General features: G+C 42.8%; 1 pseudogene; it reads right to left on the reverse strand.

Annotated features, from left to right (window-relative positions):
* Positions 1 to 4345: 4345 nt before the first annotated feature.
* LOC145799363 (phospholipase A1-IIgamma pseudogene) lies at positions 4346 to 39237 on the reverse strand (annotated as a pseudogene).
* Between the last annotated feature and the right edge of the window lie 32852 nt (positions 39238 to 72089).

Here is a 72089-nt window from a genome sequence, read left to right on the forward strand (position 1 = left end):
TTATACAAGTCTAAAAATTAAACACACTTCTCAAGCCCAATAATGTGGCTTTAGATATCTAAGACATCACTCTCTCTCATATCTTCTCTAATTATCAACTAATCATATCACTTACATATCATTAGGTCTAGAAACATTATAAAAAAAAAAGGTCTAAAAAAGGAATTTGTATATCATTTTTCACAAAAAAAAAAAAAATAATAATTATTATATGAAATTTGGGTTTGTATCAAAAATATGAATTATATAGTGAAATATTTTTATATCACGCGGCTATTAATGTGTTGTTTTCTATCTAATTTTATGTGTAAGTTAGTTTTTCAAATAAATTGAAAAAATTAAACATGAAAGGTAAGATGAGAAAAAAAAAAATTTAAAATAAGAAAATAACCAAATATAAAGGGTAACGTGTAACTTCCGATGAACTCATTTCGTACTATGTATTCATTTCGTACTAGAAAGGTCCACGAAATGGATTCCGGATCCTAGGCCGCCCTTCTCGGCGGCCGTTCCCAGCAGCCCCCCAAAACGACGTCGTTTTGGGGGTTTTCTGATTTTTTTTTTTCCTTTCTTCTTCCTTCTTCGCAGAACCAGAGCAGAGGGGAGGGGAGGGGAGGGGAGGGGAGCAGAGGGGAAGAAGAGAGAGAGGAAGGGGAGGGGAGGGGAGGGGGTCCGGATTCGCCGAAGACTCGGCGTCGCAGGTCGTCCGATCGTCGCCTCGCCTCGCCTCCGCTTCGCCTCCGCCGTCGCAGGTCGTCCAGCCGTCCGATCGTCGCCTCGCCTCCGCCTCCGGCCCGCCTCTGCCTCCTCCTCCTCCTCCCCCGGTGATTATGGCCCCCTCCAGTCCGGCCCACCGGCGGCTCCCCTCCCCTCCCCCTCTCTCTCTTCTTCCCCTCCCCTCCCCTCTGGTTCGTTCGAACGAGGAAGAAGAAAGAAAAAAAAAATCAAAAAAACCGCCAAAACGACGTCGTTTTGGGGGTTGCTGGGACGGCCGCTGAGAAGGGCGGCCGAGAATCCGGACTCCACAAAATGTATTAATTTCGTACTATGTTTTTTTTTTTTTTTTTTTTTTTTGGGTGAGTCCAAAAGACTTTTGAACTTGCAAGGCATGCCTTCGTACTTTCCATCCCGTTTGGTGTAACTGTTAAAATAGTTTATACATTATAATTTAACAGATTATAGATTATGACTTTAATCAGAAGTTGTTAATTTGTTTGGTGTAACTGTTAGATTATAGATTTAAGTTGCTGAGTAGTGTTTGTTATATAAGCTGTGAAATAGTTTTTTCAATTAATTTTTATTTTTTGTTTGTCTACATTTCTCATAAAAAATAATAATAATAATCTATAGTCCATTTGAGTCTTTTTCTATTCTTAAAAAAATAAAAAATAAAAAAATTTAAGTGTGTAACCATAAATTAACATGTCTACAGCAGAAGCTGATAATCAGAAGCAAGGGGTGAGCAGTTTCTCATAATCAGCTTTTTTGAGTTAAAATAAACTGTTAGAATCAGAAGCTGTTTGAAATAAGTTTAACCAAACAGTCCAAAATAACTTTTTCAAAGCTAAAAGCCATAAGTTGACTCTGAAAAGCTGAAACAAACACCTCCATATGTTGGATTTTTTCTTCTTTGTGAAAAGTTCAACGCTTAGACTTTTCTGTTCGGTGAGAAAAATTTTGAAAAAATACTATTCACGGATGGTTTCACAATAAATTAAATTGGGAAAATTATGTTTTGTATTTTAATTTTTGTGTTATTTTAGTGCTTGTAATTTTAATTAGTTTAATTTTAAGGTTAAAATTATAGTTTTATCTTAATTTAATCTAATTAATTATTACTGTTAGAGTTTTTTTTTTTTTTTGTATGAAAAATACGGACATAAGGGATATCTATCATATTTTTGAAGGCAAAATAATAAACTTATTCAACTTAGTGAGTTAATCACAATTAACTCAGAGATAATTCTTCATCGAAAACACTTACGATATTATATTATTAATTGAATCAAATTAATATAAAATCAAAAATCACGGATCAAATTTGAATAAATTAAAAGTGTAAAAATCAAATGATATAATAGGCAAAAATATAAAGACTATTGATATAATTTACCCAATTAAATTAGTTATAAAAGTTATTAGAAAAACTAGAAGGTAAAAAGTCAAATGAAAGGTCCAAAAAAGAAATGTATTCACTTTCCTTTTTACACATTTTTCGAAATTATTTCTCAACACATCAGTTTTAGCGTACTTATATTTTAATTAAAATGTCAAAAGTTTCTTAAAAATGTCATTTTTCGAAAGAAACCCTCTGTAGTACTTTCATAAAGTAATTATAAATATATTTAAAAAAAATTATAATTATAATTATTAATTTTTATAAAATTTATCATTTATAAATATTTTTTAATTGAGTCCAGAAAAGAAATTCTTTAGGTACTGTTTGTCTAAAGGTGGAGAAAAGATATTTCTCTCAAAAGTAATTTTTTTTTTCCTTTATAAATTTAAGCACGTTTTGGCAACACGTTAAAATACCTAAAAAGTTTTAAAAAAAAATTTACTATGAAAAAGTCAATTATTTATTTTATTTTTTTACACATCTTTTTATAAAAAAAAAAACTCAAATAATCAATTCCCAAAACAACGCTTAGTTAGGTGGCGAGATATTTTTTCCCCTCGCCTATTTCGTTTAAATTATTTTTAAATAAAGAATTAATCACAAACATTCACGTAATTGAGTCATGCTATCACTACGCCAAAACAGGGCATTAACGGCGGTATCGAAAACCGTCGTTAAAGGTATCATTAACGGCGATTTTGTTACCGCCGTTAAAAAAATCGCCGTTAATGTCCACTTTTAACGGCGGTAACAAAACCGCCGCTAATGCCCAATCATTACCGCCGTTAATGACGACGGTCTTTGCCGGCGAAACTCCGACGTGCTCCAGCGAAACTCCGGCGAGCTCCGGCGAAACCATCTACAATAAAGTAAAATTAATGTTTAAATATTTATTTAGGGAACATACTTCATGAAGAGTGGCTATGGTAGAGTGGTTAGTGTGGGTGGATGAGAGGTTGAGGGTTCAAGACTTGGGGTGTGCAAGAAAAAAGAATTATTTTTTGAAAAATTTGAACCTATTTACGGCGGTAAAAAACCGTCGTTTTTGGTCCTATGTTACCGCCGTTTTTGGTCGACTTTTAACGACGGTAATTTACCTTTTTACGACGGTTGTACTTTTTCCGACACGCGCATAAACGGCGGTAACAAAACCGCCGTTAATACCGCCGTTAAAGGCTTTAACCGCGGTTTTACAGCCTTTAACGGTGGTAAAAAACCGCCGCTAAAGCCCAATTTTGACGTAGTTATGCTTAAATCTCTACAGAACGAACAAACCTTTCGAAATAAGATTTATGCCCTCCAATCCGTAACCCTAATAATTTTTAGTGATGAGAGTAATCAAACTTAAAGACTTTAGAGACAACAAACCTCCAAATCCTAAATCTTATCCACGAAGCCAAACCCTTTAAGTTAACATTCACATAAATAGTTGGAAATTGAATACAAAAATGCATAAAAAAACGTGCTCACTAATAATAATTTTAGAGTATGGGCAATGCTAATTATACATAATTTGTATATATAAATAAAAAAATACCAAAATATTTAATGCATCGTCAAAATTCATTTAAAACATAACATTGAATCTCAACAACAAATTATATTTCTAAGCATATTAAGCATACATCTTTAAAGTAATTATATATATAAATAGATCTTGATCAGATTTTCTAATCATTAAACATAAGGTAGTGATTTCAATATTAATATACGGGTGAACTATGCCTCTATTTCTAGTGATAAAAAAAATATAAAATATTTCTATATGTATAACATTTTCATATTATTATGTCAAGAGATAGAATGAATATGCATACATCAAATGTGGGTTGGTTCCACAAAAATTTCAACAAGCAAATTCACGCGTGTAATTCAGAGACATCAAAAAACTCATTTTGAATCAGCCAAACAAGTTATTTTCTCATTTTTGACCAAAATTTTCAAGTCCTATTTTTGCATGGGTGAATTATACAAGCAGCCTTATTGGATACTAAAAGATGGTCATTTTGACGAGAATATTTACCAAACAGTCATGCATTAAGATTAGACTTACCAAACAGTCAATGCAATCAAACACAGCATAGCATGGTCTCTCTCAAGCTCACTATATAAAACACGCAGCACAAGCTCATTCAGTATAACTGTCATACAAACAAACTGACATACATATTGTTTAGAGAGAAAAAAAAAAAAAAAAAAACAATATGGACACCAATAGCAACATTGCTAAAGGATGGAGTTCGCAGTCTCAAGTGCTAATTTTTCACCCACGTTTTTGTAGCCTATGAATGGAACCTTTGGAACAATATCTAGGGCATTACGAACATGTAGAACACGGAGATTTTTCAGCCCAGACAAGACTTTTTTGAAGCCTGAATCACCAACTCTTGGGCTAGCAAACACAAAGGCAGTCACAGGACACGCCTTGTCTGGTTGGTTTCTAGGAATGTTCAATCCATTGGAAGCTATGTCAAATGCATTTAAGGTAGCAATTGCTGCACCCAAACTGTGACCAACTACAGTTATGCTGATTTCTTCATTTTGGTATTCTTCAACAAGCCTTCTGACCTCTTCAAGAACCTAAAATATATTATAAATGATAAAACAACAATATTTGTTTTGGCATTGTTCTGCAAATTAAGAAATTATTATGTACACTACAAGAAAAAGCACATTTGGCGACTAAATTTTTAGTCGCCAAAAGTCTGTTTTTAGTCTCCGAAAGTCGAGTTTTTAATTTCAGCGACTAATTTTTTTAGTCGCCTGTTTTATCGTGTATATATGGTCGCCGGAGGTATTGGCGACTAAAATTTTTTTAGTCGGCAAAAAATAGCTCTTTAGCGACCAACGATTTAGTCGCCAATAGTGATTTACACTTTTTAAAATCACACATTTAGCGACTAATCTTTTAGTCACCAATAGTCCATGAATCGCCGACTAAACTGTTTAGTCGCCCAAAATAAACACTTTTTGCGACTAAAATTTTAGTCGCCAAAGGTGCTTCCGTGAAGAAAAAAAAAAACCAACTTTTTTGCTTTTTCTGAGATTCAAACCACCAACCTCTCCCACATTCTAAACCTTTAGCAACACACTCTCTCCACTATGCCACTACAACACCGCATGAATATATATGCAACATATATTATTTATATACTATATTGACCCGTATTAATATCTAGCTATATATATAAAAATAACTATTTTTATTCAATATAATTTATCTAAAAAAAAAAATTAGATCACTTTTGGCGACTAAATCTATTTTTTAGTCGCCAACCTCTACTTCGGGCAACTAAACTGCATTTTAGTTGGCAATTCTTCACTTTTAGCTACTAAATTTTTTTTAGTAGCCAAAAAGCTTCACTTTTGGCTATGAAATTGATTTTTGTCGGTAAAACACGTATAATCCGCGACGAAACTATTTTTTAGTCGCCAAAACCTATACTTTTGGCTACTAAATGTTTTTAGTCACCAAAAACCTTCTCTTTTGGCTACTAAAATTTTTTTAGTCGCTAAAACCCCTATATTCAGTGACTAAACTGAGTTTTAGTCGCTAAAACCCCTACATTTGGCTACTAAAGTATTTTAGTCACCAAAAGTGTTCACTTTTGACGACTAATTCCATTTTAGTCGCCAATTTTGCTACTTTTAGCGACGAAAAATCCATTTTTAGTCGTGAAATCTACTTTTTCTTATAATGGTACCATCTTTTCTTAAACTACAATGTTAGGAAGCCCAAAAAAGTTATCTGAAAAAATGAAGCTCCGTGCACTTGATGTCTTCTCAGTGTGCTCACATCACACAAAGTTTGAATCTATATATGGTACATTTTTTGATCAGCTCTTTTAGGTTGTGTGCGTACCGGATTCCGCACTAGATGAAAGTGGATTGGGGCTCCGCAGTCGGTTGGACTATCCAAGGATTGAGGTTCCTGCCACAAGAAGCACCGTAAGAGCTGCCCGGCCGGGGTTGGCTGGATGACCCCTCCGGTGTGGGAATTAGTGATCGGAGAAGAAGTGTAGTGAGTTGAGTTTGTAAGTAAATGGGGTTCAGCTTGGAACAGTTGAGTTACCTTCAATGTGAAGTTCATGTAGTATATATAGGGTTCCTTGCTTGCTTCTCAAGATGGTTTCATGGGGTTTTGGTGCTGCCAAGTTTCCTTTTAGCCTTGCCCAAGATGGGGGACCACCTGGTAGTTGTCATAGAATGCATATACTCATTGTAGTCATGCTGATAACAAACCACATTCCTTTGGTTTAATGCTTCCGTGATTCTAGGTGTTGGGGACCAGCTAAGGTGGCAACTTGCACATGCATATCCTCATGGCTTCCACGTTTCTCTGTGAGGTTCCCCCAGCCCGGTACCGTTGTGCCTCGGCTCTGCCCACTTTAGTTCGGCCTATTGATTAGGTCTTGCAGCTTGGCCCAGCCCAGCATCGCGGCTGGACTAGCCTTTCTACTACGGGTTGGACCTAAGTGCTTGAGGACTTGGGTAGACTGTTGATCATGGAGTTGGGCTCAATTGGCTTGCCCATAAATTAATCTGATCCACTTGGATTTGGGCTTTAGTGGATTGGGCCTGCCCAAGGCTTGGATCCGACCCATTTCATATTCAGCCCCTTCATTTGCCCCCTAGCTCGTGCTAAGGTTCCCCTTGGGGGGAGCTATTGTTCTGCTCTCCAAGCGTCACGTCGCTTCGGTTATGTTTCAGTTCAGCCTTGGTGACGGTTCAATCCTGACACACAACCTCTACATGTGTCCTTTCGTTGTGACACGTGGTGACGTGGGATAGGCGTGCATAGATAGTGCGTCGATTCCATACCAAAGGTCCTGCTTCGTGTACCTTCACGCTGGCTGGTGCAATAAATGCTCTGGGCTATCAATCCAAATCCCTTTATGTGCTTTTTCGTTCTTTTAGAGAGTTTCAAAGAAAAAGAAGAACCCTTCCCGTTCCTCGGAACCAGTCTCGTTGGTGCTTGTAGACGCGCCCGCGGAGGGGGCCCTCGCTACAGTTCGGACTCGATTTTTTGTTACGGTTCTTAATCTTGAACCAAAGAGTCCAAATCCGGCAAATCGTTTTGAGAAACAGATTTTTTTGAAAAGAAGTGCCAAACATGGACTCCTTTGCCAGATACAGAGTCGCCACCTAAATATTTTTTTTTGGAGAAATTTAGGAAACCCTGACTCGGTGCCGAAGGCCACATGTCCGTCATCACCGGAGTTGTCTCGGCTCGGGAGCTAGGGTACGATTAGGGAAGGTCAGCTATGAGCACCCCCTCTCGCCCGGTCCGAAGACCGGCCTCTACTAACCATGATATCCGATTTTGAAGACGTTATGCGTTCATATTCCATTTGTTAGCCTAGAATTACTACGTTATGCGCGCAACAAACAAGTGTAGACTAGATTGCCTAGTTTGGAAATAACCATTGCATATCCGTTTGTTTTGAAAAGCGCTTTGGAATTTGCTACTCGCAAGTAGGCTGAAATACGGATTTCAACGAGTTTTTCCAACTCAAACAATCCAACCTCCACCCACAGGCATTAAAACAGTTTAACACATAAGCACTTAGCCGCATGGCAGGCATACTGTCATGGCAACACTCACATGCATGCGGGATGCTAAAGCATAAATACTTACATCGTACTCCATGCTAAAACAATAAACTAGTTAGCAAACATGCATGTCCTAGTTCATGTTAAAAATGGCTAATGCATCACATGCAAAAATGCAATCTAGAAAGGCTCGGCTAACCCTAAACATGGCATGTGAAATACGATTAATCGATGCACGTATTCAAATTGGATTTGAAGTACAAATGCAGTTAGCATGATGTACCGAGCCTAATGTATGCAATACAAATGCATGAATGCACGCATGCATAGCATAAGGTATGCTAATTTTAAAGATGCCCTAATCTACCATCATAAGCAGGTAAATAAAAGGAAAGAAAGAAGTGGGGATTGGAAGACATACACACACTCACCCACACTTATTACAAATTTGCCCTCACTCAGAGGGACCGAATAAATATTACAAATTAATTAACTACGCAAGCTAATTAAATATTACAAATTGCCTAATCAACTAAGCAAATTAATTAATCTAGGAAAGGCAGTAAACCACCTCGGAGGGAGGGCCAAATGCAGCGCATGTCCGGATCTTGCTCGGAAATGCACCGCCATGCATAGGCTGCCTCTGTTTTCCTTCTTTCACTCCTCTGGAGGTTGTCAAAACCTCAGGACTGCTTCCTTGGACATTGAGGAGTGCCACCGGCTGAATGGAACTGTCACCGGCAGTGTGTTATGTCCATCGGCACAAAATGAAGCTGTCGGCGGAGAAGGGATTGCCAGTCGGCACTTAACACTGCCGGTCGGCAAAGTGTTCCTGCAGAATCTGCAATTGACAGCAACAAAGGCCAAGGCAAAGCATGACAGCACAATTCAAGGCATATATGCACCATTCATGTCCCTTATCATGTTTGTGACTCAAAGGGGCATGTGTCTCGATTCTCGGACCACCAATCACGCATTTCCATGCATGATGGCCCAAAGAGTCAAGTATACAACTTTCATGTCAAATGAAATGGAAACCAAACACACAAATCAAGGCCCAATTCCTATCATCAAGTCAAGGAACAAGGCATGCATGCAAGATGCAATGCAACCTAGGCATGCAAGCTAAGGATTCAACATGGCATGGCAAGGCACTTATGCAAGCATACAAGCAAACATGAGGCAATGCAAATGGATGAAAAGATGGACTTAAACATGATTTGGGCAGCTCTAAATAGGCCCAAAACAGTGGCCAAAGTGCTATAAAATGAGGGCTAAATGGCATGCAAACATGCATGCACACAAGGACCGACACTTAAGCATAAAAAGGCGACTCTCAAGCACACTTGGGAGAGGCATAATGTGGGCTAATGGCATGCAAAGTAAACAATGAATATGCATGAATTAGAGGCTCCAAACCTACCAATTAACACAAGCAATGCATGCTAGCATGATCAAAGCTCAAAGCAAGCTAAAGGGAGTATTGAACTACTCTTAGCAAGACCAAACATGGCATGAAAGGAAGGACCAAAATCAGAGGTTTAGCATGTTAAAACAAAGCTAAGAACACAATGACATGACAACCTAGGGGCCTAAACATGGTGGCATGCATGAAGGCACGAACATGGAGCATGAGATGACAACCTTACAAGGCATTAAAGGGACATCAAATGCAAGCTTACAAGCATACTATAAGGTCTGAAATGACATGGTGGATGGTCCCAAATCACCAAATCAATGCAAAAATGGCATGCTACACACTCACATACTTAAGGCCAACAAGCCAAAATGCAAAGAGGCTATATGATGCATGCCAAATCCGACCCATACAACCTAGGACAGACCTAGAACATGGCAAAATATGCACATAATCTTCACAAGACTAAGCCTAAAACATGCTCTAACAAGGGCTAACAACCTAAGGCACATTGAGGCAATAACATGGCATTACATGGTAGGTATGCTAAGCATGCATGGTGTACCAAAACCAACAAAAATCAGAGGCATAATATGACATATTAGGCACAAAAAACAGCCAAGGTAAGATCAACACACACTCTAGCATGGTGCTCCCTCAAGAGGCCAAAAATGGTCCATTTTAAGGACAACAAGGAGAGGGGGTGGCCCTCTCATTTTGGAGACTTCAAGGCACCATCTCCACCACTGAAATCCCTCAAGATTTCAGTGGTGAAGAGGCCCAAACACCAAAGTCCCGAATCTAGCACAAAATAGCACAAAATGAGGCCTTTCAAGGCCTAAGAGGGGTCAAACACCCTCAAACCACAAAACACTCTTAATAAACAATCAAGAGGGCTAAAAAACAGAATTTTTTTGTATTATACACTAAGCACAAAAACAGTTCTATGATAGGTAGAAATAAGGTGTAAAAATGGGGAATAAAGGGGTGAGATTCTTACCCTTGAAGACCTCTTCAACAATGATGCTCCAATGGCCTTCCTTGGCTTGAATCCAACACCAAGACACTAAAATCAGTCCCTTAGAACCTCAGTAGCTAGAGGAAGGTGAAACACTAGGTGTTTGTGTGCAATAGTAAGACACAAAACACCTAGAGCACAAAGAGAGAAAAAGAGAGATAGGATATGTATGGATCCTAACCCTAAAAACCAGAGCTTCTCTCTGTGTTTTTTGTCTCTAAAATGTCTAAAAGTCTCCAACCCAAAGGCCAAGAGACAAGCCTTCTCTTTATAGAAGCTTATTGTCTTGTAAAGCTTACAAGACAAGCTTCCAAGAGAGAGATCCCTCCATACACGTGTATGGAGGGGAGCCAAAAGCAAGATAGCTGTCTTAAAATATCTGCAAAAAACAGATGCACAGTAGTCGGCCGGCCAAAAAGGCCATCTTGGCAAAAAAGAGTGCCGATCGGCACTAAATAGTGCTGACCGGCAACAAATAGTGCCAGCCGGCAATATACATTGCCGGTGGCAGCAAAAACCAGTCGGTGGCCTCTAGCCACTGCCGGTGGTGTGTGGGGATGCCTTACAAGGCATTCCCTGCCCCTCCAAGGCAAAACACAAGTGTTTGGTGTAAAACCACACTAAACAGTCAAGTTCGGAGATCCTGAGGCAAGGCGCGCGAGCTGAGACCTCCGGGAACTCCAAACGAACACAAACATGGATAATCACCGAGTGTTCAAATGGTGACGTCCAAGTCTTGAGGACGGTCAAAAATGGGGTGTCTACAGTTGCCCCTCTTTGACAGAACTCGAAAGTCATAACAATGACGGGAGTGAATGTCAAAGCCCAGAGACGACCCATTTTTGACAAGGCCGAAGACTTAGACAAACATGCAAGACAAACAAGATATGCGCCCGAAGGCGGGGGCAAAATGCAAGACAATGCACGAAGCCGAGCATAACTTATGATCATGCAAAGAAAGCTGTAATGAAGCACACATGCGACAACTTTAAGCTAGCATACACCGAACTACACTATAATGCAGAAAGGATGTAAGAGAATTATGCAATTCTCAATACGTCTCACTCGGAGGATACAATACCTGTGCGGCTCGTCTGGTTGCACCAGCCTCAAATGAACCGTACATACAATATGGTGGCTGAAAAGAAAACAAACTTAACAGGTACAATATCATTAGCAACATGCATGACAATGCAAGAATGGATGCAAAATGATATGCAATATATACAAAACAATGTATAAACAATGCAAATGAAGATGCAATGTAATTGAAACAATGCAAACTATATGAAAAGCAATTAAATCACGATCCAATCACGAGTGGTTCGAAACCACACCTATGTCAAATAGATTGATGGAGGTAACAAGTTTGTCTACCATAGAACGGTCAACTGAACTATGAGCATTGTAGACAGACACAACAACGAGTATTGGGGGGGGGGGAATGACATAAGTGGGGAAACAACCCGCTGGAGAAAGGACAATGATCCTAATGCCGGATGCAAAAATTATACTACAATGTAATATATGGATATGGCACGCGGGCCAAACCAAATCTTGCCTAGGCAGGGCATGTACGCATACAAGCCACGTCTAACATAGAACGGTCTACTGAACTATGCTTCGACACGAGAAGTATGGGCACATACCAGACCAAGCTCAACATGGAAAGGCGCAAGCCATAGATGGAAGATGATGCAATGAATGCACGCGATCTACGATGCAATGGATGTAATGGATATGGCACGCGGGCCAAACCAAATCTTGCCTAGGAAAGGCATGTACGCATACGAGCCATGTCTAACACAGAAAAGGTGCCGCAACCCTCAAACCAACATACTAGCGTGGAATAGGCGCGTACACATGCAGAACTGTGCTTTAACGTGAAAAGTAAGGGTACATACCAGACCAAGCTCAACCTGGAAAGGCGCAAGCCATAGGTGGAGGAGGTGATGCAGTGAATGCATCCAATCTACAATGCAATATTTACAAATATGCAATGGAATGGATATTTACAAAAATGCATGACAATGCAGTATGATGCGATCTACTGGGGAAAATGCAATGGATGCATGACAGCTACAATGAAAATGCATGACAATGCATGTGTTTTTTTTGTTTTTGTTATGCAAATGATGTATAAAATGCATGTTGCATGGAATGCGCGACAACACGTTGCTTTTAAGATGCACGACAATGCAAACTAACTGTGCATATCAATGCGCCAAAGGTCTTGCACCTTCCAAGGATTTAAGGTCTCCTAGACCGTCAGAATACCTGTGCGGTTCGTCTGGTCGCTCCAGCCTCAAATGAACCGTACATACAATATCGTGCCTGCAGAGAAAACAAACTTAACAGGTACAATATTGTTAACAACATGCATAGTAGTGTACTCGAAATGCATGACAGCGTAAAGCAAGTGGGGAGCATGACGATGCTGTGAAAATACAGACATGTAAGTGGAGCATGCGGTCTACGCAGGCAACGAAATTGATCATAAGCATGCGGTCTACGCAAGCGATGAAGTTGGACAATCATGCTGTCTACGCAAGTAATGAATTTAATAATCATGCGGCCTACGCGAGCAAAACATGCGGTCTACGCAAGTAATGAATTTGAACAATTATGCGGTCTACGCAATCAAAACATGCGGTCTACGCAGGTAATGTAATTGAACAATAATGCGGTCTACACAAGTAATGTAATTAATATGCGGTCTACGCCAGCAAAACATGCAGTCTACGCAAGTAATGTAATTAATATGCGGTCTACGCAAGCAAAACATGCGGTCTACGCAAGTAATGTAATTAATATGCGGTCTACGTAGTCAAAACATGCGGTCTACGCAAGTAATGATATTGAACAATTATGCGGTCTACGCAAGCAAAACATGCGGTCTATGCAAGTAATGAAATTGAACAATTATGCGGTCTATACAATCAAAACATGCGGTCTACGTAGGTAATAAAATTAATAAGTATGCGGTCTACGCAATCAAAACATGCGGTCTACGCAGGTAATGAAATTAATAAATATGCGGTCTACGCAATCAAAACATGCGGTCTACGCAAGTAATGAAATTAATATGCGGTCTACGCAATTAATGAAATTGAACAATTATGCGGTCTACGCAAGCAAAACATGCGGTCTACGCAAGTAATGAAATTGAACATGCGGTCTACGCAAGCAATGGAATGATGACAAACATGCGGTCTACGCAGGTAATGTAATTAACATGCGGTCTACGCAAGTAATGAAATGTGAGACAATGCAAATGAGGCACGCATGCCGATGAAAGTGGGGCACGCATGCCGATGCGACTGAGGCAAATGATACAAATGAAACAAATGAGACACGCGTGCCTCATAAGATGCAAAGTGAGACAAATGAGACACGCGTGCCTCATAAGATGCAAAATGAAACCCAGTGTGACACGTAAGCCACACGGAATGTGAAATGATGCGAAGTGTGACATGTATGCCACACGGGATATGAAATGATGCTAACGGACTTAAATGCGTAACAACGCACGTGTTTCGAAATGCATGACAATGCACGGTAAGGGAGTGCACGACAACGCGAACGATGCGCGAGACGACGTGTGCATTGAAATGCATGACAATGCTAGTAATGAAAATGCAATAACAATGCATGAGAGATGTGCATGACAATGCAAGGGGTGCGTGTTACGACGCATGTAGTATGTGCATAACAATGCAACTGTGAGGCGCGTAACAGCGCGATGTAATGCACCGAAATAGTGCGATGAACGCGTGCAACGCACATGGGGCAACTTTTGAATTTAAAAGGATACAAAAAGGATACACCTTGCACGAATTCGAGTGCCGCGCGCAGAAGACACGACCCGGGGTCACAACGGAGGCCGGTTGAGCGTCGGAGATGCACTTTCTTGCACTTTCTTTAGCTATGAAGACCAGAAACTTGTCATATGGCCTAAACAAGGCTGTGGGAACACCACCGGCTGGGAGGGGAGGCCACCGGCTGTCCACCGGCTGTAAAATAACTTCATCGGCACAAAATAATGCCGGCCAGCACAAAATATTGCCGACCGGCAGAAAGTTGCTGAGTCGGGGCAGATTCGACTTTTCCCCCGGGTGTTTTAAAATAGGGTTTCAAACCCTAATTTCTCACTTCCCCTCCACCGAAATCCCACACTCTCTCTCTCTAGAGCGTTTTCCTCTCCCCGTTTCTCCGTTTCTTCGCGTTCTACGCCCGTTTCGTCGTTGGATTCGCGATTTCCTTCACGTTTCGGACATTTTCAACCGAACATATCTTTGTTTCGGTGCCTTGTTTGGCGTTCCCGCCTTTTCGGGGTTTGTTCCCCTCACTTTTCTCTTGATTTTCGTACCATTTCACATCCCGGCCTTTCTGGTCATTTTCGGCCTTCCCGGGAGTTGACTTTTCGGTTGACTCTTCGTATTCTAGCCCGGTTTTCCTTCCTCCGGCTATTTTCTCATTATTCTCGACATAGCGGACGACATTCCACGCGGCGGGACTCCCCCGGACCACGAGATGGATCCCGAGGTCAAGCTTCTACCTTTGCGCGAGCGCCCGTTCGACCCGGCGACCTACCGGCCGGCGATCCATGTTCTGCCCCCCGACGGACTCCGCCAGTTTCGGAGCTTCGAGAGGCACGTGCCACCCGAGCTATTGCTGCGCGAGCCTACCTCTCACCTGTCCTTCGGCGTTTCCGAGGTAACTCTCTTTCCTCTTCTTTACTTTCTGCAATGTAGGGCACAAAAACTGTCGTAGCTTATTTATGCTCTTTAACTGCTTGAATCTGATATGCTATACCGTAGTTGACTGTAAACATACATACAACTTATATCTGCTTGAAACTGACACATGCACACACACTGCACTAGCCCTGAATCACCCAAACACACGGCGCACATTGTATACACACTGGTACTCGATATCTGCTTGAATCTGAACGTATGCACACATGCTATACTGTACTGAACCACCCGAACACGTTGACGCATCACATGCTGTAGTTCACTGTAAGCACAACGGCACCCGGTATTTGTTTAAGTCTGTTAAACTTGCACACATGCTACATTTGTACTGAACCACCAAAACACGCTGACACATCACACGCCGTAGTTCACTGTAAGCACACCGGCACCCGGTATTTGTTTAAAATCTATTAAACTTGCACGCATGCTACATCTGTTCTGAACTACCCAAGCACGCTGACACATCACACGCCGTAGTTCACTGTAAGCACACCGGCACCCGGTATTTGTTTAAATCTGTTAAACCTGCATGCATGCTACATCTGTATGCTTCTTAAAGCTGTATTTTGAATGTTGTCTTGCCATTGTTATTTTCTGTTTACAGGAGGGTTCCCATACCATCCGCGGGTATGGGAACACTGGCGCTCGGGAGTGGTACGACGAGCTCCCTGACGCGGTCCGTCTCATAGTGGACCGGGCGGGTTTCGGCGCCTTCTGCCGTGGGCTCTCGCGACTCACTACTTGCAGACCTCTACTCGCCGCTCTGGCAGAGAGGTGGTGGGACACCACCGATTCATTTCACTTCTCCACAGCAGGGGACATGACGATGACCCCTTACGACTTCTCGGTGCTCACAGGCATCGGGGTAGGGGGTGATCCGATCCCCTTTGATATTGATATGGACGAGTGGACCGCCGCTCAGGTCCATCTGCTGGGGGAGGCCCCACCCCTCGCTCGCCCAGGTTTTGTGCGGTGCTCCTGGTTTGAGGTGCAGTTTAGGGTCCAGCCCACTCTCGGTGATGCAGATCCGATGACTCCAGAGGCCGAGGAGAGGTACGCCCGCGGCTTCCTCATGTTCTTATTCGGGACGACCATCTTTGTCGACCGGGCGAACACCGTGCCTCTCTGTCTTCTCAGCGCACTGGTGGACGTCCGGGACATTTTGCATTACGACTGGGGTGGCGCCGCTCTGGCCACTCTCTACGAGTACATGAGCTCGGCTTCGCGCGGCAGCGGCCAGTTGCTCGGAGGCTACTGGCGGGCTTGGGAGGTACATTTCTTCTCCGCTTTTCATTTCTATCCGATATTTTCTGTACTCTGTACACTGCACACACTGTAGTCTGCTCTATACTTGCTGTATACTGTACACACGGCACACACATACGCTCTGCTTTACACTGACTGTACACTGCTCACACTGTACACTGTACACAATACACTGCACAACACACGGCTCTGCCATTTCTGCTTTATTCTGTATTCTGCTTTATCTGATAAATGCACTGGTATTTACCTTGCAGTTGTGGGCTTACGCCTACTTTCCTAGGCTTGCCCCCGTACCAGTCACAGAGACCCCTCTGGTTGTCACCTTTTCACGCCGCTTTGACGGGAGATGCACCCGGCGGCCGTGAGAGACATTCGGCTTTTTCCGCCGATACTTCGACACCATCACCCCCGCGGAGGTATGTTTTACTTGCAGTTTATTTAAGCTTCGCCTTTCCCACTGCATATTTCAATAACAGTAGATAACAAACTGTCTGTCACTTTCAGATCACTTGGCGGCCGTGGGCTCCGTTGCCCGCGGTGACGCGGGATCGGTTTGCAGGTGCTGAGGAGACCTCGCGTTTCCGGATCTTGTTGGAGGGTCCGGTCTGTCGGGCTTGGTACCTGGGTGAGCGTTTCCTACGCCAGACCCTGGGGTTACCTGAGCAGATAGTCCCGGTTCACCCTCCTGCAGATATGAGGGGGACCGAGAGGCTCACCACCGAGCAGATGGACGACTACACCATTGGCTGGAAGGAGGCCTGCTTCAGAGGTATCGGCGACTATCGGGAGTACGTGCAGACGTACCTGATGCGACCTCTGAGCGGCGGCCGTCGAGCGGAGGGAGCTGGGCCCGTGGCGCCAGCGGCTGGGACGGGAGCGAGAGCTGGGGCAAGAGCTTCGAGGAGGGCCCGAGTCCGTGGCAGGGGCGGAGTCCAGGGAGGACGGGGGACTGGCTGGCCCGCTCTGCCTGCTGCACTGACTTTCCGAGGGCAGGGTGGGGCGACCTATCAGATCCCCTTCGCCCTTCCGCCAGCTGATCACGAGTTCGTCGGCGTCCCCGACTTGCCTCCGGTATGTATTACTGCATTTTTGTATAATCATTTCATTTCAGTTTATTTGATATTCCATAGAATATTGATGCATCTGATATTTTTGCAGGCTTCTTCTGCATACACCCGGCAGTCATTGGAGATGAATGCCTCCATGATGGGGATGCTTCAGCGGACTTTTGATGTCCTGGCCCTCTACAGCATTCCGGTATGTTCTTCTGACACTGGCCTCAAACCATTCATACACTGCTTCACATAATCTGATGCTTGGCACAACACCTGATACACTGATCTCACAGCATCTGATACACTGCATACACAGCATTCTGCACTGTACTCTACACTGATAAACTGCTCACGACATTCTCATACTGTACTCATATACTGCATTCTGCACTGTTAAACTGCCCACGACATACACACACTGTACTCATATGATAAACTGTTCACGGCATACTGATGCATTTCCCTTTTGTGTACCTTTTCAGCCTCCTTTCCAGATTCCTATGGCAGGAGGTGCCCCAGCTGGACCTCCCGTCCCTGCCCGAGGGAGAGATGAGGAGGGCCGAGTATTCCCCCGCTCCAAGGCGGGGCGCGCTCATGTCGGGAGCAGCTCGCGAGCTCCAGTCCCGGATGATGATGATGACGAGGAGTCAGAGGCGGAGTCCGAGTCATCGGAGGAGGAGACCGGAGGCGGTTCTAGCTCGGGCTCTGACGACGACGCTGATCACCCTCCTAGACCCTCGTCCAGGAAGAGGACCAGGACAGACTGACGGCCCTTGGAGTGCTCGACACAGATGCGGATTTTGTTATTTTTCTTCTTTCTTGTACTTTTCCTATTTTCCTTGGTAGTTAGATTACCTTGTACTGCCGCAGGCATATTTTGTTTTCTTCAAAACTTTGTACTTTGAAAGAGATTATGAAATGAACAAATTTTTGTTTAAAAAAGTGTTACATTTACATATCTCATGTATTGCATCGCATTCCATCATGTTACACTTCAATGTCAATGGAATTGATTGGTTGTCTGAAAATTGAACACTTGCACTGTAATAATCAGATAACTAAACAGCCAACAGCAAAATAAACCCAAGCAACCCACTGCCTGATTCTGGACACACATCCCTTGCTCTACTGGGGATGAATCTGCATACAGCCCATATCACAGCATTTGGTTCATTCTGCACACAGCAAAGTTGAGTGAACGGCCCAATCTGACGAGACAGAGCTCAAAGATGGAATCGGTTGGAGTTGAAACACGCTCCAATATAGAGAATGGCACAGCATTCCGAGTGTAAATGATTTTTGAAATCGAATGAGGGTTTTTCAACCGGGGTATTGAGCCTACCACTGGACACAGCGGGGAGGACTCGAGCAAAAAGGTACACGACCTAAACACAACGAGACACGTTCGAAAAAGACCTAAAACAAAGGTTGAGATAAACAACACAAAAGACACGACACACAGACGCGTCAACGAAAACGGGGGACCTCAGATCACGAGGAGCCAGTTTCTCTGGGTATTGTTTCCCACCCTTTCTGATTTGTGATTCTCACATCACTCTGGCACTCAAGCTCGGTTTTTTCTCCCAAAACCCTTTTCCTCACTTTTCTCTCAACTTACACCTCTCTATTCTTTATTCTCTCATTTTTCATCCCTCCCCAGGGTGATTAATGGATAAATAGAAAGGTGTGGGTTCATGCTCAACACCGTTAGCTCACGGCTATTTCTTCTGGCGGGTAGAGTGCTCTTCTGGCAAGTACGTCGATGACGGGGGAAAGGCAGAACGCCTGACTCAACTGTGCCCCTAGTTCATCATTTTAACCATTCTTTGTTTTTGCTTTCTACTAAAACAGTTTTGATCAAAATGAGAGTCGGATTAACGTACTTGTTTGATTTTTGATTTGAAAATCATGCAAGTCAGGCTGTAAGCACTGAAAATTTTCCTTTTTGTGTCCAAGACAATGGTCCAGTTTTGGAAAATGGGATAGTTTTCGAGAAAATAGTCAACCTTAGTAAAAATTTTCAAAAACTATTTTTCAAACAGTCAATGCTCAACGAGCATGGAACTTACTCTTTGCGATGTGCAACCTCGGATCGGAGGCAATGGAAAATTGCCCCTGGTTTGAAGGGGGGTGGGAGGCAACGGAAAGTTGCCCCTGGTTTGAATGGCGGCTCACGACGGCTCATGGCAACGGAAAGTTGCCCCTTGTTTGGATGATGCCGCAGCAGTCCGCAAACAGTCTTCATTGGCGGTGGTCAAACTCTTGGACACGGAGATGACGAAGACGATCACAACAAATATATGGACACAGTCACCTTGGAAGGTGTTGGCAACTGGACCTTGGGATGAAATTGAAACCATTGCATGGACTGAGACGCTATGAAAGCGTTGGGGGCTGGACTTCATGATGAAGTTGCCTACGTATCCCAAACATGGGAATCAAGCCTTACGTAGTTCCGGTTAAGGTACACTCGGGTATTTTAACCTTCACTTTTCAGGCTCTAATTTTTGCCAAGGTGCCCGATGCGGGTTTTCGACCTTGCGAGCTTTTCTTTTCTCTTCTTTTTTGAATTTTTCTTCTTTTTCTTTTTTTGCATTTTTCTTTTCTTTTCTTTTTTTCTTTTTTTTTTTTGTATTTTCGCTTTTTGCTTTCTTGTATTTTTCTCTTGCTCTAACTTTTGCCTGGGTCGCCCTTCCGGGTTTTCCGCCCAGCGAGCCTCTCAAGGGTAAAAGTGTAACAAGTCCATGCCAAATGGTTTTTGAAGTTGAAGCCTCTCTGTATCTAGGAGAACGGCTGTTGCACTGATTTGCAGAAGAATCCATCATGGTTGCTCTACGAGCTTCATCTGGTGAGATTTACTCATTTTGATTCAGCTTTGATGCCTCCTGCTCGAGGGCTACTTCTGATCTGGCCATGCGGGCCTTACATGACGTTTGACCGTTGAACTTTCTGAACGTTCTGAACGGGTTCAAAGTCGAAAAACGAACGGGTTGAATCTTGAGGCTGAGAGTGATCCTAAGCTGCGCAATCTGAAGAGCGATTCCACACAAGTCTTCACAGGGCCGCGTAAAACATTTGTTTTTGAAAGTTTTTAAGGAAGCGACAAATCGCTCGCGCTGAAGATAGTGTGGAACCAATCTGGATCAAGCCAGGATCCTTTTCAGTACTCACGCCGACAAGCATGATTTCATTCATTAAGGGCTTAGCACGCCTCTCTTTCTCTCAAAATGATCAAAGTTTTGTAAAACCCGAGGAATTCCTTCCTCTTCGTTTTTATCACCGCAGTGTTCAAAAGGGTTTTTCTTTTTGAAAAACTTAGGTTAATGCAATGAGTTTGGCGCGCAGGAGAGCAGGCGAGATGTACTGTCGGCCCATTCAGATCCTCCGGCACTTATACTGAAAGCAAGCACGGAAGTGAGATAGTAACAGCTGTTCCATTCAGATTTGTTGGTGTAACTGGCCCCTCGGCAGAAAAATACTCAAAAACAAAACAGGTAATTACAAGACAAAACGGTGTTCGAGGCAACAACCCCAGAATCACCTGGTATTATATACAAAGGGGACTGACTCGCTACAACAAGAAAGACCTTTAAGCAAAAAGACTGACTCAAGACAAAGAGACAGACTCAAAACAAAAGACTGACACGATACCCAAGCCAGGATTTACAAAGCTAGCGTTCATAGCCACTCAAAAATGCGTGCCAAACGCTACATTCAAAACACATCCAGATGCCGCCCGCAGGTGGTTCAACTTCTGATTACATACTTGCAGTATCCTCAAAGTCCAACAGCTCGGTGGTAACAGACTTCGCTGAGGTGGGTGAGAGGATAACCTCATTGTCAATCAAATCTTGCACCTCATGACGGAGGCGGAAGCAATTGTCGGTGGCATGGCCTGTCTGCTGGTGGTACGCGCAGTACTGAGCAGCATCATGCGTAGCGGGGAGATTCTTCGGGAGAGGCCGAGGCTCCAAGGGTTTAAGGTGTCCCCTCTTGGCAAGGATCTGAAGTGCCTTGGATAGAGGCATGTAGAGAGCATGAAAGGTCCTGTGCCCTCGGGGCAGGTACTTTGGAGTCTGAGCGCTCTTACTAGCTGCACAGGCGAAAGGGTCGGCAGGCGCCACCTTGGCTTTCTGATCTTTCCCGGGTGCAGGGGCGGGAATAGGAGGAACTGTCTTGGCATGACGGGGCCTATCCCGATTTTCTGACTGACCTGAACTACCCTCAGGTGGAGTGGGGAAAGCATCCTCCACAGTTTTTGCCACAACTGCGGATATCTGTTGCTTGTTCATCCCTCCGGCTTTCAAAGCCTCGACTGCCCACAACAGTTGTTCAATAGGATCGGCGTCTGCCTTCATTTTGTCTTTTCCTCCGACCTCAGCCTGATCGAGGGTTTGAGTTGCTACTTCAGAGCGAAGCCCGGTTGTTGCTGACATGTCGTGGCTATAGCTAGAAGCCACCTCTGGCTGGCTGAGCTCTATCACAATCCGCCCCAGCAGCGGGGGCTCCTGTGGTATGAAATTCTCGGCATATGGTGCCGCTGGGGGTGAAGCTGACATTCCGTAGGTGAGATCCGCCACAGACCTCTGGAGATCACCTATCATCCCCATCAGTTCGAATGTAGTAGGCTCGCGAGCCTGATATAACTGGGGTGCCCAGACCGGGTGCACAACAGGCGACCTGGGTGGATGTGACACATCAGTGTTGGCCTCACTTTGCAGAGTAATCCCCTGCTCCAATGCAGCCGTCATAACTACGATCTCTTCTGAATTCTGCGTCATCATAAGCCCTGCCTCGGCAAGGGAGAACACTGGCTATTCTGTATCAACTCTCTAACCTTCTGAACTGAAAGGAAAAACATACAGCATTTCAGCCCCAAACGGATCAAACACAGGTGTAGCCGAACAACTGTATTCCACTACTGATCACTGTTCCCAGAAATCACTGTTCCCAAAAACTGAACCCGATACCCGCAGATAACTGATTCTCATAACAGATACTTATACTGGCGCCCTCAGGTTTGATACTCAAACTTGCAAACTGATATATACTTTCCCTGTAGAAATACATTCTAAAAGCACATAGCAAGTAAAGAGAACCAAAACACCCCTATGTTGGGGTAGGGTTTCCCTGTCCTATTTTGTCAGGAGCTAGGGTTTCACTACGCACGCAGCGGTTCTCAAACAACCTAACATCGGGTAAGCAGCCTGTCCTAATTTGGAATGGTCACTATGGATCCGAAAATGTACTAGGTCGAGTGGTTAAAAAGGGTGCCTCGGTAAAACCGGGGTTTGTGTTCCCATACTGTCAGAGCCCATAACCGGTCAGCCTTATGGTCATGCCTTGACAAGACAAGCCTCCGGCAAATTGTTCAGGAATGGCAGATGGCAAACACTGTGTTCTTAGGCGCACCAATGCACATGCAATGCAAAGAGACACATAAATGAAATCAAAACAGGATATCACGAGTTCGAGTCAAGCTCTCTAAAATCCCCAGCAGAGTCGCCAGAAACTGTAGACGCGCCCGCGGAGGGGGCCCTCGCTATAGTTCAGACTCGATTTTTTGTTACGGTTCTTAATCTTGAACCAACGAGTCCAAATCCGGTAAATCGTTCCGAGAAACAGATTTTTTTTAAAAGAAGTGCCTAACATGGACTGCTTTGCCAAATACAGAGTCGCCACCTAAATATTTTTTATTGGGGAAATTTAGGAAACCCTGACTCGGTGCCGATGGCCACATGTCCGTCATCACCGGAGTTGTCTCGGCTCGGGAGCTAGGGTACGATTGGGGAAGGTCAGCTATGAGCACCCCCTCTCGCCCAGTCCGAAGACCGGCCTCTACTAACCATGATATCCGATTTTGAAGACGTTATGCGTTCTTATTCCATTTGTTAGCCTAGAATTACTACGTTATGCGCGCAGCAAACAAGTATAGACTAGATTGCCTAGTTTGGAAATAAGCATTGCATATCCGTTTGTTTTGAAAAGCGCTTTGGCATTTGCTACTCGCAAGTAGGCTAAAATACGGATTTCAACGAGTTTTTCCAACTCAAACAATCGAACCTCCACTCACAGGCATTAAAACAATTTAACACATAAGCACTTAGCCGCATGGTAGGCATACTTTCATGGCAACACTCACACGCATGCGGGATGCTAAAGCATAAATACTTACATCGTACTCCGTGCCAAAACAATAAACTAGTTAGCAAACATGCATGTCCTAGTTCATGTTAAAAATGGCTAATGCATCACATGCAAAAATGCAATCTAGGCAGGCTCGGCTAACCCTAAACATGGCATGTGAAATATGATTAATCGATGCACGTATTCAAATTGGATTTGAAGTACAAATGCAGTTAGCATGATGTACCGAGCCTAATGTATGCAATACAAATGCATGAATGCACACATGCATAGCATAAGGTATGCTAATTTTAAAGATGCCCTAATCTACCATCATAAGCAGGTAAATAAAAGGGAAGAAAGAAGTGGGGATTGGAAGACATACACACACTCACCCACACTTATTACAAATTTTCCCTCACTCAGAGGGACCGAATAAATATTACAAATTAATTAACTACGCAAGCTAATTAAATATTACAAATTGCCTAATCAACTAAGCAAATTAATTAATCTAGGAAAAGCAGTAAACCACCTCGGAGGGAGGGCCAAATGCAGCGCATGTCCGGATCTTGCTCGGAAATGCACCGCCATGCATAGGCTGCCTCTGTTTTCCTTCCTTCACTCCTCTGGATGTTGTCAAAACCTCAGGACTGCTTCCTTGGACACTGAGAAGTGCCACCGGCTGAATGGAACTGTCATCGGCAGTGTGTTATGTCCATCGGCACAAAATGAAGCTGTCGGCGAAGAAGGGATTGCCGGTCGGCACTTAACACTGCCGGTCGGCAAAGTGTGGCTGCAGAATCTGCAATTGACAGCAACAGAGGGCAAGGCAAAGCATGACAGCACAATTCAAGGCATATATGCACCATTCATGTCCCTTATCATGTTTGTGACTCAAAGGGGCATGTGTCTCGATTCTCGGACCACCAATCACGCATTTCCATGCATGATGGCCCAAAGAGTCAAGTATGCAACTTTCATGTCAAATGAAATGCAAACCAAACACACAAATCAAGGCCCAATTCCTATCATCAAGTCAAGGAACAAGGCATGCATGCAAGATGCAATGCAACCTAGGCATGCAAGCTAAGGATGCAACATGGCATGGCAAGGCACTTATGCAAGCATACAAGCAAACATGAGGCAATGCAAATGGATGAAAAGATGGACTTAAACATGATTTGGGCAGCTCTAAATAGGCCCAAAACAGTGGCCAAAGTGCTATAAAATGAGGGCTAAATGGCATGCAAACATGCATGCACACAAGGACCGACACTTAAGCATAAAAAGGCGACTCTCAAGCACACTTGGGAGAGGCATAATGTGGGCTAATGGCATGCAAAGTAAACAATGAATATGCATGAATTAGAGGCTCCAAACCTACCAATTAACACAAGCAATGCATGCTAGCATGATCAAAGCTCAAAGCAAGCTAAAGGGAGTATTGAACTACTCTTAGCAAGACCAAACATGGCATGAAAGGAAGGACCAAAATCAGAGGTTTAGCATGTTAAAACAAAGCTAAGAACACAATGACATGACATCCTAGGGGCCTAAACATGGTGGCATGCATGAAGGCACGAACATGGAGCATGAGATGACAACCTTACAAGGCATTAAAGGGACATCAAATGCAAGCTTACAAGCATACTATAAGGTCTGAAATGACATGGTGGATGGTCCCAAATCACCAAATCAATGCAAAAATGGCATGCTACACACTCACATACTTAAGGCCAACAAGCCAAAATGCAAAGAGGCTATATGATGCATGCCAAATCCGACCCATACAACCTAGGACAGACCTAGAACATGGCAAAATGTGCACATAATCTTCACAAGACTAAGCCTAAAACATGCTCTAACAAGGGCTAACAACCTAAGGCACATTGAGGCAATAACATGGCATTACATGGTAGGTATGCTAAGCATGCATGGTGTACCAAAACCAACAAAAATCAGAGGCATAATATGACATATTAAGCACAAAAAACAGCCAAGGTAAGATCAACAGACACTCTAGCATGGTGCTCCCTCAAGAGGCCAAAAATGGTCCACTTTAAGGACAACAAGGAGAGGGGGTGGCCCTCTCCTTTTGGAGACTTCAAGGCACCATCTCCACCACTGAAATCCCTCAAGATTTCAGTGGTGAAGAGGCCCAAACACCAAAGTCCCGAATCTAGCACAAAATAGCACAAAATGAGGGCTTTCAAGGCCTAAGAGGGGTCAAACACCCTCAAACCACAAAACACTCTTAATAAAAAATCAAGAGGGCTAAAAAACAGAACTTTTTTGTATTATACATTAAGCACAAAAACAGTTCTAAGATAGGTAGAAATAAGGTGCAAAAATGGGGAATAAAGAGGTGAGATTCTTACCCTTGAAGACCTCTTCAACAATGATGCTCCAATGGCCTTCCTTGGCTTGAATCCAACACCAAGACACTAAAATCAGTCCCTTAGAACCTCAGTAGCTAGAGGAAGGTGAAACACTAGGTGTTTGTGTGCAATAGTAAGACACAAAACACCTAGAGCACAAAGAGAGAAAAAGAGAGATAGGATATGTATGGATCCTAACCCTAAAAACCAGAGCTTCTCTCTGTGTTTTTTGTCTCTAAAATGTCTAAAAGTCTCCAACCCTAAGGCCAAGAGACAAGCCTTCTCTTTATAGAAGCTTATTGTCTTGTAAAGCTTACAAGACAAGCTTCCAAGAGAGAGATCCCTCCATACACGTGTATGGAGGGGAGCCAAAAGCAAGACAGTTGTCTTAAAATATCTACAAAAAGCAGATGCACAGTAGTCGGCCGGCCAAAAAGGCCATCTTGGCAAAAAAGAGTGCCGACCGGCACTAAATAGTGCTGACCGGCAACAAATAGTGCCGGCCGGCAATATACATTGCCGGTGGCAGCAAAAACCAGCCGGTGGCCTCTAGCCACTGCCGGTGGTGTGTGGGGATGCCTCACAAGGCATTCCCTGCCCCTCCAAGGCAAAACACAAGTGTTTGGTGTAAAACCACACTAAACAGTCAAGTTCGGAGATCCTGAGGCAAGGCGCGCGAGCCGAGACCTCCGGGAACTCCAAACGAACACAAACATGGATAATCACCGAGTGTTCAAACGGTGACGTCCAAGTCTTGAGGACGGTCAAAAATGGGGTGTCTACAGTGCTCTGCTCAGACTTTCCACTGCCGGTCTTGCTTCAGCGCCGCCCGTTCGCTACCGCTGCTTTGATCTCTGTAAGTTCTCTTGTGATCCTTCTTCTCTTGTTTTTTTCTGTTTCAATCATGTTGTTTGGCCCTTGTGCCATTGTGTTCCCCATCTTGGTATCTGAGTTCTTCCCTTGTACCACTAGGTTCAGTTTGATGGGAAAGGTTTCGCTCATTGGTTGATACTCTTGAGGCCATGGCCATGATTCATCGTGATTACAATATCCCTGATGACGTGACCCTTTCGCTAGCAAAGGTCGATGCCAAGCGTATGGGCACTAGGAATACAGTTGCTTTTCCGGTTGCATCCGTCGTTGAGGAAAGGGTTCGTTTTCCTCTCGACCCTTTGGTGCACCGATTTCTGCACCAGGTTCAACTCACCCCGATGCAAGTATCTGCTAACCTGTTTCGTGTCGTCTGTGGTGTGTCCACTCTCAACAAACGGTTGGGCTTGAATCTCGATATTTGGAACATTTTGGGCTGCTACACTTTTTCTCATAACAAGGATCATAGCACGTACTACCTGCGTGTTTGTTCGGTCGATTGTCATCTAGTGACTGGTTTGCCTGATTCAGACAAGCACAATGATAATTTTCTGCAAGTTGGTGGCAACTGGGAGTTCCCCGCCAGGACCAAGTTCCAGTCTGAACGGATGCCTCTGAAGGATGGCTACCCAGGTTTGAATCCTTCCTCTAGTGTTTTTTGTATTTCTTGCCTTTGTTTTGGGTGTTGTTTTAATGTGGTACTTCTTTTTTGCAGAGTCCTCTCGTTTTTAGCGAAGGTCGAATCGAGAGAACACTGAGGCCATCAAAGCCGTTCTGAGGTACAAGAAGAGGTCTGCGCCAGAGTTGTTGGATTACCAAGCGACTTACCTCTCTGTCATTTCGAAGAAAGCGAGGCTCGCTACATCCCTTCTAGATTCTGATACTGAGACTGACACATCCGTCACTCCTCTGGTTACAAACCGCCGTCGAAGCCAGGGTTCATTGCCTAAAAGGACACCTTCTCCTGCCCCTAGTTTCGTAGGGGGTGGGTCTGTGTCGAAGAGGAGAGTGCTAGTGGATTTGGAGGCTAAGGCTTTCGGTGCCTCTGATACTTTGGAGACCCCTTTGTTGAAGGCCGAGGCGAAAAGCCTCATGGATGCAAAATTAGAGATGGGAGCTTCTGGAACTCACGCTGCCACTGTCGAGCCCTCCGCTTCGGTTGCTGAGAAGACAAAAAAGAGGAGGAGAGAGACTAGCAAGGCAGTGGTGGGGGGAAGCTTCTGAAGATCCTATTGAGGACAAAGCACTTGAGAAATGGGAACCTCCGATACTGCATCAAGGAAGGTCCATTTCTATCTCTAATTCAGTTGTTGCTTCCCAAGATTTTGCTTTTGATTTGACCAAAACTTTGTTGATGCCGGTTGACATGCCTGACCATAATGGGCCACGCGATATTTCTATTCTAAAGGGGACCCTTCAGATGATGACTGTTGTAAGTGCTTTCTTGTTTTGCTTGCTTTTAGTGTTATGCTACTGCTTTCTTTCTTTTAATACTTTGTAATCCGTTGCAGTGTATTCAGAGGATGCATGTGTCTATCACCTATGTTGAAGAACTAGAAAAGGCCGTGTTGGAGGCCACTATGAATGCTGAGAGACTGACGGTGATCCTGGAGACCGAGAAAGAAAGATGCCGAATTGCCGACAGGGAGGCATTCCGTTTGAACAAGATTGTTGCTTCACTTGAAAAATCAAAGGAGGATGCTATTGGGGTGCAAGCTCAACTTGAAGGAAAAGTGGCCGAGCTGGAGGCCGTTATCGCAGTGATGGCTACCGAGCGTTCTATGTTGGAGGCCAAGCATTAGCAACAAGGTTGGGATGAGGCTGGGGTTGCCTATAAAGAGGAGGTTTTAGTGCTGCGAGACAAGCTCTTTCTAAAGGGTTGGAGGAGTGCTTTAGCTGCTGCCCTAGTTCCTGAAGGCTCTTCCTTGTTTCAGGATGTCCCAGTCCCCTCAAGATCCTTGGGTTCAAAGATTGTCACCACCCCTGCTATTCTTCCGGCTGAAGTTTCCCCAGAAATTGATTCTGTAAACAAGACTCAGGACGGTGATGTTGCCATTGAAACGGTGAATGTTGAAGGGGGTGAAACCCTGGAGACTGAAGCCGTAGAAGATGTGGTTAAGGAAGTTTCTACTTCTCAGGAAGTTGGAGCTGCTTGTACTTTTCTTTCTCAAGATGGCCTGGACAAGATCATGGACGCTGCTCCTGAGGTTCCCTCTGTTAATGAAAGTTGAAGTTTTCTCTGAAAGGAATTGAAGTTTTTGCTTTTCTGTTTTGATGTACTGTGGCTCGGTTCCCTTGACGAGCTCTCTTTCTATACTTGCCAAGACAATTTTTTTTTTCCTGGCTATGAGGCCATCTGTGCCTTTCGTTGGATGATGGGATTTTTCTTTTGAATTTGCAATCTGATGCTGTTTGGCTTCTATGTCTGAATGTTTTCTATACTATTTGCCCCGGCCGAGTACTGTTGGGACCTCGGGGCCGAACAGATGCTCGGTCTAGTTCTGTATTGCTTGGAATAGATGCTCCGACTAGTTCTGTACTGTTTGTCCCCGACCGAGCACTGTTGAGACCTCGGGGCCGAACAGATGCTCAGTCTGGCTAACGAATATGTTACATGGTTGTGCTTGATTTTGTAAGAGGGTCTTACCTTGGTCTAGGTTGGTTCTAAAAAAAAACAATTGTTTGCCCCCACCAGGAGCTAAGTAAGATTGGTACTGAAGATTGTGCTCTTAGGTAGAACTGCTTAAGTCTGTTGCAACTTCGATAGCACAGGTGCGTTTGAATGGGACAAAGGCATGAAGAGGTGTCTTACTCAGGTCCAGGTTGGTTTGAAAAAATAATTGTTTGCCCCCACCTGGAGCTAAGTAAGACTGATGCTGGAAGTTTGCTCCTGACAGAGCTTAGCCAAGTTTGTTCCAACTCTGTTTGTTCGCATCAGTACAGAAGTGTTGACATGACAATACTTAAAAAATTATGTGGATTCAGAGATGTTTACTTAAGATATGTTAGTGTGGTTTCCACCAAGTAATTCCAGTTGGCTAAAATCCAATTTAGTTGCCAAACATAATTCCACCAAGCAATACCACTTGGCATGCTTGAGTCCTAACCAAATTTAAATTCCGTTCAGTCGTTCTGAAACTGAGTCTGTTTGGGTTTGAACCAAAGCTAAGTTCGTTTGATAAACATCAAAGCTAATTCCATTTGATAAACATCAAAGCTATTTCCGTTTGATAAGTACCAAAGCTAATTCCGTTTGATAAACATCAAAGCTAATTCCATTTGGTGAGTACCAAAGCTAATTCCGTTTGATAAACATCAAAGCTAATTCCGTTTGGTGAGTACCAAAACTAATTTCGTTTGATAAACATCAAAGCTAATTCCGTTTGGTGAGTACCAAAACTAATTTCGTTTGATAAACATCAAAGCTAATTACAAGAATTTGATAAGTTTGAGAGAAGTGGGGAAGCATTTGCATTGGTCAACAGATAACTTCCTATACATTCTGATAGAGAAGTTGGGGGATAATTCTATTGATAGTATTTCTTCAGATTTGTTACATTCCAAGGCCGAGGTATGGCTCTGCCTTTGAGATCCTCTAGGTAATAAGCTCCATTTCCAGCAGCAATTGTGATCTTGTATGGACCTTCCCAGTCAGGCCCAAGTTTGCCCTCGCCAGGCACTCTTTTGTGATCCATAACTTTTCTCAGAACCAACTCTCCAGGTATGAATTGCCATGGGGAGACTTTTTGATTGAAACTTTTGATGAGCTACTGCTGAGACACGACAAGTCTGATCAGTGCTGCTTCTCTTCGGCCCTCTTCCATATCCAGTGTTTGTGCAATAGCTTCCTCATTACTGGTGCTTTCAAACAATTCAAATCGAAGGGTTGGGAAACCTACTTTGAGTGGGATGATGGCCTCCATTACATAAGTTAGAGAGTAAGGTGTTTCCCCCGTTGAGCGTCGTGTTGTGGTTCGGTATGCTCATAGTACGTGGGGTAACTCTTCAACCCATTTTCCTTTTGCATGCTCAAGCTGTTTCTTTACTCCGTTGATGATGGTTTTGTTTGACGCTTCTGCCTGTCCATTACTTTGTGGGTACCCTAGAGAAGAGTTCCGATACTCGATCCTGAGGTCGGCAAAAAACTTTCTGAAGATCTTTCCATTGAACTGTGTTCCATTATCCGCAATCAGTATCCGCGAGATGTCGAAACGCACCACCACGTTTCTCATGACAAACCACTTCGTATTCACTTCTTTGATACTTGGCAACGCCTTGACTTCAACCCACTTAGTGAAATAGTCGGTTACAGCAATGAAGAATCGCCTATTCCCGATGCCCTGTGCCAATGGTCCGACAATATCCAGACCCCATTGGACAAAGGGCCATGGGCTGGTGAGTGGAGTGAGAGTTTTGGCTGGCTGATGAATGAGTGGAGCAAACCTCTGACATTTATCACACTTCTGTACGTACTGCTGCGCATCTTGTTGCATCTATGGCCACCAGTACCCGTCAGTGAGGGCTCGGTGGGCCAGTGACCTTCTACCAACGTGGCATCCATAAATCCCATCGTGAATTTCGTAGAGAACATTCTCGACCAGATCTGGATGCACACATAGAAGATAAGGGCAAGATAGGAGCGCCTGTACAGCTTCCCAGATGGTGAGATCTAAAACCGAACTGACCTATGTCTGACTTTGTTGGCTTCCTTTTTATCTTTGGGGAGAGTACCGAATTTTAGAAAAGCAAGTATCGTATCCATCCAGCTTGGCTCTAGGTTGCTGCAGAGGACTGGAGATGCAATGCTTGGTTCTGGCATGAACTCAACCCAAACTTTCTAGCGTCTTTGGTATCCACTGATAAGCCGAGGCAAGCCAAAGCATCAGCATGGCTGTTTTTGTCCTGACTAATTCGTTCCACTCGTATGGATTGAAACTTTTTGAGTAGGTCTTTGGCCTTGCCTGCGTACATAGCCATTCTTTCATCTTATGTTTCATAGACCCCAGAAAGCTGGTTTACCACTAGTTGTGAATCACTGAAAACAAGAAGCTATTCTGCACTGAAGCGTTCGACACTATGTAAGCCAGCCAATAACGCTTCGTACTTTGCCTCGCTGTTTGAAGCCTTCCAACCGAGCCTGAGAGCCTATTCCTAGATAAATCCTTCTTGTGAGATAAGTACAACTCCTGGCCCCGAGCCTCGGTTATTGGATGACCCATCAACATCAAGCTGCCAGATGTTTTAATAAAAAGTCTCCATGCTTCTAAAGCATAGTGCTTTCCCTGTTCGGTGGTGCGTGGTACCTGTGCCGAACTAGGATTCCCTAGATCGGTACTCTGGGAGAGAGCAAATTCTGCGACGAAATTTGTTAAGACTTGGGCCTTGATTGCCGTCCTGGGTTGATACCGAATGTCAAACTCACCAAGTTCTGCCGCCCATTTTGCTGTTCGGCCAGAGAAATCAGCTCGACTGAATACAGATCTGAGGGGGAATTCAGTGAGGACGTTGATGGTATGCCCTTAGAAGTAATGTTGCAACTTTCTTGAGGCGATAAGCAGCGCGTAAGCTAACTTTTCCAAGGGAAGTTACCGTGTCTCGGCATCTAGTAAAGTCTTGCTAACATAGTATACTGGCCTCTGTTCCTTGTTAACTTCTCGAATTAATACTGCGCTTACGACATGATTTGAGACTGCTAAATATAGGTACAGCTCCTCTCCTGGTTCTGGAGTAGACAGAAGAGGTGGTGTACTGAGGTATCTTTTGAGACTTTGCAGTGATTCGGTACACTCGTAACTCCATTCAAACGCTGCCATTTTCCTCAATAGTTGGAAGAAGGGCTTCATCCGATCTAAAGATTTGCTGATGAACCGATTCAGGGCGGCCGCCATTCCGGCCAGTTTCGGCAGCTCTTTAGCCTTTGTTGGTACTTCAAGATCTTGTATTGTTTTGATTTGATCCAAATTTACCTCGATTCCTCTGTCGGTGACCATGTATCCCAAGAACTTCCCTATTCCTACCTCGAAAGCGCATTTCGAGGCATTGAGGCGAAGCTTATGGTTTTTCAGGATGCCAAAAACTTCTCTCAAGTCTGCAAGGTGGTTTGTAGCGAGCTTGCTTTTTACTACCATATCATCTATATAAGCTTCCATGGTTTTCCCAAGTTGGTCTTTGAACATCCGAGTGATCATTCGCTGGTAGGCTGCCCCGGCATTCTTGAGGCCGAATGACATTTCTTTGTAACAGTAAGTTTCCCTCGGAGTGATAAATGTTGTCTTCTCCTAATCTAGGCCGAACAATGGTATCTGGTGATAACCGCTATAAGTGTCTAGAAAACTCATACGCTCATGCCCTGCTGTTGAATCCACTAGTTGATCGATGCGAGGTAGTGGAAATCTATCTTTAGGGCAGGCTTTGTTTAAGCAAGTGAAGTCAACCCAAACTCTCCGTTTTTCGTTCTTCTTTTTGACAACAACTGTGTTGGATAGCCATTGTGGGTACTGAACTTATCTGATCACTCATGATGCCAGGAGTTTTCGACTTCGGCAATTACTGCTTCAGTGTGCTCAACTGAGGATCTCCAACTTTTTTTGTACAACGGGCCGAGCGGAAGGGTTAATGTTGAGCTTGTGGCAAGCAAATTTTGGGTCCAACCCTGGAGTATTATATACTGACCATGCGAATACCTCCATATTTTCCCTCAGTAGTTCCAGCAGCTGAAGTTTCTGATCAGCGCCTAACGAAGTACCGATAAGGAAGTACTTTTTTGGATCATCCTCTTTTACCAGGACTTTCTCCAAATCTTCTACTATCTTTTCCTCTGGGGCTCCCCCTACATCTTCCAAGACTGGCTGCTCGGCCATTTTCACTGTCTGTACCTGGTTACAGAGTTGCTTTGCCTTTAGTGCCACCATAAAGCAATGTTTGGACGCAACTTGTTCCCATGAGATCTGCTCCACTCCGTGTTCCGTTGGGAAACGGATGAGCTGGTGGTAGGTTGAAGGGACCGCCTCCATTTGATGAATCCATGGGCGTCCAAGTATGGCGTTGTAAGGGGATGGTGTATTAATAACTAGAAACTCTATCTGGATGGTTTTTATTCCTGCCACAACTGGCAACACTATTCTGCCCAGCGGTCATTCTAGCTATGAATTAAAGTCAACTAAGGGGGCTGTCGCTAGGGTGAGGTGTTGCTCGGAGAGACCAAGCTTTCTGAACAAGTCATAATACAATATGTCTGCTGCACTACCCTGATCTACCAGGACTCGTTTTACATTAAACCGTTTCCCAATTCCCACAGTTATAATCAGTGCATCAGTATGTGGGTGTTGTATGCCTTCTAAATCCTTTCTAGTAAATGAAACAGTAAACGATGGGGATTTGGGTACCATGCATACCTTTTTCGATGCGGGCTTTACTGACATGACTTGCTGAATATGCACAGCCTTACCAATCTCTTCTTTCAGTGCCTCTTTACGGCCCTAGGTAGCTGTTCCATGGATCACATTTATTATCAGCCGAGGTGGGTGCTCAGTATTCGGTTCTGGTGGTGGGTTCCCCGGTTCGGTCACTTCCTTATCCTGATCAATGTAATCCCGGAGGTGCCCAGCTACTACTAAGTCCTCCAAGTGTTGCTTCAGTGCCCTGCAGTTCCGAGTCATGTGCCCCCTATTTTGATGGTAGGTGCGTCTGAGCTTCTGATTGCGCCGAGCTGGATCTCCCAACATTTTCGGTGGCCAAACAAAGAAGGGCCCTCTCTTGATCTTTTATAGGATTCAATAGATCGATTCTTTGAATACAGTCATGACGGCTTCGTGAGATTCGGACTTATCCACCTCATTCACGGTGAGCCCTCGGTGTTCTCCTCGATCTATTCTCTTCTTGTGCCAAGCTGTTTGTTCTGCTGATGTTACCTCGATGGGGATCTAATCATCTTCGAGGCAAGCATACTGCTTAATCCTGGCACGCAAATCTTTTAATGATGTGGCCGGGCGCTTGGTAAATGATTGTCTCAACTTCCTTTCCAGGCGCAGACCATGTTTGAAAGACATAACGGCCATCTGCTCACTGCACACGTTTTCCTCCAGGTCATTGTACGCTTCCCAGTACCTCCTAGCATAACTACGCAACGTTTCTTCCTGCTCCTTTCGGAGACCGAACAGTGTATCTGGTTCTTTCGGGATCTTAGTATTGGAGACGAACCTGGATAGGAACTCTTCGGAGAGTTGCTTCCAGCCATGAATTGATCCAGCAGAGAGCCTATCGAACCATCGAAGTCCAGTTTCTCCCAAGCTACATGGGAAGACTTGGCACATCAGTGCCTCATCTCGGCTCCATAGAGACATCATCTGTCTGTAATGTCTAATATGCGTCAGTGGGTCTGACTTGCCATCATACGAAGTTAACTTTGGCGGGGTGAATTTTTTTGGAGGTCTCATGGCCTCAATTTTCAGGGAGAATGGCGAGGAGACGAGCCTATCCAGCACTCGATGCTCTCTCTGGTTAATGGTACAGTCCAGATGATCTTGATGTTGCTCGTTCTGCTTGTTGCCGATCAACCAAGTACAAAGGTCTTGAGGAGGGTATTCAGTCTGTTGGCTAACCGTCTTCTGCCTTTTATCCCTTCTCCGGCATGACCCACGGGTGTGGCTGCTCACCACCTCACTCTGTACCGGGATAGGCTGGCTTTGTTGCCCAGACTCATTTCTGGGAAACTTTTTCACTGGTGGCTCTCTGGATGAGCTCTTCTGTTGCAAGCGAGAGGGCTCTACTTCAGTCTTCTTTTCCGTTGGATCACCCAACACCCTTTTAAATTGGGCTTTCAGCTCTTGTATCTCCATCCCCATGGAGTCTATGATTCGATCTCCGTAATCCTTCTCCAAAAGAAAGTGATGAGAAGAACCTCCAGCGAAGGGTAATCGATGCTCGACGGATTCAAGAGTCCGGTTATTGTTTCCAGTTTGTTCTTCTAGGACTGTTGGGGGTGCCAAGCCTTTGTCCTTTGTCTTCTCTGTCTGTGGAGTATGTGTCGAAGGTGGGACATCTTCAATCCTCATCGCCGGAATTGAGTGCAGAGTTTAGAGATGAAGTGATCCATGCTCACCACACCAATTGTGCATACCGGATTCTGCACTAGATGAAAGTGGACTGGGGCTTCGCACTCGGTTGGACTATCCAAGGATTGAGGTTCCTACCACAAGAAACACCGTAAGAGCTGCCCGGCAGGGGTTGGCCGGATGACCCCTCCGGTGTGGGAATCAGTGATCGGAGAAGAAGTGTAGTGAGTTGAGTTTGTAAGTAAATGGGGTTCAACTTGGAGCAGTTCAGCTACCTTCAATGTAAAGTTCATGTAGTATATATAGGGTTCCTTGCTTGCTTCTCAAGATGGTTTCATGGGGTTTTGGTGCTACCAAGTTTCCTTTTAGCCTTGCCCAAGGTAGGGGACCACCTGGTAGTTGTCATAGAATACATACACTCATTGTAGTCATGCTGATAACAAACCACATTCCTTTGGTTTAACTGCTTCTGTGATTCTATGTGTTGGGGACCAGCTGAGGTGGCAACTTGCACATGCATATCCTCATAGCTGCCATGTTTCTCTGTGAGGTTTCCCCAACTCGGTACCGTTGTGCCTTGGCTCGGCCTTTTACAAGATCGTTTATAGAGATGGGTTGGTCCATTCGGATATCTTTGTATGGGCTCGGCCCACTTTAGTTCGGCCTATTGATTAGGTCTTGCAGCTCGGCCCAGCCTAGTGTCGCGGTTGGACTAGCCTTTCCACTGCGGGTTTGGCCCAAGTGCTTGAGGACTCAGGTAGACTGTTGATCATGGAGTTAGGCTCAATTGGCTTGCCCATGAATTCATCTGACCCACTTGGATTTGGGCTTTAGTAGATTGGGCCGGCCCAAGGCTAGGATCCGTCCCATTTCATATTCAGCCCCCTCAGGTTGGGTATGTTTTTCCTTACTTAAGAAGTATAAGCTTATTTGTAAATTGTTTATCAAAATTACCTGGTCTCTAGCACTAGTCTTGGTGAATGGTGATCTTGGATCATTTGAAGTATAGATAGAGTAAAATCCCTGATGCACCTTAGTATCATCATCCTGCTCTCCAAGTATCTTTGAAGGTGAAACGAGAAAAATTTGCAAAACATTAACCCATTCCAAGGCCTGGTGTGTTCCTTTCTAGGGAACCACAATGTCTCTCCTCCCCAACTTTGCCATCCCTTCGTCTGTGGCCATAGTGACATATCCCATCCAATTCGATTCTCTGCTACATGCCTCCTTTAATAGAGACTTCAAGATGAATGCATTGGGGTCTTGGATTGACAATGTTGCATACAAATAGGGGCCAATCCTAGGAAACAGAGTACTTGGAACCCAGTTGTGCAGATGGTGAAGAAAAAGCTGTCCTCCTGGAAGAGGAAGCTACTATCTTATGCTGGGAGGTTGACTTTGATCGAGGCAGTCCTTGCTAATTTGCTAATCTATTTTCTTTCTCTCTTTAGAATGCCTAAGGGTGTTGTTAAAGCCTTAGTCAAGTTGCAGTCATCTTTTCTGTGGGGAGGGAATGTTAATAAAAGGAAAGTGCACTTGGTCAAATGGAAGGAGATCACAAAGAGTAAAAGTCAAGGAGGTTTGGGTGTGAGAGATTTAGGAGAGGTGAATGAATGTTTATTATTAAAGTGGTGGTAGAGGTATGGTAATGAAGATATAGCTTTGTGGAAAGCTGTGGTTTGTTCGAGGTATGGTAGGAATGAAGGAGGTTGGCTTCTAGCTCTGAGTCTCTCAAGTGAGATGTCCACAGTTTGGTTGGACATTGTGAAACTTCTCTCAGTAAATTAGCAATTGGGTGAGTTCTATGGTGATCATTTCAGAATTAAGGTTGGAAATAGAGGGAGAATCATGTTCTGGCAGGATAAATGGCTTAACAATAGAGATATGCAGGTTCAATTCCCCAGACTCTATAGTCTATCCACTGAGAGATAGGAGACCCTTCAACAAATCAGTGCTAAGAAGAGTAATCTGGGGCTGTGGCAGCTGAAATTTAGAAGATAGTTATTTGTATGGGAAGTTGAGGAACTGCAGAGATTGATGGATTTGTTGGAAACCTTTACATTGGTGAGGTCTGATTGTATCAATTCTTGTTCTTGGTTAGCAAATAACTCAAGTCTATTTTCAGTCTCTTCTGCGAGAAGATGGTGGGATGCTACAATAGGGACTGGTCAGGTTGTGCCTAAAGGGGTATGGGTTGGTTTAGCCCTGCCAAAAGTGCAGTTCTTTTGCTGGTTGGCTTGGAGAGACAAAGTTAAGACTGCAATCTTCCTTTAGAGGATTGGGGTGGTACCTGTATCAGCAGATAATATGTGTGTGTTTTGCCAAGCTAAGTGGAATCCTTGAATCATGTGCTCCTGTTTTGTCCATTGGTATGGAAATGTTGGTCTCAAATGGTAAGATGGAGTGATCAGGTTTGGGCAATTCCTGGATCTGTTCAGGGCCTTTTACAGTGCTGGTCTCCTGGTAAGAGTAAACATTGGGTTTCTAGATTATGGGAGATGGTTCCATCTGTTATGTTATGGTATGTATGGAGATTGCGAAATGAATGTAGGTTCAAAATGGCACAACCCACTTTTGATGATTTTTGTGATAAAGTAAAGGTACAGATTGCTCTGTGGGTAAAATGGAGTTTGGAGGTTGATTATTCAGTTGATGATATTGTTTGCAATTTCAATCAGATTAGGTTGTCTAGTTAGGCCCTCTGTAATTCTGTTTCAGGTTATCCGCTTCAGGGTGTCTGATTCAGCTGCTTCAATGTGTGTTACTAGATGCTCTAATGGAGGCCTAAATGGTCTGGACTATTATGCTGGTGGGTTTGTTTATCAATGCATTGAAACAAAGCTCTGTTTGTGTTGCAGGTGTGTTCTCAGAGTTATTCTACTAATTGAGTGTTATGCTGAGTGCATATTAGATTCTGGTTTCTGTGGAATGTTTCATGGTGGAATGCAACTGATGGGTATTTTTTGTGGAATGTAACTGTCTAGTGATGACTGCAACTAGGTTTTGGTGGTATGCTGGTAGGTAGCTCTTTTGCTGGTCTGCAACTGAGTTGGTCTACTGCTAGGCAGCTCCTTCTAGTGCTGTCTGCTATGCTGGATTGGTTGCTGTTATGCTGGATTGGTTGCTGTTATGCTAGTTGCTGTGTGTTGTTCTGCTTGCTTTCGGTGTGCTGTTATGCTGTTTGGAGTTGCCTCAACTACTTCTATATGGTTTTTTTGTTTTCTTTTTCTCGGCTGGTTGTTGTGGCAGCATTCTTTGCTTTTCTTTTGATGGTTCCTCACCAACTAGCGCTTGGAGCTTCGTCTTAGCTCCAAGCTCCTCTTTATTGATGTATCTTATCATACCGTGTATGTTTTTCATCAATAAAGATTTATTTGCTGATAAAAAAAAAACGGATCTAGACCAATTTAGCAAAGAGGTCCATCTTTGCATACCGGCTGCTTCCTGCATATTTTGACAACTTATTAGAGATGAAGTTGTCGTAAGTTACTTGAGTCATTTCTCCATAGTGAATGATGTACCACCGGAGATCAATGTCTAGAGGGTCCAATAGGCCCTTCCAGTTTTCTTCACCACTTAGAACCCTCCATCTTTTAGCAATGTTGCTATTGGTGTCCATCTTTGTTAGTAATGGGCGCCCATGTGGCATGACCATTTAAATTTAACATTTGATCCTTATCCAAATAGGTTTTGATTTTGAAATCAAACCTATTTAGGATAACCACTCTTGAAACAGACGTTATCAGTTTGAACTGATATAGATAGATATAATATATATTAGATATTATCTGTATCTTAACTGATATGGATAGATATTATAATATATTAAATATCTGATATGGTTATGGGTAATCTGAGAAAAAGGAAAAACAACGTAGTCTATTTTTCAACCCACATTCTGACTCTCTCCCAAAAACACAACGATCAAGTCTTTGACACTGTGGTTAGTGTGGGTGATATTCAATCTGTGATATCACTCCACTGCTGGGTTGGTTCATCAAGAAGTTTCCTGGAAGCACGTGATTTATCCAAGAAGGTTCTATCATCAAGAAGGTATGATCTGATCATTTTAATCCGCTGCATAATCTGTGTTTAAATAGTTTACATTGGTATCAGAGCCTGTTAATGGATATTTTCGTGTTTTCCTCATGTGTATACTTTTATATGTATATGTATATATTATACACATGAATATTTGTAGAAAATTTTTTTTTTTCAGATTAGGAGCATAAAAATATTTTTTTATGTTCTTTAATGTCTTTTTTCATATCATAAATAGTTTTATTTTGAAAAAAGGAGTCCGGCAGTACAAAAATCGGACCAGAAAACACCCTGGAAGGCGGCGCGTGGCCTGCACGCGCCACCTGACGCCGTGGGCCGTTTCCACGCGCCTCCACGCGCAGCCACGCGCCTCCACGCGCCAGCTGCTCACCCGATGCGCTTGCACGCGCTCTCACGCGCGCGTCAGCGGCGCAGTCACGCGCGCGCCCTCCGCGCCACGCACGCGCGCCGTGCGCTGAGCCGCGAGCCGAGCCGCGAGCCGAGCCGCGCGCTGAGCCGCGAGCCGAGCCGCGCGCTGAGCCGCTAGCCGAGCCGTGAGCCGAGCCTCGAGCCGAGCCGCGTGCTGAGCCGCGCCGTTTTCCTCGGCTGGCTTGGCTGCTGGCGATTAGGCACTGTTTGTTTTGTTTTTAATTCTGAACTGCGTTAAATGATCATAATTAATTCATTACATATTTGTTTTATGCGTGGCTTATACTGTTAGACTCAGAATTAAGTTTTCTACATTCTGTAAAATTTTGAAAATTTTCAGAAAATATAAATTATTTTTCCTGTGTTAATAATTCATTTTTTATGCTTTAAAATGATTCTGGTATTGCATAAATAATTTTCTGGGGCTGAAATATTTATTGTAGACTTCTGAAAGGTTTTATTATTTACTGGTAATATTGTCTCATTTTATCAGTTTCTGAATTTTTTATTTCTAATTTTATGTGTATTTATTAGTCATTTAAAATTCCAGAATATTTCAGAAAAATTTCAGAATATTTCAGAACAATGTACATTTTAATTATGGCATAATCTGAATATTGTTTCTGTTTACTAGTTTCTGGATTTTTTATTTCTAATTTTATGTGTGTTTAATTAGTTATTTAAAATTCCAGAAAATTTCAGAAAATTCCAGAAAATTTCAGAAAATTCCAGAAAATTTCAAAAAATGATGTACACTTTAATTATGGCATAATCTGTATATTAAATACAATTTTTTTTTGGTTTTTTAATATGTTGCAATTAAAGCATGATTATTTATTTATTTATTTATTTGAATTCCATCATTAAATAAATATAGCATGAGTTGTTTGCAAATTTATATTGAGATGCTATTGTATGGAATTTATCATGCTTTGTATATGCCATAAATAGTGGGAGATTGTTTGATTATTTTTTGCGCATGGAATGAAATTAAATTTTGATAATTATCACTAGAGGCGCAAGAGATGATTACGAGCATAGCAAATTTTCGATCTTGAGACATGTGTAAAATTATCATTATTTAATTTAGATTCTTTTTTGCTGCAAAATATTTTGTTTTGTGTTGCTATCATTAATATCCCCTGCGCATTTTTATTTACTCTGTATGTAGAAATGGCTGCTAAGTCAGTGGTGGCAGACTTAACTAAGGGAGAGAAATTGGATGGCGACAATTACGACATATGGCGCCGTAAGATCCAATACCTCCTCAATGAGCAAGAAGTGTTGACCACACTTGAACAAGTGATGGTTGAGCCAGAGCAGGGCAATACAGCTCAACATCGTCGTGATCTTGAAGCCTTTCAGACTTGGCATAACAAAGATCGGTGTGCGCGCTTTACTATGTTGAGCAGCATGCACAACGACTTGATTAGTGAGTTTGAGCATTGCCCGACTGCATTTGAGATGTGGGAAGCTCTCAAGCAAAAGTTTGGTATTACCTCTTTGGCAAAGCTACGTGGGCTGACTATGAAGTTTGACTCATATCAGAAAAGGGCGCATCACTCGATGAAGCAGCATTTGAGAGTCATGTCAGCCATGATACGTGAGCTTGCGGCTGCTGGGCATAATTTGACTCAAGAGCAGCAAGTACAGGCTGTGATACGCTCTCTGCCAAATTCTTGGGAGCAGATGAAGCAGAACATGATGCATAATGAGAGTGTGAAAACATTCGAAGACATATCGCGTCATTTGGAGCTAGAGGCTGAGCGCCTTGAGGCGGCTAAGTCTGATGGTTCTGCTATGGTGGTTGAGTCAAGCTCACGTAGGACTTCTCAGTTCAAACGTGGAAAAGCAAAAGGTGCCCCCAAGAAGCAAGCAGCGGCTGCGCTTAAGCCCAATGGCGCTAGAAATTTCAAGCGTAGGGGCAAGAGAGGTGGTAAGAAGGCAAAGGCTAAATTGACATGCTTTAACTGTAACAAAGAAGGACACTTCGCTCGGGATTGCCCTGAGCAGAAGAAGGTACTCCCTTACTTAATTTCTCGCATTCAATGCTTTGTGTCTAGTCAAGCATTAATTGCTCATTCTCCTCATTTTTGGGTTGTAGACTCCGGAGCAACAGACCACATCGCGAGGGACAGAGTAGGGTTCGTTGAGTATCGTCGAGTACCTGCTGGGAGCAGAAAAGTTTACATGGGGAACGAGTCCAGTGTGGAGGTGCTTGGCATAGGCACATTCAAGCTGGAAATGCGACGAGGGCGCACCTTGTATCTTCATGATGTTCTTTATGCTCCGGATATTCGGCGAAACTTAGTTTCAGTTATTAGCATGATGAGCCTTGGTTTTAGCTTTTGTTTTGAGAATAATGGTGTTAGCATTTATTTGGGAACAATTTTTTATGGTTTTGGTTATCTTTCAGATGGTTTTTTAGTTTTGGATGTGGATGATTCTAGTATCAATAAAAATGCCAATGGCTCTATTTCTAATATTGCATCTTTTTGTGATAATGATTCTATGAGATGGCATGCTAGATTAGGCCACATAGGGCAAGACAGAATGACTAGATTGGCTAGAGAAGGTCTTTTAGGCCCACTCGCTAGAGTCACTTTGCCTACTTGTGAGCACTGTCTTGCTGGAAAGGCAACAAGAAAACCATTTGGGAAAGCCATAAGGGCATCTATCCCATTGCAACTTATTCATTCTGATATATGTGGACCAATGAATGTGAGGGCAAGGCATGGAGCCCCCTATTTCATCACATTTATAGATGATTGCACACGTTTTGGTCATGTTTATCTGATTTCTCACAAGTCAGAAGCATTGGATTGCTTTAGACGGTATGTTAATGAGGTTGAGAATCAATTAGACAAGAGCATTAAAGCTCTAAGGACTGACCGAGGACGTGAGTATCTATCTGAGCAATTTAAAGTGCTCTGTGAGGAAAAAGGAGTTATCAGGCAATTGACAATTCCTAGGACTCCGCAACAAAATGGTGTAGCGGAGAGAAGGAATCGCACATTGCTTGACATGGTTAGATCAATGATGGCGCAAGCTAATCTTCCAATTTCTTATTGGGGAGATGCTTTGTTGACTGCTGCCTACGTCCTTAACCGTGTGCCCTCCAAATCAGTTCCTTCCACCCCATATGAGATGTGGACTGGCAAAAAGCCTGATTTGGGCAATTTGCGGCCTTGGGGTTCGGCAGCTTACATACACAACGCTTCTCATAAGTTTGGGAAGTTGGGCCCTAGAGGAAAGAAGTGTATCTTCATTCGCTATAGTGAGCATTCTAAGGGCTATGTGTTTGTTGGGGAGCATCCGGATGGAAGTGTGACTGAAATTGAGTCGCGAGATGTGGATTTCCTAGAGGAGGATTTCCCTAGCAGAGGTGAGGTAACTAGAGAAGTAGAATTCTACGAGATGGAGGATCTACTTGAAGGCGCACCTAGTAGCTTAGTAGAGAATGAGGAAATAATTCCTCAAGCTCCTAGGGACAGTGGGAGCGATCTACTTACCCATGGATTGGATCCAATGGATGAGGATTCTCAACTACGTAGAAGCAAACGTGGAGCTATACCCCGTCGTCGTTTTGAGATTGAAGGGGAAGCATTCATGATTGCTCCGAGTGATGAGATGGAGCCTAAGAATCTCAAAGAGGCTCTCTCATCCCCTGCTAGTAAAGAATGGAGTACTGCAATGGAAGAAGAAATAGAGTCTATGAAGAAAAATCATGTCTGGGACTTGGTTGATTTGCCGCTAGGGCGCAAGACTATTGGGAACAAATGGGTTCTCAAAATCAAGCGCAAGGCGGATGGTTCCATAGAAAGGTATAAGGCTCGCCTAGTGGCGAAAGGTTACACCCAACGAGAGGGTGTGGACTATGAGGAAACTTTTTCACCAGTTGTAAGGTTTGCCTCTATTCGCCTAATCCTGGCCATAGTAGCTCAGTTGGACTTAGAGCTATATCAGATGGACGTTAAAACTGCATTTCTCAATGGAGAATTGGATGAAGAGATCTATATGGATCAACCAGAAGGCTTTGTGGCAGTAGGTCAGGAGCGCAAAGTTTGCAAGCTTCAACGATCTATTTATGGCTTAAAGCAATCATCCAGACAGTGGAATCTGAGATTTCATCGAGCTATTATTTCAAATGGGTTTACGATGATTGATGAAGATCACTGTGTGTACGTTAAGCGGTCCAAGGACATTTTTCTGATATTGTCATTATATGTAGATGACATATTATTGGCTGGAAATGACAAGGAGATGATTGTCGCCACTAAAATGTGGTTGTTCTCTACATTTGAAATGAAGGACATGGGTGAGGCGAGCTATGTGTTCGGTGTTAAGATCCTCAGGGATCGCTCTAGGAGACTTCTTGGTTTGTCTCAAGAGACTTACATTAAGACTATTCTAGAGCGGTTCCAGATGCAGAGCTGCAAACCCATTGACACTCCTGTTGCAAAAGGCGAGAGCCTAAGCCTTGATATGGGTCCTAAGACTCAAGAAGAAAATGAAAAGATGGCCCGTGTTCCCTATGCAAATGCTGTTGGAAGCTTGATGTATGCTATGATGTGTACACGTCCTGACATTTGTTATGCAGTCGGATTGGTGAGTCGTTACCAATCCAACCCAGGACCAGCTCATTGGAAAACAGTTAAGAGGATATTACGATATCTTAGAGGAACTGCAGATTACACACTTTGCTACCAGAGTTCAGATCTACATCTAGTTGGCTATTGTGATGCTGACTGGGGAGGAGACCTAGATGAGCGTAAGTCTACTTCAGGATATGCTTTCATGCTTAGCGATGGTGCTATTTCTTGGAGCAGTAAGAAGCAATCCTGCATCGCCTTATCGACCATGGAGGCTGAGTTTGTGGCTTGTTCATCTGCCGTTCAGGAAGCCGTGTGGTTGAGGAGATTCCTTCAGCATTTGGATGTTGTCACACACACTTCAGATCCTGTGACTATCCATTGTGACAGCATGGCTGCACTCGCTTACGCTAAGGATCCTAAATACCATGGCAGAACCAAACACATTGATGTGAGGTTTAATTTTATCAGAGATATTTTGGCGCAGAAAGAAGTGATCCTGGAGCACATCCCTACAAGTCGCATGGTTGCGGACCCTTTGACTAAGCCCATTGCTAGAGATGTTTATCTTACTCATGTTAGGGCTTTAGGACTACGTAGGTGGTGATTTTTTATGTGTATTCAGTTGAACTCTTTTTTTGGGGATATTAATGCCATTAGTATTCATACTTGTTTCTATCACACATTTATGTTTACTACTTTTAGTAATGGTTTGTGAATTAGCATACACAAAACAATTAAATTGATGTTAGCAGGCAAGATTGGCTCACTCACACGAGCAATCGCCCTTAGCGCTGGGTAGCGAGTAAGGATGAGACTAGAAGCTAAAATTATCCACTAGCTATGTCGCCTTGGTTGAAGCCAAGATGAGGTCTTGTTAGAGACCGACCATGGATATGAGAGTACCCACTTTTCCATGATATGTCTGTTATGGATAGCCAGATGCGAGATCTCATTTGATGCCTGAGAGGCGAGCAAATAGAAAATTCGAGTTAGACGCTAGGAAGCGACTCGTGCGCTTAAGAGCGACTAGACTAAGATCTGTATGGTGTGTGAGTTTAACATCACTCTTTGGAAGAGTAACTCCACTATAACATGCATTCATACTGCATGTGCTTATCGACCCGTTAGCGAGGTGAAAGAATGGATCCCTGCTTCTTCACCGTGTGAGTCCTAAAAGTCTTTTTTTGACTTTACTTTGTGCCTTTTGTGACCTTTGACTATGTCATAAGATGAGGAGTTGATGTTCAGCTACTTTGGTATGTTGCCTGCGGTCATGTATGATTCGGCTTTAAGGGACATTACTGGGAAAGCGGTCAATTTCAAATTGAATGATATGAGGGTGAAGGGAAGATCATCTAGTTCTACATCTCTGCTCTATATTCACTGTCGACAACTCACATCGCTCTTTATAGGATGCTGATTGGGTGTGAATATAATGCGGGACCTAGGAAAGTCAAACATGCTCTTTGAGGGATTAGAGATGTTTTTGGACTGATGTAGCTAGATGGGTCTGGGTACATGAGACACTATTTCTGTTCTTTTTGGGTTGATGTCTCTATGCTGACTCATGTTGAGTTTCTAGTATAGAGCTCCCACTTGCAGGTGTTCTCAGCGGTCGCACGGTGCATTGGCTAGTATGAGATTGTTCGTTTTTGGGGAGATTGAGATAGAGATGTGGCAGTGTCATGCCAACTCATGTGCGAGTGGGAGATGTTAGTAATGGGCGCCCATGTGGCATGACCATTTAAATTTAACATTTGATCCTTATCCAAATAGGTTTTGATTTTGAAATCAAACCTATTTAGGATAACCACTCTTGAAACAGACGTTATCAGTTTGAACTGATATAGATAGATATAATATATATTAGATATTATCTGTATCTTAACTGATATGGATAGATATTATAATATATTAAATATCTGATATGGTTATGGGTAATCTGAGAAAAAGGAAAAACAACGTAGTCTGTTTTTCAACCCACATTCTGACTCTCTCCCAAAAACACAACGATCAAGTCTTTGACACTGTGGTTAGTGTGGGTGATATTCAATCTGTGATATCACTCCACTGCTGGGTTGGTTCATCAAGAAGTTTCCTGGAAGCACGTGATTTATCCAAGAAGGTTCTATCATCAAGAAGGTATGATCTGATCATTTTAATCCGCTGCATAATCTGTGTTTAAATAGTTTACAATCTTGTTTCTATTTTTCTCTCTAAACCAATTTGTATATCAATTTGTTTATATGAAAGTTATACTCAATGTGCTTGTGCTGCATGCTTTATATAGTGTGCTTGAGAGGTACCATGGTATGTTGTGTTTGGTTGCATTTACTGTTTGGTAAGTCTAGTCTCAATGCATGACTGTTTGGTTAATAGATTCTTGTCAAAATGACCGTCTCATGTATTCAAAAGGAGGCTTCTTGGATGATTCAACCCATTCAACAATTGGATAAATAGTTTGAGTAAAAAATAGAACAATAATTTGTTTGGCTCAGTCGCAATGAGTTTGATTTCTCTAAATTACGCGTAGGAATGTGTTTGGTAATTAACTTGAGGTAGACCTGGACTATGTCATACTTGTTCAAATTTGTTTGGGAATACGCACACACGTGTGGTTATCCATTTTATCTCTGCTGACAAAATAAAAATATAAAAAATCAAAGGGCTCTAGCCTAGTTAGCTAGCCTTTTGGCACCAAGTCTCTCTTAAGAGAGAGACCTTGGGTTCCACTAGAATGGAAAGGTAAGATTTTCTTACAAGGTGCATGGGTGTGAGTATCAACTCTACCGAGGTACTAACTTAACTACTAATCACTTACTTTTGCCTATCAATAAATGAATAAAAATATAGAAAAGGTTATACATCAATAGATTTCATTCTATTTTTTCTTTTGGGATTTAGATTCTTTGCAATAGATCTCCCTACAATGGTCTTACACTTATTATCCAACTGTTTATGTTTAAAGTTGAAGTAAAATTGCATTATTGTAAGGTGCTTAATATTAGTGTTATTTTAATCTTAACTTTGAGTCATTAGATTAAGATCACTCACGGTAAGAAACAATGGCAAAGAATTGTTATCTATTTTTTTTATCATTAAATATAATGGCAAAGTTCTACATTTGTTTATTAATGTAGATTTTGCTACATTTATCTCTAGGGGTAAAAAAAATTAGTGACAAATTAGTATGTATATAACATTACAACATGTCATCATTTTTTTATGTCTTTTTGTATTACAACGTACCTATACGAATACACGTGACTGATTCCTAATAATTTATCAGAAGTGGATCACCGAGAATAATATCTTGTCATCTAACTGAAGATATAAAAATGCAATAAATTAAATTAAAAAGGGGAAATATTTGAGAAGACCAAATGTCCATGCGTTGAAGTTTCAAAGTAGAAAGATGCTTCAAGTTTAATCTTTTGGACTCACCAAACAATACACACTGTACACAGTACAAAATGAATATATTTTGTGGAGCTTGCAAGCAAATAGTATTTGTTGGCTTATTGGCTTTCGAAGGTTATTATTGTAATTGCGAGCATGCTAGCAAGGATCAATCAGTCCTTACAGAAAAGTAATTGCCAACCAATTATCAGATGATTGTGTTTTAGTTCTTTCAGCCTCATTGAAGAGGACTTTTACTGGTGGCTTGATTTAGGAGAATTAAGCAAAATGACAATTAAATAAAGAACAGTTGAAGCATTTCATTAAAATGAAAAACTTACAATGATCCAAACTCAGCCTCGTAGAGGTTTACAGCAACAATCTACTTCAAACTACTCCTATGAACGAAGTGCAATGCAGGAATTTAAAACACAGGAATGTAAAGAACAGGAAATGTAAGACTGGAAATGTAAAAAACTAGAAAGGAAAATAATAAGTATAATAAGACTGGTTTTTTGGATCTGACTCTGGGGGTCTTTTTCTGGGTCTTCTTTGCTATTTATATTTCTCAAGGATGACCATCGAACTGTATTTCCAACCGTCGAACTGCTCCTCCATGATCGCTGATCATGTTGCCTTATAATTAGCTCCACTGTGCCATCACTTGCAGTTAGGCTTCCCTCATAAATTTGAATTCAAATGTGAGTAACCGTTGAAGCCACATCACCTTACATCTCTTTGTTGATCCACTGCTACTCAGATCTCGTAATAACCAATACTAACTGCCACGTGTACGATCAGGATCGAAGACTTGAATAGTCTTCCTGTATTACCCTTATTCTGCCACGCGTCGAATTGTAATTGGCTTGTACAAAATATGTAGCCAACATCACCCCCCGCACTAATATACCCAATACTTGGTGATATTAGTGGATCAAGGTCTTTTATCCACGTCTTAGAACGTGCATGGGCTTTGCATTCTTCCAAAAACGCAACTGCCATTCATCATCCGCATTAAACTCTCCTTCAATCTTTTGAACACCCCCACCACTTTAGTATTCGAACAGACTGATACATTTTCTATGGCCGAATCAATTTTCTCCTCCATTGATCGAGCACACGAAGAGTCATCTGATGATGCTATTCCTTCTCGAAAAAACCTCCATGCATTAATTAGCCACCTTTACCCACCTTTCTATATTCAGGTCATGGATGCCTTTGTAAATTATCAACCTTTGGACTACGAACACATTGTCCTTAATCCTTTGATTCAGAAACTTACAAACATGGACATAGGAAGTTCTTCTTCTGACTCACCCTTGGACTACGAACAAACTGATCTTAATCCTTTGATTGAGAAAGTCGCAAATACAGACATGGAAGTTTTTCTTCACAACCCTCTGTATGGGGTAAGGCTACAACTTCTTCTTCCTCTGGGGCTTCTGACTGGACAAGCTAGTCAAAACCTGAGGTCTATGATTTAAGGGAGCGAGTCAACCATCACTTTGTTGAGTTTACTGACCCTTTAGAGTTCCCTTCCTATGTGCGAAACACGGTGGTCTATCCTTACGTGCCCATCGACTGTCGACACAGTTTGGAAGAGAATCTGCTTGTAGCATGGTACACATCCTCCATGCCTACAAAGATAGTGCACACTACCCGACGCCTCAAAGAGGCGCAAGGGTACAATCCATCGTTCTTAGCCCAGAAGGCGAAGCTTTGCTCTTCTGACTGGCTCGATTATATTAATGCCTTTGTTCCTTCTGTCCTTGCTCTTCCACCTGAAGTGGAGGGTTCCATACCTTCTCCTCCGCCAACTCCTTGCTGGACAGAGAGACTGAGGCTTGCTCTCTTTGCGGATAAGGTCTTTCCTCCTTACAAGCCTCCATCTTCTCCTACTCTAGCTGAGCGGAAACAAGCCCAACTTCTGCTTGCGGCTTTTTCTTACTTGCCTTTCAATGTTCTTGAGGATGACATCCCTCTCAAGAACCTTCGATGGGCTTGTGACATTCTGACTCGGGGTCACATCCTCAACCCTCCTGCCCAAGCAGAGCGTCATATGTTTTTGGACCAACTTCCATTACTCCTCCACTGCCATCGGACCTCTGTGGCCACCACTCAATCTTTGGACCAACTCTCATTCCTTCGAGTTCACGCTCAGTACGAAGTAGAGAACTTCATTAAAGAATTCGAAAGCTTCAACAATAAAGATTCTGCGTACTGGGATGACTTGGATATAGACGAGTTGGAACAAGGATTGAGAGAAACAACATTTGAAATAAAGGCTGAAGAGCTCTTTTATGAAGTGAGAGCACATCAGCTTATGCAGCCAATCCTAGAAGAAATAGAGGATAAAATAAAGAAGGAACATAAATTCATTGATCATAGTTGGACCAAATTTCATGATCTTGTTATTTATTCTATTCCCTACTTTTATGAGCTTGAATTTGTACCCAAAGAGGGCCATTCAATGTAATTGCCTTTGCTTTAATACAACTAAGACTTTTATTTGTTCGGCATTGTTTCATCTTGTCTCCATTTGTCTTTAAAAGAAAATTTAGGGCTTCGAACTGGACAAACTTATCCTTCGAATCCGGACTCAATCGTTTTAAATGAAACACTAAAAAAACCAACATGAACTTTTCCAATTTATGGAATAAAGTTGACAGTTTTGCTGATTTTTTTCATTTAAAATCAGTGCTTCGAATTTTAAAAATCTTACCCCTTAAAGCTTGTTCTAATCATAACCAACATATGGTCATGGTTAGTATGATCAATCAATTTTAAATTGACCTTCTTTCTTTCGAATAACAGTCCATACTTTAAAAAATATGGAAGCTCCTTTTGAGGCTGCACTGTGTTAGTTCGAAAAGACAATCTCTTTTTGTATATATATATATAAACCAACTAACGGTTTTGATGCTTCGAACACCAATTCCCATCCTTAAGGGGTCTCGAGTTTTGCTTCGAAAGACATTACTCTCATTTAAGAAACCTAAAACAGGTCTTTAATCCCTTTGAAGTAAACAAATACTTGAGCATTTTTACATCCTTAGGTGTGGAATGTGCTTCGAAGTCGGCTTCTCTGTTTCGAAGCCGTTGTTATTTGACTTTTGACGCCAAAATCTAGTTTCGAAGCTAAATATTTTACTTCGAAGCTGGCATCAACATCTGGGATGTGTTTTCCCTCCAAAAGTATCAATATTGAAGGAAACTCTTCGTATCTGTACTTTTAGTACTTAACGAATCATGCGATACATTTTTCCGACACAAAGGTTTTTAAAACCCTTTTATTTTGTGTTTTGAAATCACTCGTTCGTTTAACACACAAACCCTTTATCTCTACTGACTCTCTACTCCCTTTCCCAACTTTGTCCTCTGAGAAAGCTTTTAATCAATGGCTTCTTCTTCATTGAAAGTACTAGTTGTAGAGCGCGCGACCCCGTCTGTAACCCTGAAAATGATCATTGAGGCAGAATGTGAAAGTACAAGGCCGGTGAGAAAAGCGCCATCGATGGACGCATCTTCATCCCTCGACGTCACGAGCAACAGGACTATGTGCTTGGGCCCATCTTCAAGGAGATTCTTACTGAGCTTCCAGCGTCATATCCACACCTAGAAGACCACTGTCTCCTTTACGAAGTTGGTCTTGACTGGGGAACCTGGAGGATGATCCGTCCCCACAAATGCTGGCCCATGGTGAGACCGAAGTGGCAAGAATGGTATGATTGGGTTGTCCCTACCAGGACTTTAGACCTTCAAGAGCTCTGCCTTCTCGATGCCCTTCGACTATCCAGGTTTACCATCTCAAAAGACCCTTTCCTAATTCCTGCTGCCCTTTGCTTCTGGAATTCTGCTTTTATTGTTTTCAAATTCAGATGTGGGATGATGGCCCCTACTATTCTTGATATTTGCCATCTATTAGGATTGTCTCCCATTGGTACCCTTGTTGGACTAGATTATCCTGACTTACCAGTTCCCTTTTCCCTTCCCTCCCTTAACTCGTCCTATAGTGACTTTGTCAAGGCTGAGAATAGAAAGGAGGGCCCTGTAACTGATAAGGAATTCTTCTCTTTCATACTATATTGGCTTTGCAAATTCCTTTTTTGCACTTCTTTTCAAAGAATCATGCCTGAATTTGCCCCTCTTGCCAAAGCTCTTGTCTTACAGAAAAAGGTGGCCTTAGCTCCATATGTTCTAGGTCATATTTATAGAGCTTGTTCTCTTTTTTGTGAGAAACCCTTGGATGCCAATCAAGGAGGTCCATTTTGGATGCTTCAGCTTTGGCTTTTTGCTTATTTTGCTGAGCTACAATCTAAGTGCCTTAAATTTTTTGAGCCAAACCCTCCTACTTATGGCATGAGACTAGCCAATGCTTCACTTTATCCTTCTACTTTTGTTTTTTACTTCTCTTTCTTTCACCAACTTCCAGCTTCCCTTCCTTCTTACAGCTTTCGCCCCTTCGAGCCCATTACTATTGGCCCATCTTGGTTGAAGAATTTTCTAAGTGATAGGTTCTGTACTTCACCTCCTCATAAAGATATATGGGCTTCTATTCTGATCCCCAGAGAGTTATTCATTGGGACTATGAACCCCAGAGCCTATAAATGCATTGCTAAGCCCTATTGTACTTCTCAATTTTCTAGACAATTTGGCTTCTCACAAGGGGTCCCAATACCTCTCTACAGTAACACCAATCTAAGTCTTACTTGCAGGGATTTAAAGGTTCGAAGGTCCAGACTAGAAGAGGCAACTTCTAAGTTTATACAGGACTAGATCGATTTTGAATATAACCCTTTCATTCCTCAAGGTAACCTATTGAAGAGTTATTAATGGTGCTGGACATGCCTTTCATTCTAAGTTTATACTGGTAGGTGACCAACATGGAAGTATACTTGGGCATTGCTCCTCAAGACTTATTAATGGTGCTGGATGTGCCTCAATCCAAGCCCAAAGGAGCTGGAGTTGCCACTTCTTCCACTCTTCTTACCACTTCAGTTCCTGTGCCTGCCACCACACAGCTTGCTTCTGCTGCTTCCACTCTTCCTAGAGTTACTCAGGCTGCTTCTAAGAAAGGTATATACCCTTGTTTCTTCTCCTTTTTATCTTTTTTATAATGCTTCTTAGCCTTATCTTTAGTTCTTTTTTTGTGAAGGTGGTGCGGGTGTTTCACAAGGAGATTCTCCTCAGAAGACCCAAGCTTTACATCTCCTCAGGAACAAACAGCAAAAAAAGAAAAGGAAGCTCTTGTCTGATCCTGAAAAGGAAACTCTTGCCTGATCCTGAAAAGGAAGCACCTGAAGTTCAATCAACAGGAGGAGAAGAAGAAGAAGATCAAGAGCAAGAGACACTCTCACAAAGAAGAAAGAGAGCAACTGTCCGTTTCTTCTGGTTTGGCTCAAGATCCCACTCATGAGACAACTGCTAGAGTAGTAGCAGAGGAACTCACTTCTGAGGAATCTGAATCCCAGATTGAAGAGAGAGAAATTGAGAAGGAGCAGGCAATACCAATACAGAGAAAAAAGAGAAGGAAGATGACTGTCTCCCCTTTTAATTTGGTCAAAGACCCTATTCATGAGGCAGCTGCGAAGGCAGTAGAGCAGGAATATTCTAAGGCCATAATTGTTTTTGAGAGGGCTAAGAAGAGACGACAACAGCAATTCTTAAGAGATGAAGCTGTTGCTACTGATGCAATCCAAAGGGAAACTGCAAGAAGGTAACACATTGCTGAGCACTATTCCCTTCGTAGCTCTCCTATTGTTGCTATCACTTCTGAAACAAGTAACTCCTCTCAAGCCTCTACTGTTTTTCCTTGTCAAACTTTTGGTATTGAGACTTGACATTACTATGTACTTCTTCTGTTGCAGCAACAACTACTGAGCCTGTTCTTCCAATAAGGACTCCTTCAGTTTCAGTTGAAGTTGATCAATTCCAAAATGTGAGATCCATTCAGATAACACTCCCACTCCCTAGGTCTACATTCTCCGTACCCTCCTTAAGGCCAAGTATTCCTGCATTTCTTTATTTTGGTTTAAATCCATACCTCCCTTACTTGTCTTTTGATCTATCTCATTTTAATTCTCTTTCAAGCCTCGCTCTTCCTTCTCCTCCTAAGGAAATTCTAGCTATTACCCTCTCTTCGATGGTAGCTGATTCCCCTATAGAGGGTGCTGGCAGTTCTCCAACCCGTAGTTTATTACCTCTACCTAGTTCCAGCCCTTCTTCCCTCGATTTGTTGGTAGCTAGAACTATAGAGACTGCTGAAGATGCCCCACCCATTTCTCCTATTCCTATGCAGTCCTCTATGCCCTCCACCAAAGCTCTTTCTGCACCTTTCATGTCCACGGACGAGGTAGACATCTTTGAAGTGAGACTAGCCAGTCTCTTCGACATGCCTTCTACCTCTCCAATAGCTAGTGATGAGACTGAGCCATTGGTTTTGGCTGATTCCCTACTAGAAATTTTTGAGAGCGCTCCCTCCAGTAGTAAGCCTTCTTCACCCCTGATGGACTTGGACAGCTGTCTAGAACTATTGACATCCTTTTCGAGGATTCCTTTCGAGGCCTTAGAGAGACCTATAATAAGAAATGACTTCCTTTAATGCTGTAAAATTGTTGAGCAATCCGGTATGAATGTCTCAAGTCATTTGTCTCAGGCTGCAGCCACTATTGACTTTTACATCAACATTTGCCATACTGCCAAGGCTGCAGAGGAGAAATTGGTTAGAGATCAGAGCTTTGTTTCCAAAGTACATATTGAAGTATCAGAGCTAAAGGAACAACATTCCACTGTCTCCCAGTTTTGAACTCAACTACTAGAGAAGAAAGCTCAACTTGAGGAGGAGCTATCTGCAGTCAATCAGGCCTTAGTTTGAACTGACACCAAGTTGCTGATTACCAATCAAGGACTGGCCGATCGAAAGCAGGAAATAACCACAGCCATCCAGTTATTTTCATCATTTAAGAATAGAACATCTGTTGCAAAAGAACAACTGAGGCATTGTACTGATTTCTGGGCCAATTTATGGCAAAATGTATTCAACTCTCTATGAAAAGCAAATTCTTATTCATCATTTGACTATTCTTATATTCTTTTATTTAGCATTTATTCTGTTCCTTGTGTTTCCGAAATGGTTGGAAAATAAGGCTTCAAATATCTGTCATTAATCCTTTTGGGATGTACATAGCCATTTAAATTTCTCAAATGGTATGCTCTAAAAGGCAGGACTCGATGAACTTGATATGGTCCTTCCCAGTTAGGTGACCATTTACCAAACTTATGGCTCTTGATCTCTATTGGGAGTATTGTCTTCCATACCAAATCACCTTCTTCAAAGCCAATGTGTTTGACTTTTTTATTATAGTTTTTGGCTGCTTTCTTCTTTTGAAAAAGAATACTATTTAATGCTAGAATTCTAGCTTCATCTATGCTTTCTAATTCCAAGCACATACTCTGATGGTATTCCTAAGATCTAACTAGTCTTGGCATCTTACCCTCAAGGACTTAACATTAATTTCCATAGGTAACACTGCATCATGCCCATATACTAAGGTATAAGGAGTGACTCCTGTGCTTGACCTTGGGGAAGTTCTATAAGCCCACAATACATCTAACAATAAGTTATGTCAATCCCTAGGATTATCTTCCACAACCTTTTGTATTCCTTTTTTCAAGGATTTATTGGATGATTTAGCTTGACCATTGGCTTGTGCATAATAGGGGGTGGAATTAACAAGGCTAATTCCAAACTCTGCCACAAAAGACTTCACCATTTTCCCATCGAATACTGTCCCATTATCAACAGTTATAGTCTGTGGGATATCAAATCTGTGGATTAAATCCTTAATGAATCCAATGACCTCAGTTTGGTCTACAGCTTTATATGGCTTAGCTTCGACCCACTTAGTGAAGTAATCAGTAGCCACTAAAATGAAACAATGATGCTTCGAAGAATGTGGGTGTATTTTCCCCATCATATCCATGGCCCATCCTATAAATGGCCAAGGCTTCACTACTGCATGCAAGTCAGTTATGGGCACATGCCTTATTGTGCCATGCTTTTGACATGCCTGACAACCTCTTGCATATTCTATGCAGTCTTTAAGGATAGTTGGCCAATAGTAGGAATGCCTCCGAAGCAACCATCTCATCTTCACACCAGGCTGATGAGCACCACAGATGCCTTCATGAACCTCAGCCATAGCTGTCAATGCTTCTTTTGGGTCTAAACATTCCAGTAATAGACCATCTCCCCCCATTTTGTAGAGAGCATTACCATATATCATGTATTGCATAGATTGCAATTTAATTTTTCTACTGGCCTTTAAAGATTGGCCAGCCAGATACTGCATTATTGGATGCCTTCAATCTTGTTCTTGTAAGTCATTATGATTGACTTCCAAGACCACATTCCTTTAATTTAAGGGTGGTATTAATTTCTGAAATGTTGTTTGGGTTATGTCCCTTTGAACATTATCCATTATCTTGAAATTCGAAGCCTTTTGAGCCACATCAATAGCTCTATTATTCAAGAATCTTGGGACATGAGTTATAATTGCTATTTGAAATTGAGAAAGCAAATGTAATGCAACAACATAGTATGGCAACATGCTTATACTTTGACATTTGAAAATCCCTTTCACTTGGTTAACCACCAATTGAGAATCTCCAAATATGTCAACTGCATGAACTTGCAACTCAATAATAATTTCCAGTCCCACTATTAAGGCTTCATATTCAGCTTGATTATTAGAACAAGTAGTTTCATCAACCCTAAAACCATGTGCGGTTTCTACTCCTTGTGGTGACTTAATCACTGTACCAATTCCAATTAGGCCATTGGCTTTTGATCCATTGAACCACATTTGCCATGGCTCAACACTAGCGATACCAAGTTCCATTATTTCTTGGCTTTCTATTTGAGATGGATGATCTGCCAAAAAATTAGCTAAAACTTGTCCTTCTACTGCCTTTTGGAGAACATATTCTAAATGAAATTCTGATAAGGCTAGTATCCATTTGCCAATTTTTCCCCTTAACATAGGTCTAGATAACATATACTTAACAAAATCCGTGGTTGCAATTACCAAGACAGTTGTAGGCAAAATATAGTATCTTAATTTCATTGAAGCAAAATACAATGCAAGGCATAGCTTTTCCACAGCTGAGTATTTACATTCACAAGAATTTAAAAACCTACTAAGGTAACAAACAGTTTGCTCCTTGCCTTCTTCATTGTCTTGGGCTAAGAAAGCTCCCAATGAATCCTTTTCTGCAGCTATGTATAACTTCAAGGGCTTCTCACTCTTTGGTGGCCTCAGCACTGGAGGGTTGGCCAAGTAGGCTTTGATTCCTTTGAAAGCAATTTGATGCTCTACTGTCCACACAAATTCTTCTTCTTCTTTTAGCCTTAACAAGGAAGAAAAAACTTTAGTTTTTCCTGCAGTATTAGAAATGAATCTTCGAAGAAAATTAACCTGTCCAAGGAACTTTTGTAATTCTTTCTTACTTGATGGAGGTCTGGCTTCAATGATGGCTTTGGCTTTATTCTGGTTAATTTGTATTCCTTTCTTGTGTACTACATAGCCCAAGAAGTTTCCAGATGATACGCCAAAAGCACACTTAAGAGGGTTGAGTTTCAACTTGAATTTTCTCATTCTTTCAAAAGCTGCTTCTAAGTGAAACAGATGCTCCTCCATGGATTGGGATTTCACTACAATGTCATCAATATAACACTCTAAATGCCCTCCAATGAGGTCATGAAAGATAGTGTTCATAGCCCACTGATATGTAGCCTCAGCGTTCTTCATGCCAAATGGCATTTTAACCCATTCGAATGTGCCAATATTCCCAGGACATCTAAATGCTATCTTGTGAACATCTTCTTCTACAATGCAGATTTGGTTATAACCGGGGTGCCCATTCTTCATTGATAAAATTTGATGCCCTGCTGAACTATCTACCAACAAATCCACTATAGGCATAGGATACTCATCTTTGGGAGTTGTTAGATTTAAGTTTCTGAAATCAATGCATACCCTCATTATACCATTTTTCTTAACTACAGGTACAATATTGAATAGCCATTCAACATACCTGGCTGTTCTAATAAAGCCTACCTTTAGTAGTCTAAGAATTTCCTCAACTTTCTGAATCACTTCTTGACTCATTCTTCTTGGTTTTTGCTTGTATGGCTTGAAATTAGGCCTCATAGGGAGCCTATGTTCTACTAATGACCTATCAAATCCTGGTAGTTCATTATAAGACCATGCAAAACAATCTTTATATTTCTTAAGAACAACCAACAACTGATTCCTGTCAAGAGCATTCAACCAGGCACTTATGTAGATGGGCTGTTGTATAGAACCTTCCCCTAAATTTATTTCTTCTAAGGGGTCTTGTATCTGAGAACTTACTGAAGCTCCTTCTTTGATTCCTTCTGAATTCGAAGCAATCTCCTTGCTTTGTTCTGCTCCCAGGTTCTTTGATTCAACATCTTTACCCTCCTCCTCATAGACAAAGTCTATCCTTAAGGCTTCTTCTTCCTGTATCTCTTGGACTTTTGTTTCAATGTCCAATGCACAGAATTTATCAAGGGCCAATACTCTGGCCTGTTGCTGCTTCTACTTGTAGCCAATTATCATGGCTTCTTTCTTTTGCTCTTGCACTTTCTGGACTATTGATTTTGCATCCAATATTGAGAACTTAATTAAAGCCAAAGACTTGGCTTCTTGGGCTTCATTTCTTTGCCTACAACCAGGCATCATTGTTATCCTTAACGACAGCCTCTTCATCAACACTCTCCTAGACTAAGTGCTTCAGGTGTGTCACTTCCTCATCAGCCGTCACTTCGGCTGAACCATCAGGTTTTCTCAGTATACTAAGTGGTGTCACTCCCTCATTATACAATTTAGCTTCCACGAAGTCTTCAAAGGCTATGAAGGGTTGAGGATCTGTATCAATTTCCTCTGTCTCTCCATTGCCCAAAGGCATCATTATTTTCTGATGCAAAGAGGAAGGCACACACTTGTTAGTGTGAATCCAATCTCTACCAAGTAAAGCATTGTACTTAGCATTGCTGTCGATAACGAAGAATGCCGTCATGCAGTCCCGGGTTCCCACACTCAGGTTGATGGGCAGAATTTCCTGAGCCATCTGTTTGTCTCCAGCGAAGCCAGCAATGGTTGTGTTGGTTGGGATTAACCCTAACTTCTTCAAGGAAGATTTCGGTAGTAAGTTCACTGCTGCCCCATTATCCACCAAGACTCGATTCAATTGTATCCCATCGAAGAAGGCCTTGATATACAAAGGTTTGACATGCTGTGTCATAGAATTCGAGGGATACTCAAAAGGATGTGAGAGGTTGATACTCACCTCTTCTTCACTCTCGCATTCAGTTTCCATTGGGGTAGCCATTCCGGATTCATCTTGCACCATACTCACTTGTGAGTCTTCACTAGAGAGTAGAATTGGGTCCATTTCTTGACCCCCTTGATTCTCATCTCCAGCTTGGAATTCATGCGGTAGTATGTGTACCACATTTACTGATACTGGGGAAAACGAGCCAAATTGGATGGCTGGCTGTGCCTGTTTCTCCTCTTGGCCACCTTGTTCAGTTACTTCAGAAGCATCTTCCATGCTACATTCTGGCACTTCATCCTTCGAATGGTCTTTTTTGACTGGTTTTTCAACCAAAAAAGTCTGTTCAGCCATGAAGGCTTCGAAAATTTCTTCCTCAACCACTTCTTTATTTTGGCCTAGGCCAAGTTCTTCCTCTATCTCGCTATCACTCTCTATCAAAGCCTTCTCCAATCCTGCTAGACTGGACTTCTCTCTGGCTTTTAGTTCAGAGTGAACTTGGGCCAATTGTTCTCTGCTACAACCCATTTTGTCTTGTAGAGTTGTTTTTGGAGATGGTCTGACTTTGGATTCTTCTTTCCTTCTGTCTGGACCAATGACGAGCTTTCTTAACTTTCTTTCAGGTCTTTCTGGTACTGAGTGTACCTACGCTGAATCTTCCTCCTTTGTGATCTAGAAATTACGGGGACCATATCTGGTTCCTTTGTTTTTGGGTGTTTAAGCAATACCCAATTGTTTGGAGCTACCAAAGGAGGTTTGACCATCCTACCTTGGTTTCCAACAACATCTCTTTGGGTAGACACTTCCCTAGGTTTGTTCTGTATCACAAACCAATCTGGAACTCCAGGTACCCACGAACTTACTGACTCAGCTGTTGAACTATTTCTTTCCTCCTTCGAAGCCATTTTCGAAATTGGCTGTGAAGGCCACTGCTTGGCCCTGACTTCATGTTTTGGGCCTAACTCAGGCCTTTGATGAAGGTAGCCACTTTCTGTCCTGTGTGAGGCTGGTCTAGGGGGCTAATTTCTGGCTTTGATCCTATAGCCTGAGCTTATTTTAGTCCTTCTTTCAGGATGATTGCCTTCCACTCTGTAATAGTTGGCAGGTCTTGACTCATGCATAGGCCTCTTATCCTTGAATGGCACTCTAGTAGCTGCTGATTCAGCCATGAATGGCTGCTGCCTGGGAGCAGTCGGATATGGCCTTTTGTTATAAGCGCTGATTGGTTTAGGACGTCTCTGCACATCCCTGTAGTATTGCTTCCCATCAATCGGGAGCCCCTTCAGCCACTTATAGCCCAACCTACACCTTGGACACATTCTTTGGATAACTGTTGCCTCTAAGGAATCATCATCCAGTGCTTCTTCATCAGAGTCTTTTCCTTGACTTGTAGAGCCTTGTCCAACAATTGGCAGACTTCTAGTGTCTTTCTTAACAGTAGCTTGGCTAACAACATGCATTTGCACATTGACCTCTTCCACTTCCTGCAGAGATAAATTCTGGAAGTCTGGTACAACAACATTAGTTGCACTTTCTCCAACTTCTGAAAATGGATTACTGTCGATCCCCATGGCCTTTTCTGCTTTAGCTGGGAATTTGAGACTTTCTTTCCGAATTTGTTCCTGGATCTTGTCTCGAAAAACAATACAATTTTTAGTCGAGTGAGACCAAGAATTATGCCATTTACAATACACTTTTCCTTTAAGTTCATCTGGAGATGGAATTTTGACTCCTTTTGATAACTTAAGGAAGTTGGCTGCAAGCAAATGATCAAAAATGTCATCTGCCTTAGTTAAATCGAAAGAGTATTTCCTATGAAGGTCTTTCTTTTTAAACTACTGGTCAATTGTTGTATCCTTATGAATTAATGCCTCACAGATCACAGGTTCTTTCCCCACAATCTCTGCTACATCAATCTCATTATTAGGATCTCTATAATATGTCTTGTACGATGCATTATTTTGATCTTGTTCTTCCTCTAATAATGCTTCATACCTAGACACCTTATACGTTAGTTCCACTAAGTCTCTGAACTCAGTTGAGTCAAACTTCTTTCGAAGCCTAAATTCTAAGCCATTTTGAGCCAATCTCACGAATTCTGGCTCTGGCAGGATAACTCTACATTTGTTTCGTGCTCTTTTAAATCTGGCAATAAACTAAGTAGCCTTTTCATCAGGCCTTTGACTTAATCTTGCGAAGTCTGCCATGGAAACCTCTGGGTCCAATTGGAAGAATTGGGCATGAAATGCCTCTTCCATTTGTTGCCACGTTTGGATAGAGCCAGGTGTAAGGTTAATATACCATACAAATGCTCCCCCAGTTAGAGAATTTGGGAATAATCTTAATTTCATATAGTCATTATTAATAAATTCACCGCATTGAGCAACAAACTTAGCAATATGGTCCACTGTTGACTGGTTTCCATTCCCATAAAAAAGGGCAAAATCTGGTACCCTGAAACCTCTTGGGTATTCATGTACCCTGTCTACCCATTCTGGGTACGATTTCTTGTACACAGGAGTCTGGACCCCCCGAGCCATCAGTCCACACATCTCTCTAACAATATCAGCAATTTGGTCCCTAGGGACCATATTTTGTGCCTGTTGGACCACTACTGGAGGAACAAACATAGGGTTTGGTGGACAACCTTGTGCCTGGGGTCCTCTTGGTCCATAAGGTGGTATATTTGGGGATTGGTTGTCCCTGTGGTGCCGGTTGCTGTTGGGGGTGTGGGTAACCCCTTTGAGCCTGTCCTGCGAAAGGACTTGCGAATGGTGTTGGAAAAGGTGTTGTGTCTCTTCTATTTGTAGGAAAACCTTCTAACCCCCCGGGCATAAATTCGAATAAAGGATTAGAAAATCCCCTTGTACCATGTATGGCTTCGAACATGGGGTTTGGGACCATTCTTATGCCAATTTCTTGTACTAGGCCCGATCCACCAACTTGCATGGCTTCACTGCTAAGTACTGATGCATTTTGACCTGTCATAGGCCTCGAAATAGGTTCATACCAAGACTGGGGTGGTGGTCTTTCATAGTTTTGATTACTAGTTTGACCATTATGTAAACACCCCATTTTTGACCGTCCTCAAGACTTGGACGTCACTGTTGGAACACTCGGTGATCATCCGTGCTTGTGTTCGTCTCGAGTTCCCGGAGGTCTCGGCTGCGCGCCTCGCCTCAGGATCTCTCGACTCGACCTTTCGGTGTCTGGTTTTGCACCAAACACTTATGTTTTTTCCTTGAAAGGCAGGGAATGGCTTGTTGGCCATTCCCACACCCCACCGGCTGTCCCCTCACATCACCGGCTGTTTATTGGTGCCACCGGCAGTGGTTTCTTAAAACCAATGGCCGATCGGCACTATATTTTGCCGACCGGCACTTTGTTTTGGGTCGGTGACCTATTTTGCTAGCCGGTGTGCCCCTTTTGCACCCTTGAGACTTGGTGCATGCCAGCTGTGCCAGCTGGAATGCACCAACACTCCTCCCCGTGCATGAAGTGGATGTTTTGCCCCTTTTGCCCCCTTTTGGTCAAAGCTTCTTGAGGAAGCTTGACCCTTTGTCAAAACTTCCTCAAGAAGCTTGGCCAGCTGTCCTAGCTTCCTCAAGAAGCCTTGACTTCCCTTGCACCCTTTGCCCTTTTTTACTTAGCTTATTTGAGAAGCTTAAGTCTTTGCCTTTGCCTATATAAAAGAGCTCTCCTCCATGTTTAGGGTTGGAGTTTTGAACATAAAAACCAGAGCTTATATACATGTACATCTGTTATACACACTCTCTCTCTATATTTCCCTCTCTCTCCTCCCTTGTGTGTGTTTTCTTGGCTTAAAAGTGCATTTTGACCTTACTTTTGCACTAATACACACACCATTACACCTTGCTCCGAGATTGAGAGGCATTGAGGGTTGTTTTTTGAGATTTTGGAGTGATTTTGCTCAGTAGAGTGTGGCTGGACCAACTGTTCTTGAAGTGTTCTTCAAGGGCAAGACTTTCACTTTATTATCCCCAATCTTGCATTGGCTTTTGACCTATCTTGCATATTGATTTGAGCTTTGTGTATAACTAAAAAAAGTCTTATATTTTCATGCTTAAGAACTGTCATTAAGGGTGTTTTGGCATTGGGGGTCGAAATCCCCCTCTTAAGTCTCTTTTGGCCCCTTTTGGTGTCTTTTTCTTTAAGCCTTATTTGCTTTGTTGTATTAGCCTTCTCACCACTGAAATCCAGTGGATTTTCAGTGGTGAAGAAGATGGTTTGAAGTCTTGTATAGGGGAGGGACACCCCTCTCCCTTTGTGTCTCATTTGTGCATGTTTTGGGCTCATAAGGGTAGCATATATTCTTGGTTGTTTTTGGCTCCATATCAGATGTTTTTGGTGCTATTTAGGTCACATGTTATCTCTGTTTTTGGTCGGATTTGTGGCCCTTTGCATGCTTAGCATACTTGCTTTGTATTCCCTTGTTTATGCCTAGACTACCATGCATCATGACTTTTGACTACCATGCTCTCATATTTTGGCTACACTTTGTGAAGTTCTTGACCATGTTTTGTCATGTTTGAGGTCTGTTGGCCACTGATTTGGTCTTGTTTAGCATGCTTCATATATAGTTGCTTTGCATTTTTTATCATGAGCCTTGAGTGTATGGACCATTAACATGCCTAGCTTGGCCTATTATCATCATTTGGCATTATTTGAGATCATATTCCAGTCCATATAATGTGGTCCTACATTGTCCTTTGTGTCTCTTTCAATGCCTTGAAGTGTTGTGTTTTCATGCCTTGACATGTGCATTGTGTATGCCTATGTGTTTGGGCCACTTTAGGGCTGCCATACCAGCGGGTTTTGGAGCTATTTTGCATACTAAAATTCTGCTTTTGGGTTGTATAGTTCATGCCATGCTTGTTTGGGTTAGTGGTGGTAGAATGCCCTTTGTTATGCCTTAGCTTTGGCCCCCCCCCCCCCTTTTGGCTTGCATGTTTGTAGTGCATTTTGCCCATCACTTGAGGTACTTTTAGCCACTGTTTTTGGGGGGTGTTTAAGGCCTCCCATTTCAGTCTAAGTCCCTTCTTGGACATGGTTGTATGCGTGACTTGTTGCCTCTAATCGCATGCTTGCATTGTACCATATTAGCATTGCATGATGAGTTGCATTGTAGCATTGCATGTTAGGAACAATGCATGCTTGCCATGATATGTTGCATTGCATTTGGCATGCTTTGCATTTTAGTGATATGTTGCATTTTCGGGCCATGTTTGCATAACATGCATTGCATTGCTTGGTTTGGGGTGTCAAACCAAGTGTGAGGGGTGGAGAAATGTTCATACTACAAGTGATGTAACGCGTCTCAACTCTTGGTCACCGAGGCCCTTGACTTTGGCATGATAGGGTTTTGGTATTCATTTATATGTTGCATGCATTCCCATTGAATTGCAACCTTGGCTCCTTAGGCCATCACTGTAGACGTCCCCGAACGCCCCCGGGAGGGTGAGTCCCGTTCTGTTCATTTAGGGTCACTACAGCTCGGACTCTCAAATTGTCACGGTTCTTAATCTGAACCAAAAAGTCCAAATCCGGCAAATCGTTTTGAGAAACAGATTTTTAGAAAAAGAAGTGCCAAACATGGACTGCTTTTGCCAGATACAGAGTCGCCACCTAAATATTTTTTATGGGGGAATTTAGGAAACCCTGACTCAGTGCCGAAGGCCACATGTCCGTCATCACCGGAGTTGTCTCGGCTCGGGAGCTACGGTACGATTGGGGAAGGTCAGCTATGAGCACCCCCTCTCGCCCGATTTGAAGATCGGCCTCTACTAACCGTGATATCCGTTTTTTAAAACGTTATGTGTTCTTATTCCTTTTATTAGCCTAGAATTACTATGTTATGCGCACAGCAAACAAGTATAGATTAGATTGCCTAATTTGGAAAGAAACATTGCATATCCGTTTGTTTTGGAAAAATACTTTGGAATTTGCTACTCGCAAGTAGGCTAAAATACGGATTTCAACGAGCTATTCCAACTCAAGCAATCCAACCTTCACCCACAGGCATTCAAATAGTTTATAACACATAAGCATCTAGCCACATGGTAAGCATGCCGTCATGATAGCATTCACACGCATGCGATATGCTAAAGCATAAATACTTACAATGTACTCCAAGCCAAAACAATAAACTGGTTAGCAAACATGCGTGATCCTAGTTCATGTCAAGTTGATTAATGTAACATATGCAAGATGCAATTAGAGTAGGCTCGGCTAACCTAAACATGGCATGTGAAATGCAACCAATTAATGCACGTATTCAATTTGGAATTGAAATACAAATGCAGTTAGCGTGATGTACCGAGCCTGGTGCATGCGGGACAAATGTATGGATGCACGCATGCATAACATAAGGTATGCTAATTTAAACATGCCCTAATCTACCATCATAAGCAGGTAAATAAAAGGGAAGAAAGAAGTGGGGGTTAGAAGACATTCACACACTCACCCACACTTATTACAAATTCGTCCTCGCTCGGAGGAACCAAAAGAGTAATACAGATAATTAACCTACAAGCTAATTAATTATTACAAATTACTTAATTAGCTAACAAACGAACTAAGCTAGAAAAAACAGTAAACCGCCTCGGGAAGAGAGCTCAATGCAAAGCGTGCTCGAGTCTTGCTCGAAAGTGCACCGCCATGCATAGGCTGCCTCTGTTTTCCTTTCTTTACTCCTCTGGGGGCTGCCAAAACCTCAGGATTGCTTTTCTGGATACTGGGGAATGCCATCGGCTGGGTAGAATGCCCACCGGCAGTGGAATGTAATCACCGGCCATTTGTGAAGCTATCGGCAGAGGGGGGATTGCCGGTCGGCACTTATCACTGCCGGTCGGCAGAAGGCTCCTACAGAATCTGCAATTGACAGCAACATAGGGCAAGGCAGAGCATGGAAATACAATTCAAGGCATATATGCACCAATCATGTCCCTTATCATGTTAATGACTCAAAGGGACATGCTCCTTGGTTCTCGGACCATCAATCGCGCATTTCCAGGCGTGATGGCCCAAAGGACCAAGTGTGCACGTTTTGATGTCAAATGCAATGCAAACCAACAAACCAATGGGACTCGACCTCCATCATGACTTGGTCAAGAGGTAGAGCATGCATGCCAATGCAATGCAATCCTAATCATGTGAGCTAGCATGCAACATAGCAATGCAATGCGAGTGATGTACACTAGGCACACCAACTATGCAAGCAAGCAAACAAGTATACAAGGCATGAGATAATGCCACCAACAAGTATGCAAGGCATAATGTGGGTGTTTAAGCATGTAAACAAACATGTGACTTCATTCCATCATGCAAGTTCAATTATTCAGCAACTCACCAATATGCTACAACATACGAAGAGTACATGCAACAAACAAAGAGATGGACTTAAACATGATTTGGGCAGCTCTAATAAGGCCCAAAACAGTAGCCAAAGTGACCAAAATAAAGGACCAAATACACACGCACACATGCACATGATTAAGGGCCAACACTTAGGCACAAAAGGGGGACTCTCAAGCACACTTGAAAGAGGCATAATGTGGACTAATGGCATGCAAGATAAACATTGAAAATCATGTTAAGATGGTGCCAAACCAAGCAAACAAAATAGACTAAGCATGCAATAAATGGCCCAAGTACTTGAAGCAAGTCAAAGGGGCTTGAACCATGACCAAGTCAACCAAGCCTCACAAGGCTAAGAGGACTTAAAATAGGTTCAAGACAGACCTGGACCATGCAAAGGGGGCCCCCTAGACGGCGTCTAGGTGGCTCAAATTCAAAGGCATGTACAATGGCCAAAACATGGAACATGCTACACAAGCTTTCAAAGAATTAAAGAGGTGTCCAAGGCAAGCATACAAGCATGTCAAAGGGACTGAAATTACATGACAAATGGTCCCAACCCACTAAATTAAAGCAAGGATGCATGCTATACATTCACACACTTAAGGCCGACAAGCCAAAAATGGCCGACCCAAACAACTATGGACAGACCTCTAGCATGGTAAAATTAGCATAGAAGCTTCACAAAACTAGACCTAAAACAAGCTTGAACAAAGGTTTACAACCTAAGGCATGTTAAGGCAATAAAGTGGCATTACAAGGTAGGTATGCTAAGCATGCATGGTGTACCAAAACCAACAATAAACCAAGGCATATTATGATATAATAGGCACAAAAAGCAGCCAAGGCATGGTCAACATGAAGCTTAGCTAGATGCTCCCTCAAGAGGCCAAAACTGGTCCATTTCAAGGACAATAAGGAGAGGGGGTGGCCCTCTCCTTCTTGGGACCTCAAGGCACCATCCTCACCTCTGAAATCCCTCAAGATTTCAGTGGTGAGGAGGCCCAAACATCAAGGTCTCGGAGCTCACTCAAAGTAGCACAAAATGGGGCCTTTCAAGGCCTAAGAGGGGTCAAACACCTCCAAACCACAAAACACTCTAAACAAACTATTTAGAGGGCCTAAAAACAGAACTTTTTAATATTATACACCAAGCTCAAAAACAATTTTAAGATAGGTAAAAATACAATGCAAAAATGGGGAATAAATGGACTAGTTTCTTACCCTTGTTGACTTTCTTCACAAATGGTGAACCAGCTGGTTCTTCAAGCTCAAAACCACCCAAGAACACCAAGAACAACCTCTGGTTTTTCAAGGAACCAAGGAAAGGTGAAACACTATGTGTTTGTGTGCAATAGTAAGACACAAACACACTTAAACACACACAAAGGTAAAAGAGAGAGAGATATAGAGATAGAATGTGTATCAATCCTAACCCTAGAACTCAAAACCCTAATATGGCTGTCTAAAATCTCTAACCTAAACAAGGGAGAGGAGGGCTCCTCTTATAGAGCTTTTTGTCTTGTAAAGCTTACAAGACAAGCTTCTAAAGAGAGAGATCCCTCCATACACGTGTATGGAGGGGAGCCAAATGCAAGACAGCTGTAATAAAATATCTGCAAAAGCAGATGAACAGTAGTCGGCTGCCCAAAAATGTCATTTTGACAAAATTGAGTGCCGATCGGCAACAAATAGTGCCGACCGGCAATATAGATTGCCGATGGCAACAAAACACCAGCCGGTGGCCTCTGGCCATGGCCGGTGATGTGTGGGGATGCCTCACAAGGTATTCCCTGCCCCTCCAAGGCAAAACACAAATGTTTAGTGCAAAACCAGACACCAAACAGTCAAGTTCGGAGATCCTGAGGCAAGGCGCATAGCCGAGACCTCTGGGAACTCCAAATGAACACAAACAAGGGTAATCACCAAGTGCTCCAATGGTGACGTCCAAGTCTTGAGGACGGTCAAAAATGGGTGTCTACAGTTGCCCCTCTTTGACAGAACTTGAAAGTCATAACAATGACGGGAGTGAATGTCAAAGCCCAGAGACGACCCATTTTTGACAAGGCCGAAGGCTCAGACAAATATGCAAGACAAACAAGATATGCGCCTGAAGGCAGGGGAAAAATGCAAGACAATGCATAGAGCCGGACATAACTTATGATCATGCAAAGAAAACTGTAACGAAGCATAACATGCGACAGTTTTAAGCTAGCATACACCAAACTATACTAAAATGCATAAAGGATGTAAGAGAATTATGCAATTCTCAATACGTCTCACTCGGAGGATACAATACCTGTGCGGCTCGTCTGGTTGCACCAACCTCAAATGAACCGTACATACAATATTGTGCCTGCAAAGAAAACAACTTAACAGGTACGACGTTATTAGCAACATGCATGACAATGCAAAAATGGATGCAAAATGATATGCAATATATACAAAACAATATATAAACAATGCAAATAAAGATGCAATGGAATTGAAACAACGCAAACTATATGCAAAGCAATTGAATCGTGATCCAATCGTGAGTGGTTCGAAACCACGCTTATGTCAAATAGATTGATGGAGGTAACAAGTCCGTCTACCATAGAACGGTCTACTGAACTATGAGTAATGTAGACGAACACAAGAACAAGTATTGGGGGGGGGGGATTGACACAAGTGGGGAAACGACCCGCTGGGGAAAGGACTACGATCCTAATGCTGGATGCAACAATTACACTACAATGTAATATATATAATGAAAATACTAGGGAAATGGCAATGGATATGGCACGCAGGCCAAACCAAATCTTACCCAGGCAAGGCATGTACGCATACAAGCCACGTCTAACCTAAAACGGTCCACTGAACTATGCTTCGACACGAGAAGTATGGGCACATACCAGACCAAGCTCAACATGGAAAGGCGCAAGCCATAGGAGGAGGCGATGTAGTGAATGCATGCAAGCTATAATGCAATATTTACAAATATGCAATGGAATGGAAATGCAATACAATGGATATGGCCGGCGGGCCAAACCAAATCTTGCCTAGGAAGGGCATGTACGCATACAAGCCACGTCTAACATAGAACGGTCTACTGAACTATGCTTCGACACGAGAAGTATGGGCACATACCAGACCAAGCTCAACTTGGAAAGGCGCAAGCCATAGATGGAAAGTGATGCAGTGAATGCGTGCGACCTACAATGCAATGCGGATATGGCACGCGGGCCAAACCAAATCTTGCCTAGGAAAGGCATGTACACGTACAAGCCGAGTCTAACATAGAACGGTCTACTGAACTATGCTTCGACACGAGAAGTATGGGCACATACCAGACCAAGCTCAATCATGGAAAGGCGCAAGCCATAGATGGAAAGTGATGCAGTGAATGCATGCGACCTACAATGCAATGTGGACATGGCACGCGGGCCAAACCAAAGCTTGCCTAGGAAAGGCATGTACACGTACAAGCCGCGTCTAACATAGAACGGTCCACTGAACTATGTTTTGACGTGAGAAGTATGGGCACAGACCAGACCAAGCTCAATCATGGAAAGGCACAAGCCATAGATGGAAGGTGATGTAGTAAATGCATGCAAACTACAATGCAATGTGCACTATATTACAATGATGCATGACAATGCATGTTTTTTGTTTTTGTTTTTGAAATGCAGATGATGTATAAAATGCATGTTGCATGGAATGCGTGACAACACGCGGCTTTCGAGATGTACGACAATGCGAACACTAAAGGTCTTACACCTTCCAAGGATTTAAGGTCTCCTAGACCGTGGATATACCTGTGCGGCTCGTCTGGTTGCACCAGCCTCAAATGAACCGTACATACAATATCGTCCCTGAAAAGAAAACAAACTTAACAGGTACAAAGTTGTTAGCAACATGCATATCGATGTACTTGAAAATGCGTGACAACGCAAAGCAAGTGGGAAGCATAACGATGCTGTGAAAGCACAGACATGTAAGTGGAGCACGCGGTCTACGCAGGCAACGAAACTAATCATAGGCATGCGGTCTACGCAGGCGATGAAATTGGACATAAGAATGCGGTCTACGCAAGCAAAACATGCGGTCCACGCAGGTAATGAAATTTGAACAATTATGCGGTCTACGCAAGCAAAACATGCGGTCTACGCAGGTAATGGAATTTGAACAAACATGCGGTCTACACAAGCAAAACATGCGGTCTATGCAAGTAATGAAATTTGAACAAACATGCGGTCTACGCAAGTAATGAAATTTGAACAATTATGCGGTCTACGCAAGCAAAACATGCGGTCTGCGCAGGTAATGGAATTGAACAATTATGCGGTCTACACAAGCAAAACATGCGGTCTACGCAAGTAATGAAATTGAACAATTATGCGGTCTACACAAGCAAAACCTGTGGTCTACGCCGGTAATGAAATTTGAACAAACATGCGGTCTACGCAAGCAAAACATGCGGTCTACGCAAGTAATGAAATTTGAACAAACATGCGGTCTACACAGGTAATGAAATTTGAACAATTATGCGGTCTACGCAAGTAATGAAATTGAACAATTATGTGGTCTACGCAAGCAAAACATGCGGTCTACGCAAGTAATGAAATTGAACAATTATTTGGTCTATGCAAGCAAAACATGCGGTCTACGCAGGTAATGGAATTGAACAAACATGCGGTCTACGCAAGTGATGGAATTTGAACAATCATGCGGTCTACGCAAGAAAAACATGCGGTCTACGCAAGAAAAACATGCGGTCTACGCAAGTAATGAAATTGAACAAATATGCAACGTGCAACGAAATGCGCAAGACCGCGCGATGCGGTTTAGACAACGCGAGTGCACAAGACAGTGCCATGGTTTGAAATGCACAAAATAGTGCGATGATATGAAATGCACAAGACAGTGCGATTGATATGCGATGCACAAAACAGTGCGATAATTTGAAATGCACAAAATAGTGCAATAATTTGAAATGCACAAAACAGTGCGATTGATATGTGATGCACAAAATAGTGCGATAATTTGAAATGCACAAAACAGTGCGATGATATGCGAATGCATGGGGCAACTTTTGAATTTCGTAAAAGCCAAAAGGATACAAAATGGATACGCCTTGCGCGAATTCGAGCGCCACGCACAGAAGACACGACCCGAGGTCAAAACGGAGGCCGGCTGAGCGTCGGAAGTGCACTATTTTGCACTGTTTTGAGCACTAAAGGCCCTGGACCCCACACATAACTCAAAAAATGGTGTAGGAGGCTCCAAAATC

Source organism: Camellia sinensis, chromosome 9, assembly GCF_055761805.1.
Source record: "Camellia sinensis isolate YWXY chromosome 9, ASM5576180v1, whole genome shotgun sequence".
NCBI lineage: Eukaryota > Viridiplantae > Streptophyta > Magnoliopsida > Ericales > Theaceae > Camellia > Camellia sinensis.